We start from the raw sequence: 72,089 nt of genomic DNA on the forward strand, positions 1-72,089 counted from the left end.
GACTGTGCGATTTCCAATGCTAAAAAAAATGAAGCCTTATGAGGTAAGATTTTCAAAGGAATAATGATAAAGAACCAAGTACAGAAAAACAGCTGGGACAGAATAGGGAATTTGCCTAAGTTCAACTATTTAGCATGAAAAGATATCCCAAGCTACACCTTTTTGTAGCTCTTCAGCTTATCCTATGCACCATATGTTTTGGTGCATAAGCCTGGTAAAATTTAGTCATTTGAGTTTGTCCTTTCTGATAATTGAGAGTGAGGGAAGGCACAGCAGAACACAGACCACTTGGACTCCTGCATGATAAACCAGAACAAAACTCACATCAAACATGAAATACCCGCCACATTTATCTTCTTTGTGATTTGGTCCCTACTAAATAGCCTGGAAACATTACTACTAAGACCATCTGCACAAAGATGTCTGAAAAGTGGCCACTCCAGATCTCTGTAGCAGTGAGATTTACCTTACGGTGTCAGATGCAGCAGCTTTTTCAGATTCCCTCTTCTCCTTAATAACTTCATTCTCTGGTAAAGCCAAATTCTCCTTCCTTCTGGATTGATTAGTACTTCAGGTGAAAAAGAGAATTCCAAATAATTCTTCACCCTATAGCACATAATCCTTTTTGGTCCACAGCTTTCAAGAAGCTCTTTTATTAAGGTGTTTCTTCGACTGCCTGTCAGACGGGATCTTCCTGTATTTAGTCCTGGATATCTGTGGGGATGGCTGAAGTCTCTATCTGTGTAATCTATAATACTGTAGACACTTTTTTGCAACTTCCTACTTATTTCTTAAGTACTCATCTTCTGAAACCACTCTAAGCAATCTTCCAAGCCTTCATTCACACATCGGTTCTGGGGTCAGCCAAATTTCAAAATATTACATGAGTTAATCTCACTGGGGTTCACAGGAGTCCTTTGAGATGGAACCAGAAGATTTCCTTTATTTTCAGCAGTCTTGTAAAGGAAATATCTTGCTTGAATTGCAAAACATCTTAAAAGCAAACCCCTGTTCTGTTACTTTCCTAAGTAACAGTAGCTGATTAGCAACCAAAACACACAATTTGCTATGAATTCACTTAATGTTACTTTGGTTGGATGTTTAAAACCACATGCTACAAAGATTTGTGATGTTTCTGTCAGGTCACATTCACTTCAGACTCGGGAACTAGCTAAGTACTTAATGACATGTTTTCACACTTTGGAAACCTTGGGTAAACTAACAGATGTCCAAATGATTATTTAAAGGTCATTTGAGCTTAATCAAGTTGTGTTTCATGACAACCTCATGGTGTGAAGTTTCTCTCAAATACGTCCTAGCTTTGACTTTGTCAAAAATACACGAAAATAGTAATTTCTTAAAATATACTGACAGACACGTACTTAACCCAGCAGCAAATAATGCCCTGTAGCCATTTATTAGTTTGATTTTGGAAATGGTTTTAGTTCAATTCAGTTGGTGTTCTGAATGATGAGTTTAACTGTTTGTCTTTTTTACAAAGCAAGTTTTTTTGTGAAAGTATCAGGAATTATAATGAGCAATTGGCAATCAGTTATGCTAAACTAAGCAAACTCCCCTGATGGCTTTGTCGAAGACACTAACACCTTTTCATAATTTTTTTCACCTTAGTAAGAATATTTACCACAACATAAGTGATGGTTAAAGTTAGATTATCTTTTGTGAGATGAAAGTTAATGCCTAGAATCTTACACCTTCAAAAGGCAGCCCAAGTATTAACTAGCTTATCTAATCAAAGGGGTTTTAAGCATAAAACATCATGACAAGATTCTTTTAATAGCTCAAAAACAGCCAATAAAAATGTTTTTTTCCTCACATGTGTAGAAATAAATCATTCGTATAAAACAGAAATTGCCTGTTGTGCTTTTTATGAAAATAACTGTAGCACTTCAGACAATGAAGCCAAGGGTGGGACTACTAACAGTTATAAATACAACATTAACAACGTCATTGTATTTCCCTTGACTTCCACACTTGTATCTCTGGGGAATAAAAGCCCTGTTACTTACTAACTTGAATTCCTGTCATTGTACTTTGGGAATCAGTTGCTTGAGATGAAAACCTACAACGTATGCCTAAGGTTATCATATTTGGGGCCATTCACAAGCACTGACGTATAGCTGAAAAAAAGTCTTTTAAAGAGAGACCTGTAATAAATCAAGGTAAACAACAAAATATGTGATGGCAGAAACTGTAGTGGAAAAGTAAAAAATGTCCCACAGCTTTTTTTTTTTTTTTTTTAATTAAAAAATAACTACACTGTACTGCAATAATCATGATTTTTTTTAAATGTTTTCAGCCAGTTCAAAGTGGCGATGTATCAACCATTGCAAAAACACCAATTCATCATTTCCTTGCCAGTATCTTTCCCTCCCTCCTGCCTCTACACAGCTAAAGTGAACTGCTGACAACAAACCCTTAAGCAAAATGCTTATCCCCTATTCTAGGTGTCACTTTTTCAACATTGCAAAGAATATCTATTTGGGGGTTCAATATTTTCCTTTGCTCAATTGGAGAACAGACTTCTGTTTGTGTCTTCTGTGTGTGTGGCCCAGAAAAAGTGTCTCTTGTTATGACTTGGGGCCATTGCTTCTCATATCTGGCCAGACACCCATCTTTCCAAGACATTTCAGACTCAGATGTAAGACAAGGACTACATATGCATGTGTGTGCAGATGACTATGCTAGTGGTCAGAAGATATGTCCAGAACTATAGATTCATACTGGAAAAAAACAAGGGTGTCAATGACTATAAAAAGTGCACGTGTATGGCTACAGATGAGTGAGAGTGAATGAGACTATCCTCTTTCAAAGAGCAAATAAAAATATTAGATGGAGCAGCAAGAGTAGGAACCTTTTAGAATGAGAAGTAAGGTTTATTAAGACACCAGAAAAGACCTGGTTTGTGAAACAAGACAAACCTAGGACCAAATATGCCATCTTGTACTAAGCCTTGTAAAGCCCTATTGTGGCCCTGTATTTTCCAATCCACCCGAGCTCAGGACATTTTGGAAAACTTGTAACATAATTTCACCTTCTGAAACTTGCAGCATCCCTTGTGAACTCAGCTGAGGCTGACCAAACCTCTGGAATTTATTGTGTTTGCCCACCATTATGAGAAGAGCTTTTTCAAGGCATGCCTTTGATGCCCTGTTGTTTTATGTTGTACTTCTAAGCCTATTGCCTGTTGTGTCAAATGCAGACAAATATTAATGTGAATTTATTTTATTGACAAAGCTCTAGAGGAGACTAACTCCAAGCCAACAACATATTTCACTTGGAACCAAGTCCAGGTTTCAGGAGGCCAAACCCATTTCAACACAAGCACTTCAAGCCCTCATTCTGTTGTCATCAATTGTCTCTATTTTTCAAACTGGGCACCTAAGTCGACACCAGGCACAAAAGGACAAAAAGGGGCTGAAAAAATAAGCATTGCAAACTCCTAGTATATAGTTCTCCTACAGAATTTGGACAAAACAGTCCTAAGTAATCCTGTCTGAAATGCAGGGAAAGGGAAAAGGGAAAGGGAAAGGGAAAGGGAAAGGGAAAGGGAAAGGGAAAGGGAAAGGGAAAGGGAAAGGGAAAGGGAAAGGGAGGAGATAAATAATTTGTCTCAGACAAATTCTACCCATTTAACTTCACTAGTGGGGTCTACATGTTCTACTAGAAAGGCCTGGGCCTGCTCCTCAGCTCTGAAGTCAACTGCCCTAGATAGAGTCTCTACTGATAAATGTCTTCACCTTCCAGAGAAGGGTGGCATCATTCATAGTTACCTCTTGGGAACAGACCCTCATGTGTACTCTTAAATGTTCTGACATTGTGTAGGTAGCTATTGCTAGTCAAACCATGTCAGGGATTACTGTAACAATTTTAAAATACTGTCAGCTGCAGAATGATGCATGAGTTCATGCTTTCATACTGCTTAGTTTTTTAATAACATACGACGAAAGAAATTTCTAAATTTAGAACATTTTTGCTCTAATTTTCCTTTCTTGTCAATAGGAGAAATAGGTTCTTCAGATTTCATATGGCCCAAATCTCACTCTGCATATTTTGATCTTTTGTTATTGGGTCTAGAGGTTCTGGGAAAACTAAATTCTAAATACAAATGACTCTATTAAGTTTGTACATTAGTTGGAACTAAACCAGTCCAAATTACAACTCATATTTATCAAACTACTTGCATGATAAGTTAAAGTTCTCAGGTCAAAACCTGTCTTCAGCGTCATTTGTGCATACCCAACAGAGTCAGCTTAGGTCACCAAATCCATCCAACTTACTTTTTGCACAGTAATAATTTTTAGATTCTCATATATTCTGAATAGTTTTAATCATGTTGATGCTCCATAGAGAAAATTTCAGTTTTTCGGAGAACATTGCCTTTTATTTTGAAGTGCAAAAAATGCCAGACTGACAAAGCCTTTTCAATACTGTAAAGTATCCTGTGTACTTTATTCATGACATGTTTATTAAACATGATTTTGTCCAGAAAAAATATACCATTGGTGTTATCATTGGTTTTAACTTTAAGATAATTGAATTCACCAAATATATTTATTATGAAGAACCCTGTCCTTTCCCTCCAGAAGCCCAATGGGAATGCTATTACTGATTTCCAGAAGAGTAGGATTGGGTCCAAATTATCTGAATCAATGCCAAGAAAAAGTTTGTTTTGGTCTGAGCTTTTGGCTAGTTCCTTACACCAAAAATAGAGATAAAGGAAATGTTTCCTCTTGATCACAAATATTAACCCATTTGAACCAAATTATGTGTTAAACTTTGGCTGTGACATTAGAAACAGAAATTATACAAAATTGCAACAGCCCATTGTGTAGAAGAAGTGATCCAAATTTACTGGTGACCTAAATGGTGATTAAAATTACACATGAAGAATTAGTTGTTTAGGAAACAGATGTTAAGAAGAGGAATAACTGATAAAAGAGGCAATATGACATCATCTGCCCTTGAGTGGATGTAAAATATATGTGACAAGACACAGAGAAAGATGAGGAATCTCAAGAAACGCAACAAGCAGATGCAGGAAAAAGCTTCTCTTTTTAACTTATTTATCCTATCTTAAACCTTCTTCCAGCTAAATTCAGAAACTGGGTTTCGTCTCATCTAGTTTTAAACATCTACTGGCTTTAAAATTAAATCTGATGTAATCACTATACTTTCACCAGACTCAAAGGAGAGAGAATAGTAGATTATCCAGAAAACAAATCCTCTGAGAGATTTTATGCACTAATGTCCAGGTGTAATTAATCACCTTCAGAGACAACTGGTTTCATTCGTGTTAATAAAAGGTACTTCAGATTTAGTATCATGCAGATGCCCAGCTCAGAAATTACTCTCATGCACAGTGCATCCTCCAGCATACTTTTTTGTGGGTAAACAAGCTCAGGAAAAACAGAGCTCCATTTAGCCAGAATCCATCTACTACTGCCTAGTCATTGCTGAAGGTCCCATTTGCATCACACTCTTCGAAACACAACACATGGCTCTAGAGATATCCTGTGGCCAACCTTCAGAGACTCATTAAGCTACACAGATAGTTCTACACCTAGCTTTAAAAAAGGATAGGCTTTTTTTCTTTCCTGTTCCACAGCTGACAATTCTTTTACCATTCAGGCTGCAATGCTCTGTTGTTTTGCCAGATGACCCTTTTCCATCAGCTGCTCATCTTCTCCACTATCTGCATTACCAGCAGATTCACCTCTGACTCCAAGAGCTCCATCTGCTTACATCTGAGGTGGCTCAAATTAAATGGCTCAAATGCTTACATTGAGGCAGCGTGCATTAAGCAGCTCACTAACTGCATGTCATTCCTCCTTGTGCAGAAGACAGCTCCAAGGTCCACCGTAAACCTGTTTTCAAGGCTTCCCTGGAACCTGCTGGATATGTCTGTATCCATAAATAGGATTAGCCAGGGACCCAAGGATCAGTGTCACGGCACAACTTGCACATATCTAAACAATTTTTCCCCCACCCCAGCCCATACACACCACAACAAGGTGGCTGTGGCCAGATTTCTTACAGGAACAGTCTCTATCTACAGTTTCCAGGCCAGCGCTAGCTGACACAGATATAACCACACATAACCACACTGCTGTGTGTAGGTTCTCTGAAAAGTGGTGAATTTAACCCATCCATCAGTTAATAAGAAAGAAACACACGGAATTACTCCTTCTGGTTTGCCAAATCTTGCTCTTGTGGAATAATGTTTAAATCCGTAACTGTTCCTGGTGCTTAACAGACCAGCATGCTCTTGAAGAAAATCATCTGCCAAGGAGGTGGCAATAGGTAGGACGTGAAGCCCCCAGAAATCATGTCTGGCTTACATTCTTAAGAACATATTCATCACTCAGCTGCTGATATGCAGTAGGAACTGCTGATTACACATTTGCAGCTAACATGAAAAAGTTAGGGAAGGAATCCTTTTCTCTAGCTGTTCCCTTCCTTTTTATTCCAGATGCAAGAAATATATATATACCAGTTTCATATTTCACCTATTGAGCTTGTTGGGATTTAAAATGTTAAAAGGGGCAAAGAGGTTGTTTAAAACAGCAACTGCAAAAGGAATGATGAGAAAGAGGGTGGACTGTATCTTGTTTTTAACAGTGAGGGCTAGCACGGAGTTACACTGGCAGGTTCATTGCTGGTCTGAAGTATACAAGTGCTAACTAACCCCAACTGCCTTATACCACCAATAAGCAGCAGTAAATCTGTCCCTCTGCTCTTATCAGTCCATAAAAAAGGTTTCAATTTACTAGGAATTAATTTTAACTGTTACATTTGTACTGACAAGATACTTTTGGCAAGCTGGATGTTACTACAAAAACTATCATACAGCAGAGAAATTTACAACTGCATTCTTAAATGTTATGGCATCTTATCTTCTTTGCCCTAATTCTCATGGCTTTTTGCTCTTCGCATCTGGACTTCTGGCATTACACAACTATGAAAGAAATGTGCATTTCAGTCAAGTGATTCAAAGGAAGAATTGCATCAATGTAAATGCACAGGAATCATGTCTGAGGGTTGTAACTTGTATTTAAGCAGGAAATTCCCCCTAAAATAGAGTGTCTTGTTTGCAATGGCATTGTGTCTAAGATAGAAGGAGGAGTGATCTTTATTCATGTCATTAGAGTAGACAGGCAAGGAATCTGTGGTAAGGACATGGGCTTATGGGTTATTATTCTTATATTTAATTTAAACATACAACTATGGTGCTTTATTTTTAACATAATAGCAAGCTCATTCAGCTGACAATGAACAGGAATAGGGGAAATGGCTCAGATACAATGAAATCCTCTTTGACATTTCACCCAAATTAGAATGACTGTTTTGGAAGCTGCAATATTTGCACTTGCTTTTCTTCATTGTCATTTAATTTTCTTCCTCTAATGCTAACCCTAAGTATAAGTGATGAGGAACCAAGTGAAAGATAGTTATTGCACAATTTCAGTCCTGACTAGAAACAAAAAAAAAAAGTAAAAATGGCCATAGACTGAGTTTTCAGTGCATTAAAGCTGCCTCCAAAAAGTACCCAGAGCTGCATTCACTAACCCAAACTAAATGCACTCTCCAGCTAACATGTGGTAATGCAGTGCTGTGAATTTTTGTTTGGTTACTTTTAAATTTTTACATCATCCCATTCTAAAAAACAGTTGCATATGAATGTCAAACACTCCAAAGAGGAACATGGAGCACAGGAATAAATAATTGAACCATTTGATCTGCTGCGCAGATTAGTGAACACAGGAAGACAAAAGTGTGCTAGAGTGGAGTTTGTAGGCCACCAGGAGACTGGCACAGTATGGAGACTGGAGAATGAGAAATAAGCAATGCAAACTGGGAAGGGTGAGAATGTTGCAAGGCAGAAGGATCTTGAAAGCCACCACATCTACTTGTTTTTTTTCAAGATGCTGAATACTTGTGAATTTTAAGGACATTCCTAGAATCTGCAGGTAAAAAACCCTGGTAAATTTATTCCCTATTTACAAAGAGTCTTTAGCAAGATAGACTCATGCAGACTGCAGCTAAGTTTGGAACAAACTTTCTAAACTTTTTCACAAGTTTGTATAGTCTTTCTGGAACCTAAAGCTGAAATTTCAGCACAGAATTAAAGACACTATATTCTGCCCACTTACCACCTTACTACAGAATCACAGCCCTTACTCAATTATAGTGAAAAGACTATAAATAGGTGCATAGGAAGATACTGGCTTTATGAAGGACTCAGAGGAGGTATAAGTCTCTGAAAACAGAAAAGGAATAAGATCAAGTTTTCAGAGGCAAAAAATGAAGCTGTAGAATAAAGGTCAGCAAATATAATCTATGAAGCGTAGGTGAGAGGTAGAGCAATGTTTGAACATCAGTTTGTCAGAACAGGTATTTGTGTCACGCTGTTAGCCTGTGAATCTGGGAATATGGCGGTCTCTCTGTGCCATTCATGTCATATTCAGAAATTTTGAAACAGGAGAAATGGAGAAGAAACCAGAAGGTTGTTCATAGAAGAAACAGTATTCTGTGGCTGTGGTTTCCAGTAAAGTTCAAGTTCTTCTATAGCGAGATTTCAATAGATGAGGTCAAGGCTACAGAAAGTACATGACATATTATAGGAAGAGATATGCCAAAGGCAGGAATTAAATGCGTGGATGAAAAGGCCAAAAAGTTCAGGGAAATGTGAAGTAAGTAGCTTTAGACAACAGTTAACAAAGGAAAGGAGAGAGCAGAACCTAGAGGACTACATTTGCACCTCATGTGGATTAGGGAAAAATGAAGTTTGCACTGAGGTAGGACCATAGTAGGGAAGCTTACTTGGAAAAAATTAATGCCAGTGGCAGAAATTCTCCAGCTTAAAAAAGTAGTGGGTGGAGTTGTAAGGAGTTCACTTCTGACTGATGTTGGGGAGAATATGATTTTGCTGGCCTGAAAGATTAAAAGAAAGAGATATAGGTAGTCTTCTCTAGCAAAGAAGAGAAAGAAGGAAGGGTCATGAAGGTGAAGTCATGGAAAAATGATACATAAGGGTCAAGGATGGGAGAGAACTAAAAAAAAGTTAGGGAGAACTTTTCCCTGGAGAAATCAAAACGTATTTTTGAGCAGGAAGTAGCTTTGGAGAGTTCCTCTTGAAACAAGAATACTCCGTTTCCTGGAGATAAAAAAATAGATTGCTGCTAGGAGCAAAGAGGTCCACTTCAGAGAATGGTGGCTTGATCTGAGAACAAATATGTGACCAGGCTACTACAGCATCTATAGGGGCTTTTTGTAGATGTATAGACTCAAGAACAAGCAAGGTGATGTTCTGCTAAAGGCTGCAAGTGGAGTGAGTGTCATAGAGCACAGGTCTGTGCAAGCTGGGTACAAGAGCTCTTGGCCTCAGTACAAAAGAGATATTGAGCTACTGGAGAGATTCCAGCAAAGTGGACACAAAGATAATTAAGGGATTGGGGCACCTCTCCTATTAGGACTGGTTGAGAGAGCTGGGGCTGTTTATCCTAGCAAAGAGAAAGTTCAGGGGTGATCTTGTTAAGGTGTATAAATATCTGAAAGGAGGGTTCAAAGAGGATGGAGCCAGGCTCTTTTCAGTGGTGTCCAGTGACAGGACAAGAGGCAGCGGGCACAAACTGACACACAGGAGATACTGTCTGAATGTCAGGAAACACTTTTTTTTACTGTGAGTGTGACTGAGCACTGGCACAGGTTGCCCACAGAGGTTTTGGAGTCTCCATCCTTGGAGGTATACAAAAGCTGTCTGGACACGGTTCTGGGCAACCAGCCATAGGTAGCCCTGCTTGAGCAGGAGGGCTGGACCAGATGATCTCCAGAAGTCTCTTCCAACCTCAATCATTATGTGATTCTGTAAAGAGTAGTGATGATAGTATCTATGTCTTCCAAACCTACTTGACTGAAGGATCAGAGACAGCAGGAGAAGATGTCACACAAAACCACAGCATTTAGAAAACAAAATAGATTCCAGAAAACCAAATCAAAACAATTCCAAGGCACTTGGGAGAAGAAAGGACAGCAAATTCAAGAAGAGCCCATTGTATAGCAACAGTAGTCTGTCTTTTATGGAGGACTTGAAGGTTGCAATTCAATACCTCTATGGGTTATGTTAATGGATTGTTTTAATAGTAGTTGTGCACCTGATCAAAAGAACCCACTTTGACCTTTAAAACCAGATTCCTCAGTGTGAAAAAATAATGTAAAACATGTCCGGAACATTTTGAAGCCAGAATCATCTTGGTAATGTCAATAAAAAAGTCAGATTTTGAGGCCATCTTCTATAAACAAAAGCATCTCAAGACAGAATTCCTGTTTTCCCTTGGCTGACAGCGCATGATCTTCTAGCGTTAAATATAGATGCATGTAAAACTGACATTCCTAGTTTGAGCCATATAAAAGGAGAAGTTGTGTTATTCCATCAGCACATTTTTTAATTGTTGAAGGCTAGATTTTGCTGCAAAATGTAAAAGATAACAATAACACATGCCTGTTTTCAATATATTAAGGACTGTATTTGATGAGGTGCTGAAAAGACATGCATCCATAGTAACTACAGAATGTCTGTGTAGAATACAAATCCTATGTAGAATACAAATCTTTAAACAGTCCCTTGAAAAATGCAGTTAAAGTAGCCATCTCAGCAAGCAGCTGCACCTATTTAAAAAAAGTTTGGTTTCAGGTCAATAGATCTGGACCTCCCAAGTACTTCTTACCAAAAATGTGGTGTCTAGTAGGACTCATGTCACCTTTCCTGCTGACCTGCAGAAAAGAGTGCTCTGACCTTCCCCACATTGTGATCAGATGAGGTACCCAGCTATTTCCACGGCCAACAACCAAAACTGAGAAAATGGCCAAGCACTGGTTTTCATCTACAATCCAACATTTTTCTGAAATAAAAGTGAAAAGCTTCTTCAAAGGTCTTAACCACAAGGACCTATTTGCACATGTAAGATATTTTTATGTCTTATAAGAGAAAAATATATCATCCAAGGATGTAAATCTGTAGGAAGCTTTTTCTAGGTCTCTATGCGCATTTGAATAGCTTCCAGTCATCCACATAAACAGTACTCTTACCTCTTGAGGTATATGACATCTGAATACTATCTCTTACTTATTTCCCTGGGTAAATAATTATTGCATTCTGTCAGTGTAGTTTGGTGAAAGTCATAGAATGATGGAATCATTTAGGTTGGAAAAGACCCTTAAGATGATCCAGTCCCCTCAAGTGAAAAACTCTCCCATTAGAAATGGAAGTGTCTCCCTCTCCAGCCCAAGCAGAGGATCCCAGAGACTATTTTAGTTGCTAGGCAGCCATACTACTGTCCGGAAAAAGCCCCAGTGCCTTGTGCTAAGAACCAGCCCACTACTTAGGGATGACCCCACAGTAATAGGTTTGATTTGGAGATAGTTGGAACCAACCTGAACAGAGCCAAGCATGAAGCAAACAAGGAGCCTGTGGATAGCCAGCTGTCTTGCACCTGAGATCTCTCCTCAGCCCTCTGATATTTCACAGTATGGATTTCTTTATTCTAGTGATTTTTTTAACTGAATGGTTTTATTGGTGTACAGTTTAAAGTCAGTAGGTGGTGGTGGGTTCATTCTACATAGATGAACACTGAGTTTGTATTACATGGACACACTTGCAGAAAAGCATGGATAAGTGCATCACTGCACCTCTTGAGGTCAGATATTTTGTCTGGAAATGAATTTAATCCAGACTTGAAAGGCTCACCTGGAGCGATTTCTGTGCAAAAAACATAAACAATGTATGGTCGGTTATCACCTCCTTTGTAAAAGTGCAGACATTTCCAGCAGCTGAAAAAGGTCCTATTTTTTTATACAACTGATCTTATCTAGGCTTCCTGGGAGATTCTGACCCAAACTCCTACTGCAACTGGAATTTGAAAATAAAGTGTGTCACCTTTATTCTATTGAAGTAGCATAGAAAAATGCGTCTTTAATAATTTCTGTAAAATTCAGAAATGCTGCTCTTTCAAACCTGCAGCTACATTCCCAAACTCATTTCAGTAGCTTTTCCCTTAATGGACAGCAATTCAGTGTATTTTATGCCTCAAGTTGATTACATGCTGCTACGTTAGTTTTAGAACTTTAATTTACTTTGTGATTTCCTTTGCTGATGCTGAATAGCAAGGTTGAGAGGACTAAATTTTACTAACTGGCATATTATTTTAAACCTTCGAGTTTTAGATAGGAAAATAAAATTTCAGTTAGCAATCAGCCTGATGTAAAGGCTTGAACTTCATTCCACATAAAATCCTCGAACTCATATTAATAACGAGTATAGAGACAGACAAATGTCTTCTTCTTAGTACAAATTTGATTGCCTTTCATTGTTTTGCATCTTACTGTTTTAAAATAAAGTACAAAATCATTTACAATGTAACCTACATTAAAACAGGTATCTACACACAAACTTCATGTTTCATTTGTGATATCTACTGTTATTGTTTTATTGTAACCTTTTATGACAAAATACATGTTGTTCCACTCTTTCAAGAATTAGGTATACGGTAAATACACTGCAATTGACAGCCAACACTATAATTTATAGAAGTTGCTTAGCTTTGTAGAAGACACAAGGCATAACTACACATCACACTAAAAAGAATTTAATATTTATTGTATAAATTTAGACTAAGGGGAAAAAATGAGGCAAACAATGTTACTCTTCTGTACTATCTGCCCAGTACATAAACCTGCAGTTAAAAAACTGCAATATCCTAATTTCTTGATTTCTCAAAGTATATTTACCCCTTTAAAATTGCCATTGGTAACATTTCTGTGGTAACTTCTAAAACACAGAAAACTATTTTCTGACTTAATTGACCTCCTGCGTCTAATGTGTGGCTCACACTGAGACAGCTATTCTTTCTATTCATCCCAGACTTGCCCCAGTTAGTAGGCAAATTTCCACCGGACTCAATAAAAAGAAAAGCAGGTCTGATGGGGCAGATTTCTGAGGCTACTTACTGAACAACGTAAACAGAAAATGAATGAAATTTGCAAAAGTACCTGAAAGCTCATGACAAAATTCCCACGGATTCAATGAGTATAACATGACTTAAAATATACAGTCCTGTGGTGTGTCTCATAAGCTTGTTAATGAAAGGGTTTTCTGATGCTGTAATGGTGACCATTTACCATGATTTAAAGTACATGTAACAGAATAATCTTTAAAGTCTTCCTGTTGTTAAAGATCATTCTGGTGGTGATTACAAGTTATTCAGTCTACTTACTTTACACTCCAAATTAAAAAAAAAAAAAAAAGGAAAAAGATTAAATAGAGCATTAGCAAGCAGTCATGGAAATGTTGCATCTGACTTAGAATTAAAATAGTGACTGGCTGCAATTCATATAATTGTCAATAGCCTGTGGGATGGAATGCAGTGAAAGTGCAGAATATAATAAAATGAGTGTCAGACAGCCTGGAGGATCTTTTAGATGGTGGACCAGCCCAGCTTTGCTTGTTTGGTACAAAAGTGAACTTTCCATAGGACAAGGGGTATTTCTGCTTCCTAGGAAAAAAAGAAAAAAGAAAAAAAGAGCCAGCTACACTAGCAGCAGTTTGCACAATCTTACATAATGAATTCCATATAGTTCAGTAAGGAATTTATTTCATAGCATAATTAGCAGAGGCCACTTAAGGGGCACCAGTCTATTATATTTACAGATTTTTTTTCTTGTTGCAATCTAGATTAACCCTGTTAGTTGCTTCTTCATTTAAGCTACAGTTAAATTGCCAAGATGTCCACTGTGGTCTCAGTGTTTAATATGGTATTATCTTCATCCTCACATAAATTTCTGCAAAACTGTGCTTGCCTTTATTTTTTCATTAATTAAAGCAGACTTGGACCACAGCATATGCTCTTTTGAATTTCTCAAATATTCTAATCTCTGAAAAAACAGAGTAGAAACAAAAAGAGTCGTAAACTTAGCTAGTTACAGTCAGAAACAGCTTAGGTGCTTTGTCGCATAGACCTGTTTTGTGCAGTATTGCACAGTAATGTGCTTCAGGTAGCAGCAGTTGTCCTGAGTTCTGTATACACTATTACTAAAAATTTCTGAAACTAAATTGCTGTTACTAAAACTTCTGAAGCTGAACTAAGTGGCAGCAATGGTGGTGCTACCAAACAGTAGCAAACATATTTCATGGAGTTGTGCTAACAAAAATGTTCACAAATACATCAGTGTAGTCGCAATCTACTTCTTGTTGGTCAAGAGCAGCACAGAAGCCTTTGAGGCTTAGCAAGAACCTTGCAAATAAAAAGCATGTTAATGCTATGTTAATGTTAAAAGTTAATGCCAAGATTCTCTAATAGAAGTCAATACTGCATTTAGCAAAACATTGTTCACTTATGGATGACTGAATTGGAAATTGAGAAAATGCAGAAGTGAAAACTGAAAAGACTTTGGTTAAGTCCCCAGGGCTCAGAATATTATAGGGTTTATTCAATGTTCACACTTCTGTCACTGGGAGAGGAATCAGCCCCAGTGCTGCAAAACAAATCCTGCTGCAAAACATGGTCTGAAAAAGCCTGAACCTGAAAAGATCAGTATTCCAGCTGGAGTGCAGTCACCCTCCAGCTATCCTCACACAGTTTAGAAGTGACTCTAAGTTCCTTTATTTCACAAATACTGTAATATAAAATGTGGAAGAAAAACGAGTGTGCCAGCTTAATTAGGAAAAGCATCAAGAATGATTAAATGGGAAAGGGGCTTGATACAGCAGACTTTAAGATGGAGATGTGAAAAGGAAGCTAAATGGGGACGAGAAAAAGCTGCCTGCTACATTAGCTCAAGAAGGTGTTAGCAGGAGACACTGTAAGGATGAGATATCAGACCAGCAATTTTCAAAAGAAACATTTGGTTCTCTGTGTTTTTCCCTAGGGGTATGATAATAATTTAGGTGACTTCTGTAATGAAGCATTTATACATTCACGTTCTGCATATGATTTAGCTTCCAGCATGATATAATGAAAAAAAAAAATTATGTAAGAATGCTGGAAACCAGCTTTAAAATTCAGCTTTCTAGTTAGACGTGCAATTGTTTCCAACCTTCAGAGGCTGTTCGTAGTCTCCACAAAATCCTGTACGAATCTCTTCACTCTTACACTTCACTGAAGGACGCAAGGACTGAAATGAGCTCACGGAAATCAGATGCATTGCCATGCCTGTCCGAAGCGGCAGCCAGATAACCAAGCAGGATGACTGCAGCTTCCGAACAGTCAAAATACTGCTTCTGACATAAGAATATAAAAGTACCCCGGTTTGGGAAGTGCTTTAAAGCGTGGCACTAATCCCGTAGGAGTTGCACAAGCAGCATTTGTGCCACTGTGGATGTATGAGTGGGGGCTGTCTGCAGAGGGGAATAAAATGCAAGTGTGAACCCTGTACCCAGCTACTGGGAATGAACGTTGGAGAGGACAAGGAGGAAAAGCCCAAAAGCCCTCTTCCTCCCTGCAGGCGTCCTCTAACAATGCCAAAGCCTCTTCTAACAGCCCTTTCTGATTTGAAAAACTCTTTCGAAACCCGCAAAATTGCTTTATTAGGTTGCCGCGGCCAACCTAGTACAAGACGAGGCGGGCGGGCCGCAAAAGGGGCAGGTGGCAGTGCAGGTGGCCCAGTAGGTACCGAGGCAGGGATCACTACAGCCGGGGGGCTCCCGACAGCGCGGCGGGGCGGGGCAGCGGGGCCGGCGGGAGAGCGGAGGGGCTGGGCTGGGCGCCGCGGGGCGGGGGGAAGGGGAGGCGGAGGCCGCGGGTGGGGTCTGGCCGTGACTGATGGGCCAGATGCGGTTGAATGTTTTAGAAAAGGGGGGGAGCCCTGTACCGCTGGCGCGACTTTAGCCACGGGAGTTAGTGCGCAAGTGACGGCCGCTGGGTTTTGCCGCAAGCGCCCGGTCCCTCCAGGCTCCGTGGCCCCGGGTACCCATCGCCGGAAAGCGGCGCCAGCCGGCCCCGGTGACACGGAGAGGAGCAGCCAGCTGGGGCTTGGGGCAAGGCAGCCGGCGGGGCGCGTCTCATTCGCTCAGCAGGCAGAGCCCCGCAGGCAGCGGGCTCCGCTCAGCGAGGTGAGGGGAAGAGGAGCGGGTGGCAGAGCGCGGCGGCGCCAAGCAGGTCTCTGGCTGGAGGGGACTTCTTGCCCCGGCGCTGCTCTGCCGGCTACACCGCCAGCCCCGCCGACCGCCCCCGTCCGCTGGTAGGCAGCGCCCCGGCTCCGTTCCCGGGTGTCGGCGCTCGCCTAGGCGCGGTGTCCCCGCGGCTGACGCCCGGTCCGCTCTCTTCGCGCAGGTCGGTGCTGTCAGCGGCGGTCGCCCGGCGGGGGAACAGCCGTGCCCCAGCGCCATGCCCGGCGCCCGGCCGCGGCGGCTGACCGCCCTCCTCTTGCTCCTGCTCCTCGGCTGCCGCGCCGCCACCGAGGGCGACGGGTCCCTGCGCCCGCCAGGCCCGGGCGGGCAGAGCCCAACGTCCGGGACTCCCGCGGTGCGAGGCGCCGAGCTCAACGCCTCCCGCCCGGCCGCGCTGCCCAGGGGCGGGGGGTCGGCTGGCGGTCGGCCGCGCTCGGCCTCGCCCCCCATGTGCACCGGACAGACGAAGATTAAGGAGACTTTCAAGTACGTCAACACAGTGGTGTCCTGCCTCGTCTTCGTCCTGGGCATCATCGGCAATTCCACGCTGCTACGGATCATCTACAAGAACAAGTGCATGAGGAACGGCCCCAACATCCTCATCGCCAGCCTGGCTCTGGGCGACCTGCTCCACATCATCATTGACATCCCCATCAGCATCTACAAGGTGAGGGGGAGCCGGGGGTGGTCCGGGACTGTCCTTGGTTCTTCCCGGCAGATACCGGGCACCGCCGCGGGGGCGGAGGGCAGACGCGCCCTCTCCCTGGCTGGGAAACCTCTGGGACTTCACCTCGTGCCAAAAAGCTGATGGAGGGTGGTGGTGTGGTCAGATGTTGTCCCAAAAGGCACGCTCTCTCGTGCCTCAGTCCCAGCCGTCTCAGCGGTCCAGGCTGGGAATGTGGCAGAGGTGGAGTTGGCCAGGCTCTGAAAGTCACCTGGAGACAGATGCTGTCGCAGAGATAAAGGTTATAAATGCAATAGGTAAATGCGCAATGGATTCATTGCTTCCGTCCTTTCTCTCGAGGAATGGAAGGGAGGGCGCAGAAGACTCTTTCCTGTGAGTATTGCTCGGTCCCTCCTGCTCAGCTGGGACAGGCTTATTGGTAATACTTCACTTGGGTCCCTACAGTTGCTGTTGGCGTGGGGCCTTTATTCAGGAGCTACAAAGATCATTCAGCAGAACGATTTGCATTAGTTCTATACATCCCGAGGTTGTGAAGCATGATGTTCTCTCTACTGGGCTGTGAGCCCTTTCCCCCGTTTGCAAGTGATGCAGCTTGGTCAGCCGAGAGGGAGTGAGCCTCACCAGCTTCCTTGCGCCTTCATTATTCTGATCTTTGGCGTGGTGAGACTTGCCACAGAAGGAGAACAACCCCTCTCTTGTCTACCGGGCTTGTGCAGTCCTTAAGAACCATTGAATCCAGACTCAAGATCAGCCCTCTTAGGAGGGATGCTGCAAATAACGAGGCACCTTCTGCCTTGAAAGTTTACAGTCTGGGTCCCCATCAGTTACTGTATGAAGTGAACATGAGAACCTTCATCTGTCATCTTCTCCTCACTTCATATGCATGTGTTTAACCTCTGAGGTTTGTTATTTCCAGCTTTGGAAAAAATATGTTGAAGGGACTGGGTTTGAATTTAGTTTTCTTTATCCCTGGCGGTTACTCCCAGAAGCTGCTGAAATGATAGAATCCTGTATCTTTATCCTTTTAAATACTGGAGTATTACAAAGCAGGAAACATCATAACTGTTAAATTCACCAGCCAGATAATTTGGATTACACGACAGTTTCTTCGATTTAGAGTTTCAGTATTTTCCATGCTACATATTTATCGTAGTCCTTGTGAGATATATGGACTCTTCTGAGAGTGGAATTTATGAAGCAAAATACTTTAAAATGTTTTGGAAAGAATGTATTTTTGTAAAAAAAAAAAAAGCTATTGAACAAAAAGATTTTTCAGCTGTTCTCAGAAAAATCCAACTGATTGATTCAATGACAATTGCTCAGTACAAGACTTTGCAATCCCGGTTATACTATTTCAAAATTAAATTAATCATAACATGCAATGATATACCACTGTGCTTATCTTGATTGAATATCATCAAGTATATCATTCTGAGTAGGTATGTTGGAGGGGGAGGAATAAAACATCACATTGCAAACAGATAAATATTCTACCAGTTGCAAGTCCGGGATATTTATTGTGCTATTGATAATGCTAGGAGCTAAGCAATAACTCTCAGATGCTAAATCTTCCACATTGCTACTCATCTTAAATGAAGATCCCATATTAAATTTGTATTATTCTCTACAATAGTGAGTGAAATATTTGCTGGTTTAAAGTAGGACTTTCGAATAGATGTGAGTTACAAACAAACTAAACACCCCCCCACACACACACACACATTAGACATTGTGTTTAATCAAAAATAAGAGTTTGAGTGTGGTTTTAGTTGATGAACTTTTTATCAACTCTGCATCCCATTTAATTCCACCTGCAGAGCACCGTTATGAGGGAGAATACAGTAATGCAATGTAAAGCTGGCTATGGTCACCCAGCAGCAGGGGAAGAATAAAGGTTTGTAAATCAAGTATACTGAACAGTTGTAACTTGCAATTTGAAACACTTTAAAACTGGGTGAAACAGACCTTAAAATTGCTACCAGATCCTCAGCTAGCAGCTGCATGAAAAAGTGTGAGAGAATTCCTCATGTTAGTAAAATGCCAGCAGTTTACTCAACAACACTTGTAGTAGAAAGTGTGAAAGTGTCTGTGAACGCTTTCCAGACAGACACACATGACAGAACACAGAATTCTCACTTGAAGCAACATTTTGTTAGCTATTTAAAGTGATAACTGCAAAAGATGTCCCTGTGACTATTTAACTTAAGTGAATATGTGAGTAGCTGAAAAAAAATAACAAATGAAATTTGACATCTCTTAAATTGTCGGGATCTAAACAAAAGCCGGTGTTAGCTAGATTGTGAGGCAAATGCAGTCCAACGTCTAAGATGCTAAGTCTTGAGACAATCACTCTGCAGTACAGAATGCTGTGGCAGTGTAAATGCTTTGCAAAATTGCTACTAATTGGATGTGAAGGTGGTCCTATGCCTAGTCAACTGCTTCACTAAACAGACTAAGTAATCATGTTTTTGTTAATTTGAGACAGCAATTAAAGGTGTGGACATAAGGAGCAGAAGGATAGAGTAGTGGATCAGTGAACTTTTTATGTCCTTCCCTGCGCTTAGTCTTTGGAAAACAAGACAGTGGCAGCTTGTACACCTGACAGTACAGGTCTGCAGTTCTGAAAGGCTTATGCTCTTTTTCCCAAATCGATGAAGTTGGTAACTCCTGCATATGAAACACGAAAATAACATGAGGATTGGAAATTCCGAACTTACATTAGCTCTGCCCCTCATGCATGTATGTGTAATGAGATAGGAACATAGACTTTAAAAAGCTGTAATCGAATAATATAATAATGTGCTTTTTCTTCTGATATGTAGACTACATCTCTCTCACTTTGTAATATTTATTTTCTTGTATTAAGTCCAATTTATTGTCATGTTCCAATGGATTTTTAAGATGGGGAACAATCTATCCTTTGCACACTCTTGTGTGGCTTTCTGAACTCTATCAATTTGCTATGACACAGATGACTGAGGAAGCATATCTGCCTGGAAATACTGTCACAGGTTCCTTCATCTCAGAACATACTGCAAGATCAGAGGAAAAAAAAAATCCAGAGAAGAAACAAAACCTGGTCTTTATCCAAGGCAATGAGCAAAGGCCAAAGTCAATGGCCTTGATTTTTTCGATCAAGGCAACGATTTTTTTTTTCCCCCCAGTAATGTTTTTTAGAGATTATATAAAAAATACCATTAGCATAAAGCATTATTAAGCACTGGAAATGTAAGAAAGGCCAGATCAGGGACCGGATATTCCATGCAGATGCGAACTGGCCCCTCTGTTAATCCAGCTGTGCTCTAAAGAGGCCGAGATTCATATGGAAATGTCTTTGTGATGACTTTACTAACTCTTGTAATTCAAGTATGTATAAGGCATGCATCATGATAAAGCCAATCTTTGCCTAACTTTCAAAAAAAGTCAAGGTGCTTGTCTTCAGAAAACATTATTACTATTCCATATGACAACTCTTGGCCACTGTTTCTTCTGATGTTAAAGGTAACAGCCATTTTATGGGGAGAAATGCATTATTTTCTTTCTTTCAACATCTGAACCACTTACTTGAAGTCTTGCAAAGTTCATCTCAGAATTTCTTATGCAAAATTTATTGATATCTGACCATGCTAAGCTAGAAGTCTGTTTTGCTTAGGATCCTTTTATGGTCAAAAAGTGCAGCTTACAGGCACTTAAGAAGGAATGAATTGGCCGAAGGAGGAATCTGTCTAGACTTTACAGGCAATGGAGTGTACCTTTGTTCTGTAGTTAGATGGGAACAATCTATTCTGAAGTCCAGTCGACGGGGTAGTGGAAATGTCAGTATGTTGTTAAAAGTACACATAGTTTTCATGATGGATCTCCAAACTGAAATATGTTAGTTGATGTCAGTATAGATATGTAAATTTATTTTTTTCACTACATGTACCTTTGCTATGTATACATTCAGTTAAAAGATGCATGTGACAAATTTCAAAACAAGTTTGTGTCTTATTTGGGTTGTGGTTTTTTTTCTACCCTGTGTTTATGCTTCCCAATCTGACAGCAGTATGGCTTTCTTAATGCTTATTTTTGTTGCAGTCCTATAACCATGATTGTGAAATCACAGAATTATTTTACTTCAGCAACGCATTATGAGGTTTCAGTCATTTTTAAGATTTCTGTGTGATATTACTTTGTGTTAATTAATCACTGAAAAAAAACAGTTCCAAGCGGAAGTTACTAATAAAAACACAGAAAAAGAAACTAATTGTATGCCTCAAATTAAGGTTTACACTTTATTGTAAACTTGTAAAAAATTCTCGGCTTAACTAGGAAATATGTTTTCTTGTCTAGAGTGAAGATCCCCACCCTGATATCATAATTATTGCTAAATATTAATAAGTTTTGTAATGTCTGACTTATCCCTGACTATAAGCTTAATTTCCTGGGCAAATTTCCTGTTTTGAAAAATGCTTGCTCCTATGAAATACAAAAAAATACTTTATCTGCATGACCTCCCTATCTCAAAAAGTATCAGGTGAAAATCTGCCAGTCATTTCACAGATACATGGAAAAAATGTTGCCCGTGTATTGGGTGTACAATTGCACATCTGATTTCCTGTGGAATGCTGCAATTCATAATGATGAAAATTGAGTCCTCTTGTCCTGTGAACTAGGCTTGCTGTGAACACGCAGCTAGGAGGAAATACGAATTCCTGCTCTGTGTTTCTGCCTGCATTCATTTCTCAGCACTAGGACACTGATGTAAGTGCGTGCACACTTTGCTACTTCCTCATGTCTGACTGCAGCAAGTCAGCAGTTATGGGATGGAGCCATGGCATCAGCCTTGTGGCTGGTAGCCACAGCAGCTGAGCTATTGAGAGCAGTGTACTGTGATCCTGTGTTGGCATATTCTGGCAGCAGATTACGAGTATCTTTTTGTTCTTGCACAACCAAGAGGAAGTAGGGCAGGAATTGTAATTCACAGGTGTGTCTATGAGTCACAACATCTCTTGGGACTGCTTTCATAGCTGTGCAGCTTTCACATCAGTTTAGGCTTGGATCTGTGTCTAGTCTGAGAATAGTGTTCGCTATACGAGTGCATCAGATCTATTGCTTCTTTTAAGTATAATTTCACTTCATTCTGCAATGTATTCCCTTTGTTCTATTTCATTTCGTCTTCAGCACATCTCTGTGGCTTAGCAGTTAAAACTTCACCGATGTAAAATAAGTGACTGTAAAACATTGGAAAAGGTCACTCTGAATACAGCCAGTGGTAAATTTCTCTTGACATTTTACTAATGAAAACGCAACATTATTTTTCTCTTTGCTGCCACTTGGCAGTATCTCATGGTTCTAAGTCATTTGTAAAGTGGCACTCTTTGTACAGATACCCTATTATGAATTATAAGAAAACCATTTTAGCCATGCAAAATTGCATTAGGCTGCATCTGTACTTCACTAGGCATAATCATGGCTCTTGTCCACAAATATGATTCTCCTGAATACAGTGGATTTTCACAGTACTTTAAGGCAGTGTTTTAAGGAGATGGCAATACAGAGGACAAACAGAAACAAGAAAGAAGCATAGTTCAGCAATTAAAACATTCTGGTTTTCCCTTTTACTTTCTTAACATTTTCAAGCTTTTGCTGCAAAGCATATCGTTAGCTGCTTGCAATACCATCATAAAGAGTCTTGTGAGTCATGCATTAAAATGCTCAAATATCACAGTACATCAGCTGTAAGAGATAAAGGACATGTTTTTTCCAATCCAATGCAGACAGCTGTGTGTCCATTCTGTCCCTGATTTAAGCTAGCTGAATGCAAGTAATATTTTGATGTCATGCTAAACCCAAGCTAATGCACCCATTCTCTCAGTTGACTGCATTCACTCATGCACAGCCCTATGCTAATCCAGCCATATGGCTTCCAAACTGGAGCTGGCTCAAATCCAGTCAGCTTGGAGCACAGGTGTGACTGCCTGCACCTGAGAGATAAGTATTAGTTCAGGGAAATCTCCGACATGTGGCTGAACTGTTGTGATTTTAGGGAAGAGAGATGGGGAGTGTCTTGGCACATACACCAGCTAGTTGTAGCTGAAAGTCTTCAACAGAATCTGCCAACAGGAATTTGACCACAGTTCTTAATTTCAGTTCAAGGAAGAAAAAATACCTTTTGATTTTGAATTGCTTTTTTAATGAGTCATCTGTGGTTTAATATATACACATGTACAATATACAGTAGATACTATAAACAAGCATAAAATGTACTTGCTACCCAGTCCTTGATTTCTATAGCAACTATGTGTGGTAGGCTGGAGGCTCACTGCCCAATTGATATAAATTAAATGAGTCCAGGTGTCATATGATTCTGTAAAGTGTACATTTAGAACACCTGTAATGATTCACATAGCAATTGTAATAGTAGTTTGTTACTATCACCCCCTTACAGCAATGCAGAAGAAGTCTTAGGGAGAGGCTTTGGTGAAAATACTTTAATTACAGATTGAGTTATTTTCCCACATCACATAAATGAAAAGATACCGTATGGTTATTACAACCTCATCCCTACTTCCTCTGCTTTATTACTTCCATAAAATTCTCAAAAAACATAAATCCCTAGAATTTCTATATCTGCTTCATTTCTGCAGAAGCATTATACTCTTTGTCTTACTTGAGTAGATCATTGAAGAAATAGAAGGTCCCATTTCAGCACAGGACTAAAGCAGATTTTGGAAGGTATTCTGGTATCTAAAAATGCTGGTGGACACTTTCTAGGGATGTCCAAAAGCACATTGTCATGAAGTGTACTTATCTTTCTTTGTGTTAAAATAAAATGATACTTAAATTATTATCAGGGCTTTTCAAAAACTGTTGTGGACCATGTAATTGTTTATTCTGGGATGCATGTGTATGTGTGCTTAAGGAATTTGCTGAACCAAACCATCGTGAGCAGGCAACTCTGTGGCTATCTATCTTCACTCATTTTGGTCCCCAGCAGAATCTATACAGTATGATGACCTATTTCTTCTTATAGTACATCCATATTAAATGAGATATCTGAGGAGACCTGAGCCAAGGGAAAAATTTTGCAATCTCTTTTGGGGTAGTTACTGTTCTTCTTTCCTCTTCTTTTCCATTTTTTAGCCCTCTAAGATCTCTGAGGAGACCTGAGCCAAAGGAAAGATTTTACAATCATCTTTTGGATAGTTATCATTCTTTCCTCTCCTTTTCCATTTTGTAGCCCTCAATCTGCAACAGATTGAGAAGGCCTCATTTGAAGAAAGTTATGAAAAACAGAAATGGGCTTAGATAATGTTAACTAATTACAGAAACTCAGAAAGTTTACTTTTATGTATAATGATTGTGACTATTTCTTGGCGTAACCTCTGTTCTGGAGAGTCTTGTTTTTATGAGGAACTGGAATATTTGGCTGCTGCTGTGGTGTATTTGAGCCATTAGAGCAGCTCACAGCAGAGTACAAAGATTAAATGTTTCTAAAGTGCAGCCACAGGCGAACAGTTCATAGCATCAGCTGCTAGGAAGGTACTTTCTGTGTCCAGTAAGTCTCGTCCCCTAAATCAGCTAAAATGTACTGCTGGGATGTGACAGAAGATTTCCATTAAAGTGTATAACCTAAAGTGCAGTTGAACCAATCTGAAATTCATTGAGCTCTTTTATTCTGTAGCACTTATAAGTATACTTAATGTGCAGTTAGTCCTTTCAGTATTGTAATAAAGAATCATTGAAAAAACTGGTCATTAAAGATCTTCAGTGAGTGATTAATCTGATCTGTCTTTACCTTCTGCTAAATACTAATATCAAACTAGCTGTTTAGCCTCCCTTAGTATCTAGTAGGTCCCTTCTTTCATTATCAGGTGGTCAGCTAAAAACTATGGGATACATTTCTCTCCAGTGTTGCCTGACTTCTTAGCTGATGGAGCCTAGACACCAAGCTTCAAATAAACCCCACTCCAGATGTGCACTTGTTGGCATTGCCCTGTTCTGATCAGCCTTAAGTAATTTTCTGTTTTTCTGGTAAATGGAGAGTTACTTGGAACACATAAGAAAAGCACATAAACACTGTAGTGGTGAAGTTAGAAGCAAAATAAGTGGAGTTTGCGGGGCTTAAGAAGTCAGTACTAAGCCTTTATGCCTATCCTTGCCCAGCCAGGGAGTGACTGTAAAGCTACTGCCTAGTTTTTAGGACACGCACCTTGGAGACTCCTTTGTGAAAAGGCACTTCTTGACTAAGTAAGTTTTACACGGTGGAAAACAGTCAAGACAAAGGTCTATGTTTCAGCTTTGGGAATTATTTTTTAAAAACAGTTTATTTCTAATTGTTGTTTTCTTTTCACAGCTGCTTGCAGAGGACTGGCCCTTCGGTGTTGAAATGTGCAAATTAGTGCCCTTCATTCAAAAGGCATCAGTGGGCATCACAGTGCTGAGTTTGTGTGCCCTCAGTATAGATAGGTGAGACTCATTTTTTCATCAAACTCTCTTAATTGCTTTTCAGTATGGGCATTGGCTCAAATTTGCCTTTCTACTCTGCTGATACAACATGAATAAGCGGGGTTGGCAGTTAAACCAGGTGGGTTTTCGCATATTTTTTGCAAATGTGTGCTGTTGCTTTAGGTACCGAGCAGTTGCTTCTTGGAGTCGGATTAAAGGAATTGGAGTGCCAAAGTGGACTGCTGTTGAAATTGTACTGATCTGGGTTTTGTCGGTGATACTGGCTGTTCCAGAAGCTATTGCATTTGACATGATTACAATGGAGTACAGAGGAAAGGATCTCAGAATCTGCCTGCTTCACCCCACACAGAAAACATCCTTTATGATGGTAAGACACTGACATTTACAAGATCTCCAGAACAGTTCGTTCCATCTTCTTAGTGTTGTGTGGATTGTAATTTGTACAAGTGTAGGTGAATATAATATTCAAATGAAATACTGACAAATTCCTGAAGTATGTTGGTTGAAAGAAGAGCACTCAGAAACTTTTTCTTTTTGTGGGCTTTGGGCATAGTACTTGTCCTGTTTTCTTATCTGTAACCTACACCTTATAGCGATGCTTTTCTGGACAGACTGACCAGCTAATTATAGCATACTTTCCAAAATGTTTAGCATTCAACTCCTAACAATATTTTTGCTTTTGTTTTCTTTCTAGTTTTACAAGCAAGCTAAAGACTGGTGGCTGTTTAGCTTTTACTTCTGTTTGCCACTGGCTATCACAGCATTTTTCTATACTCTTATGACATGTGAGATGTTACGAAAGAAAAGTGGGATGCAGATTGCTTTAAACGACCACTTAAAACAGGTAAAAAATTATCCCTGACAATCTGCTGTCTGTAGAGAGGCTGACAATAATACCTTTAATGACTTTACTTCACATCACTATTCTGTTCTTGTATGATGACTTCAAGATTACTAGTAAGAAGTTTCCTAGTAGTGGTGGTGTTGAACTCTGAGATATTTGTATATATGAGAGCCCTCAGAAACCTAAGATTTTAACTGACAATCACAAAACTGGTGGTTTGTGGGATTTTTTTCTTGTTTTGTGTTAATCCTTCAGGTTTTACAGTTTTTATTTCTTCACAATAATGAGAGCTGGGTATTTTGTAATGAAAACTGAAGTCGTGCTCTAAACCTGTTAACTATTTTGAAGCAATTTCATGCTGAACTATAGTGAGATTAGCAGTATATGTTAGCAGAAAAAAAACCACATGCCAAAATACAGTCCCAGTTAGTAGTGCACCAGACACAAACATATTATTACTCATACTTTTTAAAATTGGAGATACAGAGAATCAGTGCAAGACATCTAAAACAATAGAAAAGATTGAGCACACATTCCAAGAAAGAAAGGAATTTGATGTTCTCCAAACTCCTGCATTTTGATAGGGTTTTTATGTTGTTTATTAAACACTGGATATTAGAAGACAATAACAATCAAGAAACAGAAACTATTCTGTCCAATCTTCTTTTTCAGAGACGTGAGGTGGCCAAAACTGTGTTCTGTCTGGTACTTGTTTTTGCCTTGTGTTGGCTCCCACTTCACTTAAGCAGAATATTGAAACTTACTATTTATGATCAGAAAGACCCCAACAGATGTGAACTTTTAAGGTGAGATTGCAGAAATAAAATGCCCGTGCGCTGCTGACATTTTTGGGTTTCCTAATTAACTAGCTTACTCTGTGTGTCTAATGTTTTCCCTGCTACTTCATCCAGACACTCTGGTTTCGATCCAATAGCAGAGTCAGAAAACTATGAGGAGTCCCACTGTTTGCCCTGTCTTCCTCCTGATCCCTTTTGGGACTGTCCTACTGTCTTGTGGCATTATGAGGGTGGAGGGAGAATTTCTGTCCCCATTTTCCCTTTCAACACAACAGCTAGGGTTAAATCTGTGAAGAAAACCTTGTGAATACTTCCTTCCACAAGCTAAGGTGGTTGGATCTTCTGAAATTACTTTCATGAGAATGATCTTACTGGTTAAACTTTATTATTGAGCACAACTGTTACCTCCATGAGTTAATCCTGTTGATATAAACCCCTTACTATTACATTTAATAGTTAGTCTTGGTTGAGTGAAGCTGAGTCCAATTTTCATAGTTGTAAACCTCTACTAAGCCTTTTCAGAGAAAATGAGAAGTGTCTCACTTTAATTTCCACACAGCTTTTTTCTTGTGATGGACTACATTGGTATTAACATGGCTTCACTGAATTCCTGCATCAATCCGATAGCTCTGTATTTGGTGAGCAAAAGATTTCAAAACTGCTTTAAGGTAAGAAGCTGCTGAGAGCTGCTCCTCTGGTAAAAGATGATGTCAGCAGTAAAATTCATTCCTTAGCATGCAGAAGTGTTTTAAATGGTCATTAAATTTGACTTTAAATTTTAACTGGGTTATTGTAGGTGTTCTCTCCCTGATGAAGCTACATAGAAAGGAATTACGGATTCATAGAGACAAAAGAGAAAGCAAAAGAGTGGAGTGTATAATAAACCCTCTTGGCATCATGCTAATCAGTGCTACATCACTTCCTGACACCCAGCTGGCACCCAACCACTTGCAGAGCACTGACAAAGCAGACTCAGACTGTGCTGCAGAGATTCATGTAGCCATATCCTCTGCAACCCAACAGGGAGAGTGCTGACCCCAGGTTCTCGCCATCCTGATGGAGTGCTTAAATCAGTAGGCAGTTAGGTAATGCAGAGGATGCAAGTGTCCACCCGTCCCTTTCCAATTCCAACATATTGAGGCAGACCTGTTTGTAGTTTTCCCTTGGTTTGCACGAATAGTCCTGGGCCCTAATTCTCCACACAGGATTTGAAGCTTTGGATCACATGTGGATTGCAGCCCATCTGTCTTTCCACCTTCATGTCCAGATTTGGTTTTTTTGTGGCCCCTTAGGTCTTCAGACACTGTATCAGAGTTATTGCATTGTCTACCACAAATTCTTAGATTTTTCTTTTCTTGCCAAGCATTTAACTGTTGGCCACTGCTCGGCTTATTGCCTGCCTGTGTTGAATTCCTTACTGGCTATGTATTTCCATCAGAAGCCAATCAGCTCTACATCTAGTAGCATTAGTGTATTTCCCAAACAACTGTGACAGCACATGTTGCAGAGGCTTTAGTGTCGGTCTTGTCTTCCCTGTCTACATTGCTGGCTCCCTGAAAGAATCACTGGAGCTGGGAGCATGTAAGAGATCTCTAGCATCCTGAGCATGGAAAGAAGTCGGTATGCCAGATCCCAGACGGACTTGCAGCACCCAAAGGCCAGCCAGTAGCATCAGCAAAAGGTCTGCAGTATATCTAGGAAATGTATAAACTGTATGTAGGTTTTCACCATTCTCCTACTTGGTTGTCTTTTTCTCCCCTCTAGAAAAAAAAAGAAAAATCAAATAAATAGCAGCATCTTGCCTAGAAAGTGTAGATTACTGTGCATACATTTTTCCCAAGAAAAATTATCAGAGAAAGGACAACAAGGAGTCATAATTTTGTTTTCAGATGCATTTAGAAATACAGACTATACTTGAAGCAGCATGTGTGTGGCTATTATTAATATATGTAGCTCAATATACCTCTTCCTGCCCTTCAGCACTCAGGTCGCTAATGGGGCATCCCAACAGTGACCATTTGAGCAATGCAGAGCTTAACCTTGTTTGTTTGCTCACGTTGTAATCTGAAAATGGCAGCTTGTATGTTTTCTATTTCCTACTGTACCACTGAAGAAGGGCAGCTTTTCAGTGCATTTGCCACGTGTGCAAAACAAAATGATGTAAAATGCTTATTCCTTTTATTTTAACAGTCATGCTTGTGTTGCTGGTGCCAATCCAAAGATCTGTTGTCCCTAGAGGAAAGGCAGTCCTGCCTAAAGTTCAAAGCTAATGATCACGGATATGATAATTTCCGCTCCAGTAACAAGTACAGCTCTTCGTAAAACAAGCATAAAAGGTATATTCTCCTACATTAATGCTGGTGCCTTTTTAAGTAAAAGTGACAGTTACCTTTAATGAGATGGTAATGTTTAGAAAAGTCTAGTTTTGTGTTTGCACAGAAAAAGGACATTAAAAAAAATTGCCCAAAACTGTGTCATGTTGAAAAACACAGATATTTATAAAATCATCATTTATGGAACATGAAGAAAAATGTAGAAAGAACAAGTCATTGTTAGCACTTGAATACTTCTGAATCAGCACTTCCAGATGATCCCCACTTCCGGTACATTAAACGATCATTTGTATTCGCTATAACAGTTGTAGGAACTGAAGTCACGGTAATTACTGAGCAGTGTAATATAATGTTAATTGGATCAAAGCCATTATTATATATAACTTAGTGTATTATCTTTTATAAAGCAGAATAACCACCATCACTATTGTGGGATTTTTTAAATAAAACATGAAATACGTTGTAATAGAAGTTGAATGTAAAAAAGTAGAATTTTTATCAGGGATATTTTAGAGATAGATAATGAAAATATTAAAGGATGCAGTCAAATCACAAGTGCATTTCACTCTGATTTTTGTTTTTACCTATTACTGTTAGAAAGAACCTCCTATGGCCTCTATAAATACCATTCTGTAACCACTGTGCATGTTCATTGCATTTGGCAGCACTCTGGGTGTGGTCCATATCACTGTTTCCATGTTATTTGTATTTAAAGACAGTGGAGCAGAGAAAAATACACCAAAAGTAAAAATTAGTGCTACTAGAACCATATAAATGATGTCTAGTATTAGAAACCAGCTGTTTTGAACTGGAAACGAATTGATTGTATCCTGTGTAAACAGTGGGCATTCACGAGCATCATGGTTCTTGAGATACTTTTGCAACAATTTACAACTGCTTTTACAATACAAATACTGTCTTGGGGCAAAATCTTCTGGAAATAGCAGGTGTAAAAAAATGTACCCAAGGAAAACAGGGAGAATTTGAACTTCTATTTTCATTTAGATTTAAATTTTCACAAAGATAATAATTCACGAACTGTGCTTGTAAAGAACAGTACTATGATGTAGTGCACTCGTCTCTGTAGTTCTGTATTTATGGGCTTAAGAAGATGTGTGATTAGTTTCTGCTTCTGTAAATAGTTTAGTGAAGCATAAATAATTATGAAGTATTAAAATATGGGCAGGACCCTGCAAGAAAACAGAAAGGTAAAGATGCCTGTAGTAAACATGATGTGTGTTGCCGGGAGCAGTGCATGTTTTCTACATACATGATGGGGCATTCTTTGGCTTTTCATTTCCTATTAATTTGTTGCAGATGTCCCCAAAGACTTATTAACATATTTTGTGCACTGAGGCATGAGTTTTTCAAGAAAAAATGTCATATAACATGCTTTTATAAAAGACATGTTTTCAATAGTCATGGTATTTTATTGTAATAAAATTATTTATCAAGACTCAGGAATTTATTTTTTTTTTTTAATTTCCAAATTTCACATGTAAGGATTTTTGCCTTTTTTTTTTTTTTCCAGTCTTAATTAACTTCAGATTTTTTTATAAAGTGCCTTAAATACGCTCAGGATGAAAGCAGTTTTCATTAAAACGTTCAGCTGATGTTAACCTTAGATGGGTGTCATCTCATCTGACTACGTAGCTGCAGCTACCTCGCAGACAGCTAAAAACAGGAGAGGTGAACCCCATTGCTGATATTTCCCCCATCAAAAGCTTGTAAGGGTGTACTTGTATAATCAAGCTGAGGACCCATGCACATGCATTTGAGCATGGACACGTATGTGTTTGTGTGTGTGTGTGTATGCAAGTGTATATGTTGTCTACCATTAGGTTGCTCTTACCATCTTTCTGCAGCACATGCACCCAACTGCTACAATGCTGAACTTTTATAAATATAAATCTATTTAAAGTTTCATTCTTTACATTTTTACCTGAACTTTCATGGTAACTTACTTACTCATGGTAAGCTGTGAATATCGCTTTGCTTCACCCTGCCTGCATCTATTTCTGTGAAATGCGTTTCATCTCTTAAGGATGGATAATCAATTAAATACAAAGTTTGATACTGATCAGTATTATTTTCATCAAGTTATAACATTACAATATTGTACATGTATATTATTGTTATTTAAAATATAGCTGTTGTATTGGCAACTGTGTAACATATTTTTCTTTTTTTTTCCTGGACTAATTCTTTAAGACAAGTCCTCTAAGTCAGACATTTAGGTTTTGCAAATATACTGTCCACTTTTTGGAGTTAATATATACATATTAGTATACTTTTTCTCTTTTCTGCTCTTTTACAGTTCTAGCTAAGCCTAAATCTCAATACTGAACACAGGCATTTTCTAAAGTCTTCAGTACAGCTCTATTCCTCCATTCACTGAAATCAATGAATGTTTAACTATTTGATTGAGTTGGAGCAGAATTAGGGCACAGCAATAGCTGTTTCAGCAACCTAGCTGATATGCTACCTTGGACAAAGGAGTTGTTTAGAAAAGTTAGGAAAAAAGGGTAAAATAAGCTCGTGGGGGTAAACCAGGCAGTCTTGCCTTGCCTAGCAGACCTAGCCCTCTAAGCCTTAAACAGGGGGTCACAGGTAGCAGAACAACTGCGGAGAGGCACATGCATCTTTATAGCAGTTCGATGTGCTTGCCGAGAGTGGTGTGACTGAGTAAGAAGAATCATCTGTCCTAATGGCCTGAAGAGTTGACACAGAATGGCTTAAGATGAAAAAACAAACTTGTAAGTAACTACATCACATCTCTGTGTTTTGGCCTTCAGACAGCCACTCTGAATTTTGCCTGCACACAACTCTCTCAGTGTTAAGAGAGGGTATTTCAAACTGGGTGGACTGAACTGATATACTGGTACTACACCTCAGAGAATCAAATGCAAAATGCGATGGTTATGGAGCATCTGCTGTGAGCTGTGGCATTTAAGTGTCCCAGACAGCTCTTAATCAGCATGTGGTTAGCTTAGCAAGAGAATGTTGTATGTACTGAAATAATGTTAAAAGGATTTTTTTTTCAATTGTTCTGTATAGCTGTGTAAAATAATTCTATATTTCATTTTCTGCAGTCATTTAAAATAGCAACTTCTGTGGCTCAGACAATGTAAACATACTAAAATATTTGTAAACATACCAATAAAACATTTGTAATTTTAATTCATTACAAAAAGAAGTCTCACCTTTTTTCTTCTAGGGGGTCCCATTTAATTGTTAAGCAATGAGAGTGCTGTAAAAAAGAAGCAAGCAATTCAGAACTAAAAAAGCTTTTGGGTGAACTGGTTTTATATAGCTAGTTGAAAATTGGAGAGCGTTCAGACTTGCATACGCGTTGTAAAATTGCCTGATGTTTGTTAGAACAATCAGTCACGCCTGTCTTTACTCTGTTTGTTTTTGCTCAAAATGTCAGTTGCAATCTCTTCTCTACACACCCATATATAGTCACAAATCCTCCTGTCTTAGGGACATCACAAATAAAAGGCACAAAACTTTTAGCTTGTTAATTTGGGATTGCATGCACTTGATGCTGGAATATGCCACATGAAAACTATCATCCCTTTGTACGCTGACAGTGTAATTTTGTGCATATTTCAATTAATCTTTCTTAAAGCAGTGGAAAACTGTGTCAGACTAAATATGCTGAGACTGGTTAAATATATATCTTTATATGCTTGCATTATCTGTATACCCCAAAATGTGTTTGCTGCAACTGCTGTTTTATTCCGAATAGTTAGGTTCCCTTTTGTTTAATTGGTGGCTGCTGCATCCAGGTAGATTTGTCTGTTTTTATGGCCCAAGGACCTTTAGCGCATTGTTTCAAGTTGCCTGTTCCTGGAACAGAAGCATCTGTAGAGATGAGATCCCTTGTAAGTAAATGTTCTACTTATATCTCTTATGGCCTCTTCACTTCCTTTTTCTTCATCTTATGCTATGGTCCAAGGTCTTCACCAACCACTCATGAAGAAATTTTTTTTTTCATATATATATATATTTCTTTTAAGATCCTACAGCTTTCTACAGGTAGGCCATAGTCTTCACAGCCCAGCTAACTTACTTCCTTGCCAGAACTTGCTTTTCTAACTATTGGTCTCATCCACAGTTTTATCTACTGCAGTCTTGGCTCTTTCATTGAGGGGATTAACTGCAGCTTGTTGTCAGTTTTCTAAACACACTAGAACTTACATAGCAACATGGATATACATGTAGCTTAAGTTCTTCAAACACTGACTCACTCTAACGACTCTTGAGAAGGGTGGATTTGATACTGGTGTTGGCGGAGCAGGATGGTCCAAGTGGCAACCTGTGGCTGGGTCTGGTCCATAGAGTCGTTCACTTTTTACTGCAACTTCCTGCAGCCTGCTGCTCAGACCATCGTCTTCTTGTAGTCTGCTCAGGAAGGCCTGAGAGTTCTCCATGTACGTGCTGTGCACTTCTGTTCAAATTTCTAATCCAAGTTGCTGAACTCATGCCCACATCAGAAGATCAAGGGAGACAAAAGGACTCGGCATTAGTCTTCTGTGTTCTGCTGGTCATCTTTCTTCTCAATCAGCAGTGGTAAGATTACTGTATTACACAGCAACAGTAGTCACATGGTTTGTTGGCTTGCAATTGCTAACTTTAAAATGCTATCGTTAAATAAAACCCTGGCATCTATTTGGTCTTGTCTTTCTAGGTACTCAAACTTAGCTGTGGAGGAAGTCCCAAAGCTTGCTCTCACCAGGGAAAATACATACCCCTCTCAGTCCTCTTTCCTTCTTTCGAAAAAGAAAACTCATCACTCAGAAAATTCTGTCATAATTAAAAGCAAAACCTTCAGAAATTTATATTTTACCTTTACTAATCTTAAAGCTCCATGAAATCTCTGTGACAAGCCAAAGATGTTCTGATTGTGGGAGATAGTATCTGGAAGGAATTTACCATATCAGTGTGGTAACTAGTTAGACCATACAGCTCAGCAGGGGGCTATGTATGTTAAAGGATGTGGGGATGCATCAAATTTTTCAGAATGGTAACATAGATAATACCACATAAATATTTAGATGATGCCATCACTGGATAGCTACAATTATGACTTCAGTGTTGCCATACCTTCTTCAGAAACCATATTCCCCAAAATTTGCTTCTACTTGTTTTGCTCTTGGGGGAGCATTTTTTGCCCTTTAATTTCCCAAAATTAAATTGGTGGCTCACAGGCCTGATTATCCTGAAGAAACAGATCAGTGGTGAAACTGAGGGAGTTGGGTAATGGCTGTCATTTGAAGGTGCCAGGAAAAAGAGTGGCAAATCCCAGGATGCTCACATCTTCACAAGAAGGATGGATTCAACACATGCTCAGCCTTTGTAGTGGTGGGAGAGAAATATGCCAAGCTAATAAAACAAACCTAGTGGATTTGGTAGTTTTTAGTTGGAGCTGCAAGAGCATTAGCAGAATTCATGCAAATTGGTTTTTTTTTTTTTTTTTTTAATTAATCTGAACCAGAAAAAGCATCATAATTGCTAATGGATGTTCACAGGACCAGACTGGACCTTGCTAAAGGTGTAGGAAGCTTTCCCCTGAAATGCATCTACAGTAGGTAGCATGTCCTACAAATTTCGCCCCATTTGTCTTAACTTGCTAACATAGATGTAGTGTGAAAATTTGAAATGCTGTCAAATCATGCAGTACTCCACCGAATGACAAAATTATGAAATGAAAATATGTATAAACATTTACTAAGCACTATTAATAAACCTGAAGTTCCAAAGAGAAATGGTTATGAAATAAGTTTAGAATTTTGCTACTTTAATAATGAGTAATTTAAATATTCCATAACTTTGAATTTTGTAACCATTATGACCGTTTTATGGCAATAGAAAAGCTTTTTTTTTTTTTTCCAAAAAAAAAGAGTAGAACTTTATATTTTGATAGGAGATAGAAACAGACTGTGAAATCTGAAATGAACCATGACATCAATAGCTTGTTTCAACCACCTCTATAGATTGTGAAGATATTTCTTGTAGGACTAACTATTAGAGTTCTCTTGTGAAATTTTTTGCCCAAATTTTATGTTAAGAACAAACAGAAAATGAATATGGCAGACTGCTTAATATTTGCAACTTATTATTTAGTATCTTGGAAACATTTATCTATAAATATATTTCCTATTTAAAATATTAATTTAAAATTTCCTATTTAAATCCTAGTCCTATTTAAAATTTCCTATTTAAAAATATATTTCCTATTTAAGCACAGGTCTTTCACTTACAGTTGTTTTCATAGGAAAAACAATGTCACAAAAGGTGAGGTAATTCAATATTTGTTTATATATGTGTGTAATTTATGCAAGAGAATTCAACAGACTTTTTAGTTGGTTGAAAAAGAATAAATTGATATTGTAATATTTAATATACAAGTCAAATGCATTTAAAATACTCTATAAACATACCTATGCATATATATGTGTTTTTACCTGTGTGTAAACATGCACACAAATATGCATAATTACATAAACCAAAATGTTGCAGTAAAAGAAGCAGAAAGAACTAGAGAAGATAAAGTTGGGAGTAAAAATACCAGAAATTTCTAGTATATATGGTTTGCTGAAACTTCCACTGTGCTTTTGCCTACTTAAGACCTTACAGCTTTCATAGAAGTAACCAACTTTTCCAATTATGGAAGGTCTCACCATAATTAATCTTTCCAATGAGATATAAAACCCGGAGTACAATCACATTTCATGGCACTCTTGCAAAAGAGTGGGATTACCAGCTGTGGGGTCATGGCCAAATTCCAATTTAAATAATTACAATCTGCTTCCTCTGTTCCTTTCTTGTGGCTTAGAAGAGCACACTGCCGTGTTCTGCCATTTCACACTTTGCATGGGGACATCTGCTCTGTCTTGCATGGAGGTGACTGTCTTTCAGTGTTAGAAAATGGGAGCCTTCCAAATCCTTTGTCAGTCTGCAGAGTATTTGGGGGTGTTTCAGAATGAAAAGCAGAATTTAAATGTAAAATCAGTATCTTAACATTCAGAGTTTCTTTCAGTATGTGTCAGCTCAATGCTAAGTGGATCTAAATCACTCCTTTTTTTTTACTGACTTTGTTAAGACGTTTTATAAACATAGGTTTTTAAAGGCTTTTAAATCTCTGTATATCTTTTATTTGTATAGTTAGAAAGATTTATTATGATCTGGAATCCATTAAATAGTACTAAAGTACTTTGAATAGGCATTAGGCATGTCTACAAGGTTAAATGTAAAAAGCCAGGAGCTGCAGAGCTCAATATGCACCAAGCTCAGGCTAAGGTACTTGCATTACTTCCAGAGCAGACCAGGCTAACTTCCATTCAATTCAAATCTTGATCGATCCTAAGTGATGTGTAACCACTTATTAAGGCAAGACTAAGGGTCTGAACCATTAGACTCTACAAGTCTAACAAGATCATCACCATTTATTGGCTTCATTAAAAAAAAAAAAAAAGGCTGCTTGTTTGCTTATAAATGAACTGGATTTGATTGTATTTGTTTGAAAGAATTAGTGAAGAACTGGCAATATTGGGGTTAAGGTATTTCATTACTTAAATGCCCTTTTAGAGTATGTCACAAATACTCCACAGATACTGAGAGGTTGAGAGAGACGGGACTGCTTATGCTGGAGAAGAGAAGGCTTAGGCAAGATCTCATCCATTTGTATAAATACTTGATGGGAACGAGCAAAGAAAACAGAGCCAGGCAGCTCTCAGTGGTGCCCAGTGAACAAACAAGAGGCAGTATACACAAAGTGAAACATGGGAAATTTTGTTTATAAGAAAAACACTCTTTAGTGGAAAACTGGAACAGGTGGAACAGGTTGCCCAGAGAGGCTGTGGAGCCTCTATCCTTGGAGGTATCTAAAGCCTCATGGGCACAGCCCTGAGCAACCTCTTCTGCAGGTGATCCTGCTTGGAGTGCGGTGTTGGAATACATGATCTCCAAAGGTCTCTGCCAACTTCAACAATTCTGTGATTCAAATGTCATCTATTTTGTCAAGTATGAAATTCGTACCTGAACCTAGAAAAGCTGCCGCTGTTGGAGAATGGGCAGATCATCAGACCAACAGGGTACTGCACTAGAAAAAAGTGGAGACCCCATTTTTGCCCTTTTCCCATTTCAGTTCTGGTCAAGTCTTTTTATCAATCACTTTTCTTTGACTAAAAAGATACTGGGAGATTATAGATGAAAAATTGATTTTTTGATATGTAGAATTGAAGAAGCATAGATGTACTTACAACAAGAGTCAGTGGACATTTTGGAAAGCTTTTCTTACAGTGCACCAAATCCTTGGGATAGTTGGACAGCTGAAGCCAATGGAAGTTTGCCAGGCACAGATGTGTTGATGTGTAAGACAACTGACAGGACCTTCTTAGAAAAGGCCCTTCAGGGCTGTAATTTTTTTAAGGGTGTCATGGGAGATCTATGCTGTAGTTGGCATGTTGATTTCATGAGAGATGAACAAGTTGAATTCCACTGAATGATTTGATTTTATTTTATTTTATTTTATTTTATTTTATTTTATTTTATTTTATTTTATGACAAATGCATGTCAGGTATAGTGCCAATAATGCTAGACAGGAACATTTACTTTTTTGTTTAAAATAAATATTCAAAGCCTTCATGTCTTTCTGTAGACTCTAGCATATCTGGGGTTCGTCTACCCTTTTACATCCTTCAACAGGGATTAAGTTATAATTGTGTCTTCCATTGCATTAACTCATTGTATAGTAAAAATGAAGCCCTGATTTCTCAAGATTTTAATTTTCTAAATAATTTTTTCTATAACCTGATTAAATAAAATAAACCTCATACATCTTTTAGAGGGTAAGAAGAAAAAAACTATCTTATTAGTAAAGTGACACTAGTGGTAGTGCATACACTTTCGTCCATTTTGTCCCATTAACAACAGTATGCATTTAGAGTGACCTTGAAGTAGTAATTCTGTTGTTCTTTTGATTTTGCTGGGCTTCTTGAAAAGCAGGAAGGAAGTTGTGAAACACACATCATATATATATACACAGATGTCAAGTACAGTTAATGAAGATAAGCAGATGCATTCCTGAATAGTAATTAAACAAGAGGAGGGTACACACTGTCCACTTCAATTAAGAATTTTCTCTTCAAGGCTCCTTACCTGACAAGGCATGTCAGTTCGTTCATGTCATTTATACCAATTATGCTTTTTAAATTATTCCTTAAAATATACGCCACATTATAAACACCACCAGACTTCTATGTAATACAGGATTACAGATTTTCAGCTGCAACTACAATGTAAGTACTTAAGATTGTGACTTCTTTTGCTTTAACAGGCACACAATAGACACTGACAAACTACTACGCAGTATTTGAAAGATATTAAAATCAAAGTTATCTTACACTGGAACTCTACAAAATATTTGTACATATGATTCACCTTTCAGTATGTTCCAGAATGAGGTTTTTCTCTATTGGCAATGGTAAAAATGTTAAATAATCTTTATATATTGATCTACTACTATCTCCTGATCATTCCTGTTTGTAGCACAGGCACAAGCCTTTACAAAGTTTCACGCTGGTGACTGCAGACCACCTTACTCTTGATTCATCAAGACAGTTTTGAATTCTAATATCACCTTCTAGAGTGCTTCCAGATTCTGTTTCATATGCAATTTATTAAGTGTACACTATTATAATAAACCCAAGTCAATTGTAAAAGTACTGAACAAAACCATATATGTAAATGATCGTTGCGAGGTCTTATTCGAAATGATCTACCAACTTGACAGAGATGGCTCCTATTTAAGGATGATTTAAAAACTATGTGTTTCCTGGTTTCACTTTAGAACAACCTTATAGTGATTACTTTTCAGATAAATCTTCTTCAGGGTATTCATGAGGACACCATGTGAGACAAGGTCAGAGGTCTCGGAGAAGTCAAAGTCTAATCTCTAAGCTGGTCAGTCTATTTCCATCTCATGTAAATCAAAGATATTATTGGCCCATCCACTGCATATGCAAGGTCTCTTGCACAAACCCTTCTTTCTGTTCCTGTTCATGCTCCTTCCAAGTGATACCGTGGTGCCTTCTGCCAAAACTACCTTTCCACTATGAGTTTAGACAATATGGATTGTGAGACATAATAGGAGAGGAATGGAAACTTTAAAGAGCTGTCCTCTGGGATCTCCCTTTCTCTGAAGTAGAAGACAAGCAGAATTGGTGTCCTTCTTCTGATTACTGCTTTGAGAACAGTTGACTGGAGGTTCTGTGCCTGAAGAAACAGCTTCTTGTTTGTGCTTGAGGACTAGGCTCCACAGTGCTGAACTGAGTAGCATTCAAAGAAGCTGTATTCAGGGAAGGGAAAGGACCTTTGAAATCCATTCTCAGGGCTGCCACATGCGCAGCTCACTCAGTTGTTGAAACTACAACCAGGCGCTATGTGATGGTGTGGACTCCATAGGTTCACACACTAATATCCCTGTCAGATATAGGAGGATACTTCAAATGGAGATGGATTTAGTTTCTTCCAAAACTAATCTACTTTGAAACCACTGAAATTGCTCTAAGAACCAAACTAAATCCCAGCAAGTGAAGAAAATCAATGGGTTTATTTCAAAACCTGCCCTACTGCTCTGAAACAAAATGCTGTAGACAGAGACAGAAGCTCTTACTTTAGGAAGGCTGATTCATAAGGCACCTAAAATTTAGGTACAGATTATTCCCTTGGCCTACCCTGATTTAACCCGCATGTGCTTTCACTATTTATATATCCATCCTCAGCCTTCTCCCTACTTTTTGTGTAATTCGTTTCTGCTTTTCAGATTACTAAAGTGTTTCTACACTGTTGGTTAGTGAGAGAGCTGTAATTTTAATTCTGAATTTCCATTGCATATTTATTTATTGGAGTTGTTTATTTGGGGAATGCTTTTTAGAAAGATGTTGTAAAATTCCAAGTGACTATGATATCTAGGAAACCCTTTTTTAAGGCAGAATATAGAATATACACCCCAAGCCCATACAGGTATCAAGGAATCAGAGAATGTGCCTAGAATATTCCAGGAATCAGATCCAGTAATGCAAATAATTACTTGCATGTTGCAAATATTTATTTGGTGTAAATAAAGAGTGAGAGAGGTTCTGGTGCAGTGACTCGTGTACTGGCTGAGATGATAAACAATTACAAACAACTGTGAAAAGGTCTCCATTAGATTTTTGTAGTTTCACAATTTTTCACAGAAGTTATCTATTTTCTCGTCATCTATTTCCTTTCTCAGCATAAATAACGTCACAATAAACCCTCTGTTCAGTGTTTCTCATTAAATGATACAAGTAGGGACATCACACACATTAGAGCCAAAAAACATCTAAGAAAACCAGGAACAGTGTGTCTAATAGTGTGGCGAATATGTTAAGGGAACCAGACACCCTGTAATGTCTCAGCTATCACTGGTGTCTGAATACCTAAACCAGTTTAAAATACCACAGTGCAACTTACAGTAATGACTTTACCTTCATTAAATAGAGAAGTACTTTATTGCAACCATTTTTTAGTACATGAAAACGTACTTGCTTAGGGTTTACATTGAACTGTACAAAAATCAAACAGCTGCACAACCCTGGTTTGTGTACAGCCAGCTCCACAAAGGGAAGCAGCATAGTCACGTTACCACAGATGATTGACTGGCTCTTGTGCATGACACAGTTAATTAGCCTGAGCTCACCACCAGAACACTGCTGTACAGGTTATCAGATCTAAGGTAGCATCATTCCTGTGTCGTTCCTATATAGATACAGACACCAGCTCTTTCACAACACAGTGAAGAATGCACATATCCATACAGTCAGAGATAAAGAGCAGGAGGGATCAAATACCGTCATCCAGTCTGATCCCATCAATGGCAGAGTCCACAGAGTTTCACAGGGTTATTTCTACTTTCAAGTCCCCATGAAAATGAAAACTTGTCTTTAGAGAAATGTCCAATCTAGATTTGAAAACTGACAGTGATGCCACACTTCCTCAGTGAATTTATCTATTCGTTTCATGGATTGTTGAGAAAAAAAAGGGCTTTATTTTTTCTTTGAAGTTTTAGTTTCACCTTTTTGACAAAGGAGCTTGTCAGAACTCTGACTGCTGAACTGAACAGCTCTTTGCTGTTTGTCCTGCTTTTGTGTACCGTGACCAGTTATCCTTGAGTCATCACGTTGATAAGCCAAGTAGATTGAACTCCTGGAGACTTTCCAGATCTTTAATATTCCCATGGCTTTTCTTTGACCCTTCTTAAATTATTCTCATCCATCATGAATTCTGAGCACCAGAACTGGACATGCTATTCCAGTAGCAACTGCTTCTCAGCCAAATGCAGCAATGACTTAACCTTTCAGTCCTGTCCAGTGGATATACCTAAAGATAACATTTGACATTTTTTGCCCTTGAGGTCTCAGTAAAGGGTTATAACACGCTTTCTTCAGAATCATTACTTCCCAGGAAGGTCCGCTCTCCTGTGTTTATGGCTTACATTTTTGTTCCTATATGTTAGACCCTCTTTTTGCCTGTACAGAATTTTGTTTGTTTGTCTATTCTTGGTTATGCAGTGTCCCTGGACACTCTTTATCACTGACCTATCTCTTCTTAATTTTTCACTCCTCTTATCTGCACGTCATCACCAAATTTTGTCAGACAAAATGTTATGTCTTTTTCCCCAGTCATTGGTAAAAGTGCTCAATGACATAGGGCAAAAAATAGTCCCTCTAACATCTCATTAAAACATAAATAATCAAACAAGACACAGATACACTCTTATTTACGGTTATGTATGGAGATAAGCAGTTTTTCATCAGTGTAATGTGTGCTACACTGACCTGTTTTTCCTAGTGTGTTAATGAAGATATTATACAGTGCCAAGTCAAACCTCTACCACAAGTTTCTCTGTTGTCCAAAATTGGATCTTCATTCATAATATTCAGTAACTTTACAAAGATGTAATTCTCTTAATTTCATTGATTGAAATCAATGATATTAACCTTTTATTAATCAGTGCATGTAAACTCATCCATTATTTGGCCAAATACTGTGGTGTGACTGCCAGGCCTGTATTATCCAGGTCTGGGTTTTTATCCATTTTCTGTTTTAAAATACTGGCACAGTGTTAGCTTCTCTCCAGTGCTTTGGAATTTCCAAGGCTTCCTGAAAATCAACACCAGAGGCTCTTTATATGAATTTCAACATTAATCTTGACAAGGGTTTGTTTGCAAGATTATTGGAACTGCTAACTTAAAATCATGTGATGTCTTGCACCTGCTAACTATCCTTAGTACCACTGGAGGATATTAAATCATTGTCACCCAACAGGAAGACATGGTTCATTTTTCTCCCCAATCCACAATACTGAACTGAAACACTTATGGATTTTTCTCTGCCTTTTCTGTGTCAACCATTGCAATGCTGTTAGGGTCATCTAGGCTTTATTATTGTTGGTATTGATTTTGTTTGGATCTACTCAGAAAATACTTTAACCCAGACGGTTACAGGCTTTCTCTTCCATTCCTTAGTCTTCTTTCATTAATTTTCTTTCTGTGCTGACTTCTATGCTGTTCACTGATATCACTCATAAATATGTCTTCTTTTGTATTATTTGTTCTGTGCTGATTTCTCCTACATCCAGACTGCTTCTTTTTTCAGAAACAACTCTCTGTCTTCTTTGAAGAGCTGTAGCTTTTTCAACATCTAGTAAAATATTTCTAAGCAGGTCCTAGTTATCATTCATATTTCTTATCATATTATTTCTTCTGTGTATGTGTACCATGTTGAATGAGAAGATACAGTACTGTGCATGCAACTAAGAGATGTAGACTGAATGGCAAAGGCTGTTGCTCTCAGATGAATCAAGCATGTTTGAACATGTATCTGAAAGCTACAACTTACCTTGCTGTCTGATCTGAGGAAAAGGCTCAATATCATTCCATTCTTTTTCTTGGCACCACATATCTAGGCTGCCAGCATGTATGTGACAGTAACTTTCTTCCAGTTACCCTTTGTTCAAACTTGTTTTCTCAGCACTGGCTGAGATTTCATACATGAAATCTGTCAATACAATAATTTCATGTATAAAAAAACCCAACAGATTTTAGAAAAGTTATATATTTCTTTTTGTCTTTTAATATGCCTCTTGTCTTCATGACAGTACCTGCAGAAATCCCTTCCTCTTTTTTCAGGACTCATGGACACCCACTGCTCTCTCTTAGTCCACATAGCCAGTCATTTTATCATAGAAGGCAATCAGACTTGGTTAGTGTGATTTACCCTTAGTAAATCATATTCTTGTCCTCCATGTGCCTGGAAATGGTCTCCAGGAGGATTTGCTCCATAACTTTCCTACAGATTGAGGTGAGACTGACTGGCCTGTAGTCTCCCAGATCATCTTTCTTGCACTTCCTGAAGAGGTACGTGGCATTTGTCTTTTTCATGTCTTCAAGAACCCCCTGTGCTCTCTTCCACCTTTCAAAGATGATGCTGAGGAGCATCACAATGACATAAATTAGCTCCGTCAGCAATCTTTGATGTATTCTGTCCACTCCCATGGTTTTGTGTGTGTCCAATTTGCTTAAGTGGTCTCTAATTCCAACACTGTCTACCATGGGTAACATTTCTTTCCCCCAGGGTAGAATCTCTGTAGCAGAGATTCACGAAGCCTGAAAGCAGACCTGGACAGTAAGAACCAAGACAAAACAGATATCGAGTCAATCTGTCTTTTCTGCATCCTTCATCACCAAGTCATCCACCCAATTCAGCTGTAGATCTGCATTTTTGTTGGTTTTGCTTTTGCTCTCAATGTACTCACAAAAGTTTTTCTTGTTTGCTTTCCTATTGCTCATCAGTTTAAAATCCAGACAGGCTTTGGCTTTCCTAATTTCATCCCTTCGAGCTCAAGCAATGCTTTCGATACTCCTCTTTAGTCCATCCCCACTTCTACTTTCTGTGTATTTCCATTTTATGTTTGAGCTCAGTCAGGAGTTCCCTGTTCGACCAAGCTGGCTGCCTGCCACACCTGCTGTTTCCTGCACATCCTCTTGTGCTTTGAGGAGTTGTCCCTGGAGACCGCTGCCCTGCCCTGCGCCTTTGAGTGAGGGCTAGCTACGGAAGGCACTGCTGAAGATTTTAGTGTTTCTACAGTTCTGCTAGAAGAACAGTTTATATTAATGTTTCCTAATCCACTTCAGACAAAGCAAACCAGGTAAACTGCTTAAACTAATGAAACCAGTCCAAGTAATTTTTTCTGAGTTAGGGAGCACTCAGAAACTACTTTACTGGCTGGATATAGGGCAGTAAATGGCATAAAGGTGGTAACAGTGAAGGGAAACAGGCCACTGAAACTCAGGCCTTGTCTTCAGCCTAAGCTCAAATTGGCAGACTTAGAGCAGAATAAGGACAGGTTGATCTGGCACCAATCAAAGGTTCAAGTTATGTCCCAGACTACCCCTGAAACACACAAATTTATACACAAATATGTATACATATGTGCAATAGTTGAACAAGTGATTTTAAATCCATTTTGTTATTTTGAATACCTTATGTGCCTTTAGATACCTGGAGTATTCTGATACTGTTTCTTCTTCACATTGCTTCATTTTCTATTAAATACTTCGATAGCAATTCACCTGGGAGGACGAATTATTATGAGAATAATGTCAAACACAGATTTTAGGCCAGATCAGTGGCAGGAGTTGAATTCATCTCAGACAAGAGTAATACCACGATCTGGATTATGGGATAAGGCCTCAACTTTCAGAAGAAAAGTAGAATCACTTTTTTGCTTTCATTTTCTGTGGACAAAGCCCTGAAAACATCTGCAAACTAAAAATGACTCTTATAGTTACTAGCTGGTCTTGAGAATTATTTGTGTCCCCTCCTTGTGGATATCCATATTGCTGGATCTAAGTGCACAACTGCTCCAGCAGTGATAGTGGTGACTTATGGTTGTCATCCACAACAGTCTTGGAAGGTTTCTCGAATAGTAGAGCTGGAAGAAACTCTCTGCAGTTACACGTGGGCCTTGTCATTGTGCAAAATCCCAGTTCTTGGCCTTTAACATGCCATTGCCCTGTTGCTATAAGTAAGTGGTGTGTCTTATTGACCATCACTGCCAATTTTGTGGTTCAGATCCACTTGGAAAACTGCTTCTCCCATACCCTTTACAAGACATGATGTGGAGTATTTATCAAACCGTTTGTGGTGCACCTTCTCCATGAGTGGTCTGGGTCTCAATTTATTAGGACTATGAGGCCTGTTATGTTAGACAAAGGTTGGGGAAGTTCACTGGTTCTCCTGGGTTTGGTTCTGTGATACACCAGAGGCCACCTCAGCACATCAGCCCTGTGAGATACCTCTGCCAAAATCTCAGGAGATGGCCAGAGTCCTGATCTATCTGTTACCAACTAAACCACAACCAACCAAATTTTGTATTTGCAAACAGAAGTTAAATTTGCAGTGAATTTCAATCACATTTCTAGCAAATAACCAAGCTGATAGGGGAAAATATTATTCCATTTGAGCATTGTATTTATTGTAACAGCTTTTATAAAACTCAGCCACAAATAAATTATAAACATCAGGGCTTCAGAAAACAGTTAAATGCAGCAATTTCCCTCTTTATTTTAAATACAAACTCTTTTTATTTTCAATTATTTCCTGGCTAAAAATTCTAACGTTCTCTCCACTGTTTGTTTTTTCATGATGATTTTACCATTGTTAAGTCTCCTCCCCTTTACTGGAAATAACATTTAATTTTTCCCTCTCTTCAAACATCCTAGTCTGCAGATGAGCAGGATACAGAAAAAGGCACACCTACTTACTGAATCTAAACATGCCCGAGTTATCACGACATCTTCAAAGTGCTCCTCTTCCTTCCACTCTGGCCCCCACCCCTGTTGCCACATACATATTACAATTGCTTTTGATGTCAATGTGTCTGGATTCCTGGTTCTAGTGTCAACCATCATCTAGAATACTTAAAAGAAAAATTGAAAGAGGAAGAACAAGTCAGACGAGGCTTATGTTTTGTTGCAGAAAGCCTTGAGAACATGAATCATTTTAGACATGGGAATAATTGGATTAAAATCAGATTTTTTTAAACCATTTGTCTTAAGAAGCTGTGAAAATACCTTACAAGACCAAGGACTAAAAGCCAAATCTAGATCCATGGTTTTATATACATAGCATAAATTGGTACTTTGAGCTATGCTAGAAATCAGGAACAAAATAGATGATACATTAATGGGTACTCTAATGAGGTATCAGCCACGCTAAAGCCCAGTTGGTGGTTTTCAGTTGCCTAAACTAAGGTGACTAGAATAATTTGAGATGCCCTACACTCTGCCTGCTCTCCCCAGTGTCTCTTTCTGTGTGCCATAGTTGATGTGCTCAGTGTGATGGGTGATGAGAAACCTCCCTGAGGTCTCTGGGTCATCTACCACAGATCTTTCACCACCACATATTGATCAATGTAACAAGACCACATTAATAGTGACATTTTGGATACAGTTCCACATCTGTACCCATGAATATCCTGTGATAGTCTGCTTGCACAAGCATGCACAAGATTGCAACCATTTTGGCACAGATGAGCAGCTAGAATATATCTCATGTTTATACATAAGTGGGATTTTAAATTATGACTATTTTCCAAGAAGCCTAGTCTAGCAGGTAGACTATGCACACATAACACACTTCTAAGGCATAAACTCCATGAAGAATACAGCAGTTCTGACCATCTTAATTCTAAAATTCAAACCCAAGATATTTGCAATGCAAAAAAGGCTATTCACTATACAAAGTAAAAGGTTATTCACTGTCTTATTCCCTTACAGCCCTCTATAGAGTAATTCAACAGACATAGTACTTTCTAAAAAGTGGGGATATACACACACTGTTTTCAAATGCCAGTTTGCCTTTTCTTACCAGACATCAGGCCACAGGCTGCTGGTGTCAAGAAGCAAAGATTATCCATCCCTGCTGTTCATCTGTGCCACTATACAAAAATCAAAACTACAGTCAAGATTGATTTGTCTGGAGAACAAGCAGAAAACTGATTACTCCAGCAATTAGGACACTCACTCACAAATGTGGGATTCTCATTCCTATGCCAAAGTCTGCATTTGACATAAAGCAGTCACCGGGTAGCATGAGCACGATTTCCCTTCCTTGCTAAATTATGCAAAGCTCTGAAAGTAAAGAAAAAAAGCCCATGAAATCTCTCTCTCTTCACCAGAAAGAGAATGACTCATCAACGCATCACAAAAGCTATATCACTAAAAAGCTGAATTTGCTTTTTTTACGAAATAGTATCTATTCAAGTCTTTATTTAGAACAAGGAGGGTAAGGTCACTGCAAATCAATCACCAGAAGCAGTTAACTCAGAAATCAAGTTATTTTGGATTGTTACTTGTATTTCTTGTTAGATGTGAAAATGAGCAGAAATCCACTAAGCTGCAACTTGGAAGGCAGGCTAGGAATTAGTTCAAAATTCATATTTTTAATATGGCATATATAGCAAAGACATATCAGTGTTATCACTGGCACAGATATCCACAGATCTAAGATTGCTGATGGACAAAGTCTTTTACTTTTCTCAGACAAACTGTAAATAAGATATTGACTTTACTTGAATGTCATGTGAAAGACTGCCTTGCAACTCTGGGATTTCTGTCATTGTACTCATGTCTATTTGCTCTTCTGCATGTAGATGATTTTCTGAAATTTGTCTGGGGGTTTTAATATCTTGAACCTCTAAAAAAATATTTAAATTCAATTTAATTTCCAGTGCTGTATATGATCTTTTTCCAGCTCTGAACAAAAATAAACAGTAACGCATGTCTTAAATTTCAAACCTAGAATTGCGCATGGGTTCTTTTACTTTAAGTAAACTTATTTAACATTTTAAATTTTAGCAAGAACTGTGGAGAGCGTTATGCCTTCTTGATATACAGATTCTTTAGACTCTTTTAAATAGAATAATTGACTTAATCTAATATGATACATAGGGTATTTTCAGCCTCAAATCCCAAATATAGTCAATATATATATTGTGGGAGCATCTCCAGAACACCTTGTTGAACCTCTGTGAAAACCTAGCCCCTGCAACCAAGGGGAACTGCGCTCTTATCACGATGCTGGTAAAACCAGCAATGCCCTATCTATACTGACATCTGGTCTCTCAATAAAGTCACAGAGCAGTACTCAAGCAAGCAGACAGCATTCCTACTCCAAGGCAGAGGACGATTACTTTCCAGGCTATACATTACACACAGCTTTTGCCAGGTCCAGGCAGCCAATAGAGAAGTATGCTGGATTTTTACTGTTCCTCAGAATTCCTGAAAATACACATAGTTGTCACTGGCCATGTTGCTTCCATATAGCTTCATTTTCGGCCTGGAAACTTAATTATGGGAGCTTTAAGAGAATTTTGAATAATCCAAGATTATTCATCCAAGATTCAGAGTGGAGATCCTCAATGATATCCTGATCTCCTGTCTACATAAACTGGATTTAATTGCAGCATGACTTAAGATCAACTGCACAGGAGGTTCACTGAGAAGTTGACCTGTATACAACACATTTTGTGTTTATATTCACATAAATGAAATAAATAGCACAAAAAGAATAGGAGGTATTCGTTGTCTCCTCCAAGCATAGGACTAAAACCCATACGATACTTACTAGGCATAAATTTGTAAATTCTTAGTAGGTCTCCATCACAGGTTTGGCCCATGCAACTCAGGCTTCTTCCAAGCACTTACTAGATTTTAGAGTGGGCCAGGGACCACTTCCTGTAGGCATAGTGCAGCCACAGTGGTTGATGGCTAATTCAGCTGTATGGATGTAGACCACTCCATGCTAGTGAATGCTTATAGGCATGTTTAGTTTGTTTGCTCAATTGTAGCATATCAGTACATCTGTACTACTAAGTAGAGAGAAACAGAGAGTGAGGTCAAACTCTAGACCCCTTCATTATAGCCTTTCATTAGTGGCTACAAATTAGATCATCTGGACATATTTTGGGTTCCTCATACTAGCTCTCTTCAAGACAATGTTCTGGAGATGGGCTAGCTGGACCATCTCTGTCACTAGAGAACTAGGAAAAAGCCCATGGTTCAATTTAACTAAGATATAACTTTAATTGATCAGGGACATCAGCATCTTACAGGTATGATGGAGGTACTGATAATACCTCATAGCACACTACAGATCAATCCCAGATAAGTCAGTGAGGTACTCTTCACATGCAGCATAACGCGGGAAGATAATGTGAAGTATTTTAGCCTGAGAGAACAGGGACAAAATGAGCGATCCCCCACTTCCCAATAGACCACAACGTAGCCAGAGAAGATCGCGCCTTTTTTTCTCCATGTTGAAACTGGACCACTGTGCAGAAAGGATCACAAGATTCATTCAGCCAGAGACAGCACAGGAAAGAAAACACCTTGTTCAGTAGATCAGGGGTACAAGGGCTCCCCAGGGGAGTTTGTGTTGCGGTCCATGCATCAAGCACTGGTATAATCCCATAGCTTATTAGCAAAAAGTGGTTGAACAGTCCCAGCAGAACAGAGCTGAACTGAATATAATGAACTGAACCCTATGTTGTCCATACACTCAGTGGAGCATAGGCACATAGGATATTCCATTTGGGTTTCTCTTCATTTCAAGCAGGTGTCTAAGGACTTTCCAGAAATATAGGTGCTTACAGTCCACAGGAGTCACTTGAAGTACCACATCTGGTAGGCTTAATAAAGATGGTTGAGATTGGAAGGGACACTGGAGGTCACCAATGTTTTCATTGGGCTGTAAATTGATCAAAGAATGCATTGATAGAAGACAGACATTCCTTGACCGTATCAGATAGCAAAAAGTACCTTATAAAATAAATTGCTAGCGGTATCTAGTAAACACATCATGTCTTAAACACTGTCGTACACTTATTGGAATGTAACGAAGATTAGAAGACATGAAGACAACTAGCAATTGTATTAATAATTTTGTTTATTGCTAACTGAGTTACTTTAGTCATCCTGAATGAGACTGAACGACCAGTTTGGTAAGTCTCTCTGAAGAATGGGTACTTAACATTTAACAGAAGCGTTATTAGTTTGCCCTTTAATACCCCCTGTACTTCAAACCTGACAGCAGTTCAGCATTCAGACTCCTCTGCACTCAGTCTAAATCCCATTAAAGTCCATGCAAATCTCTCCCATTTTAATGGGATTTAAATCAAGTCTTTAATTCTCAGTGTCTGTGTCACTCACAGAGAGAAAATTATGAATGTGGGTTTGTGATGTAGATACTGTTGCAATGGGAGGTGAATGGTTGCAATCAGTGCAAGTTACTATGAAAAAATATATCTTTGTGTATCTTCCTTATTGATGAGAGCATAAGATATCCTTTAAGGAAAGCTAAGACAAATAAATGTAAAATCTTGAAGCCCTTCACTCTGCCAAATCTACCCCTCTGAAGGGACTCATCTGCTCTAATGAACTTGCCTAAAAATTGGAAACTAATCCTTCAGGTTCCCTTCACAGTAAAAGGAAGAGTCACCTCCAGAGACAATTCGTCTGATCTGCCTTAGATTTATATTTCAGCTGAAATAAACACCTTCTTTTGATGCTTGTTTCTCACCATTGGTCATACTTGGAAGCTTGAATGGATAACTCAGACTTAGCTATCTAATTTTTAGCCATCTATAATTAAGGCAGATATATCTCACCCCTTACTGGATTTTTTGAAAACTGTAAGAGGTACCATTTCAGCCTGGAAAGTAGGTAGTTCACTTCTACTGTGCTGGTGTTCAGTTCCATTTCTAAGGCTAGATGCAAAGAGCTATGTTTTGACTTGTGTAAGAAGGTTGCTTGTTTTGTTTTTTTTTTTTAACTAAAATATATATTTTAGCTAAAAAAACTCTGTTCTTATAAGAATATATATATGTGTGTGTATATATATATATGTCACCCTGATCTACAAGAAGGGCTTAAAGGAGGATTCAGGAAATTATACACCTATCAGTCCTACTTTAGTACCCAGGAAAGTTGTGGAACGAATCTTCCTGGGTGCTATCACAAGTCAAATGAAGCATGTGAACAGGAAAAGCCAGCATGGGTTCACCAAGGGCAAATCATGCTTGACAAACCTGATCACCTTCTATGACAAAGTAACCTGCTTGGTTGATGCAGGGCAAGCCATGGACCCTGGCTACCTGGATTTCTCTAAGGCTTTTGGTACAGTTTCCCACAGCCTCATCCTAGAGAAGCAGATGTGTTGTGGAAAAGTAAGTTTAAGATTCAGCTGGACAAGGTAGATCATCTTGTCTAGACTGTGCTTTTGCCAGGAAAATTTGGAGCAGATCATCCTTGAGGTCCTTTCCAACCTGGTAGTCTATGACATATTTTGAATTACTGAGATAGTATCACATCTCTTGTTAGGCTCTTGTTATGATTAATCATCCTTACTACTAAACATATTATCTTAGCTCTGGTAGATCTTCAACATTTCTTTAGTGTTTGATGTAATCCTTTCTTATTTTGTAGTTCACAGTTCATGTGTTCGAGACTTACATGAGCCCTTTTAATCACAGCAGTATGTGAGGAGCTCATAGATAATTCACCATTCATTGAAACTCCTTAGTGCTTTTAGGCATGTTGCTTTTCAAGGCACATATCCTTGAATAGTAATACAGTCTATATTCACTTTTCTTACAGTGAATGCTTCATAATTAGCTGCATTATGAACTTGTTTCCACTGAAAAAACTGTGAATTTGCTCTGCTGGCAGAGCTATTTTAGTAAAACAAGATACTAAATCGGTTTTTCCATCAGTGTATCTATCTACCACACCTACTTTAATGACACTAGATAAGCCAAAATTAGAGCTGCATTTTGTGTGGACATATATATGAGTTTAGGGCGTGTGATTATTTTTTTCCCCAGCTCAGCTGGGATCTCACACTGACAGAAAAACTTTCTATCATAGACCAGATCCGTACTGAAAATTATGCCTACAGAGCCTTTCAAATAAGTTATGCTGGGGGAAAAAAACCCCAACGAACCAAAAAATAAATCCCAATGTACACGGAGCTTTCAACAAGAAATATTTTTTGGTATACAACTTGGCAAGCTCCACTAGTAAACACACTTATTCCTCTGTTACACATTTAGACACTCCTATACGCTCATTTCTAAGTCTTTTGTTGTGCCATCCCAAAAAGTCATTCTGTTGTTGCTATCACAGTACTGAAAAAAAGTGTATAACACCTGTTTGAGTCTAGCTTGCAATATGAGCTGCACGAATGATCTTTCCTCCCCAATATTTAGTTATTAATGTTCTGGGTTATTGCCAAAATATGACTATAAAAAATTATTATTATGAGAGTTCAATTGTGGACTATGTGATGAGGTTGTTATATATGTTGTAATTATTGAAGCATGAATCTTTTGTTCTTTTTCAGCCTCATATTTGAGAAAATATATAGCTGGGTCTAAACAAAAATATTCTTCTAGCCACTAAGTTTTACATATAGCACATATATTAACGGGTATGGTTTAAGATGAAGAAAGAGTTATGGTGACATAGAAACCCGAGGATCTTGAAAAGGTGAATTTCTTTACTGGTATGAAAAAGACTTTTATATAACTCAGGAGAAGATTTACATGTGGATGAAAGGCTCTAAGATCTTTCTAGTGAAATCCTGGTCAATTGATCTACCCTTGAGAAAAACAAAAAACAAAACAAAACAAAACAAAACCCCCCAGAAACAAATAGGAAGAGTGAAGTAAAGAAAACTCAGAATCGAAGTCAATTTTTAATTTGTTTGTGGGACCACTCGAGTGCTTGCAACTTGCAGCTACCCAACCGGTAGATGTAACCACAGCACTAGCATTAGTCTGCTTGTGCCTTGTCATTACAATGCTTCCTTTTGTCTGATAGCTGCAAATGTTTGACAGTCATTAGAAAGTCATCCGAGGAAATACTTCCTTTCCATGTACAAGATCCTTGTCGTGGATTTTTAACACTGAGCTTTCTCAGTAATTCAGCAATCGTTAGCAAAAGAATAGTTTCTTATAGCTTGCCTCTGCCCTTAAGGGCTTTTATAAAGAGGACAGAAGCTCTTTGTTGTCACTCCTTCACACGTTATTAACAGAGATTTAACAGAAAGAAGAGGGGCTTGTTACATGCCCGCTGCAATTTGTCTTTTTTTTTGTCTTCGGTTCATTTAGATCTTCATCTTGTCCAACTAGATGATGGATTAACACAGATCCAGGGTGACCGTTTCCATACTAAACAGAAAATGAATCTGAAAAAGGCAGACAGAATAATCTCTTTCTGCAAAGAACCGGATCAGCCAACGAGACAGTGAATATCCCTGCCTGCCAAACAACATTTTTATAAAATAAACTGCTGTTCAACAAATTAAAGTAAACCTCAGTAATATGCAGATATATTATCTTGATAATTTTGCCTAGTTGATGTCTTTATGTCTCTGCTGCCTAATTTGTCTCTGCTTCTTTCCATGCTACCTAGGCACATCCATCTCTGAGCCCCCCAATTGTCCTGCACAAAGCAGTAACTTGCAGTGATCGCTTCTAATCCTATCTCATTTGGGTTTACAATCTGATATCTGTGATGAGGCTGTCAGCTGGTGTAAAATGGGATTGTTCTGCTGATGACAACAAGGTCAGGCTGACTCGACAGTAGCTGAGCCCCAGCTTCCTCAGTTCTGCCTTTGGCAGGGTTCATGCACCAACAATAACTTGCCATTTTTTACAGTTCTAGCAATACTTTTGATGATTTTGGGACCACGCCCAGCATGAATCATAGGCAACTCTCCAGCAGCACTGCTCAGGGCAGGAAGCTGTGGATATTTCCATGACGGCTGAATGAGTCACTTAGCTTTCTGTGAAAATTTCTGATTGTTCAGAATCTCATACAGGGATGATAAAGAAACCCAAAGAGACACATACATAAGAAGGGGAGTTTGCAACATGGGAGCTGGTGCTGCATGTTGTGCTGACATACCAAAAACCTCTATGACTTCTTGAAATTCATGAGCCTTCAGCCTAAGAAATTTTGAGAGTGTCTGAATGCTGAAGCCTAAAATTAACATTGCTTGAGCGCAGCTTATATGAGAAATGGCCTCTCACCTTTCTTTTTCTTAGAGTGCTGGTTACATGTTCCATTTGATTTGGTAACAAAATCAATTCCCAAAAAATCCCATCCCTACCAGTTTCCACTCCCCATTATAGTTCTTTGCCCTACACTGTGCTCAGGAACCATCACAAGGATGTGCCAGCTCTCTACAGTGATCTAGGTTAAAAAAAAAGAAGCAAAAAAAAGTGCCCTAGCTGTACCACCTGCCAAGCATGGCTATTGTGGCTTTGGAAAAAGTTGAAGTAGGAGAGCAAGCAGCTGCAAGTGGACAGGCACCTTTCAAGACAATTTCAGCACTGAAAAAAGAAATCTGTAATGTGTAACTATGATTAAAACCAAAACAAAACATATGGGTGCATGGGAAGCATTTAAATCTTCTGTATCAAGATCAGTGACTGCAGTGAAGGTCTACTGGTCTAGCTCACAGGAAACAAGGGGATGTCTCTCCCTATAGGTGAAGGTCTTCCAGCTATCTGATCCTTTTCAGCAACCTCCTCAATTCAAGGAGGATAACAGGCTGAAGACAGACTGAGAGAGTTTGGCTTGTTCAGCCTGGAGAAGGGCAGGGACACCTTTCACTAGACCAGGCTGCTCGAAGCCCCATCCAACCTGGCCTTGAACACTTCCAGGGATGGGGCAGCCACAGCTTCTCCGGGCAACCTGTTCCAGTGTCTCACCACCCTTACAGTATATAATTTCTTCCTAATGTCTAATCTAAATCTACCCTCTTTCAGTTTAAAGCCATCACCCCTTGTCCTACCACTACATGCCCTTGTAAAAAGCCTCTCTCCAGATTTCTTGTAGGCCCCCTTTATGTATTGGAAGGCAGCTCTAAGGTCTCCCCAGAGCCTTCTCTTCTTCAGGCTGAGCAAGCCAAACTCCCTCAGCCTGTCTTCATAGGAGAGGTGCTCCAGCCTTCTGACCATCTTTGTGGCCTCCCCATGGACTTGCTCGGGCAGGTCCACATCCCTTTTGTGCTCAGGGTCCCAGAGCTGAACACAGTACTGCAGGTGGCGTCTCACATGAGACAGAGATGATATCACCTCAAGCATAAACATGAGTATAAATATGAGATAACCTCAAGTATAAACTGCAGTCAGTCTGAACAACTTGACACGCCACCTATACGGATATGAAGAACACTTATGCACATGAAAGTAATGATATAAAATGCAATAACTGCTCAGTACTGTGATCAGGGTTAAAGTATGTCTAAAATATAGTTTGTGTGTCTGTGACCAAGCCATGACAGGTATAGACACAGATTACGATTGTCTAAAGCAGTTCTTTAACTGGGTTATAAAATAGTTTAAGGCTGCTGCACAGACAGAGATTTGATGCCATTCTCCCCTGCCCAGTTCAAGCCCTCCCCAGCTTTCTCACAGCATACAATGGCATACAATGCCAGCAGTGCACCACCAATGCTGGAAAGCTCACAAACAAATTTATTTGAATGTTCAAATACTAATGGTTGAAATCCCATGAAAAGCTGATTATTCCCTCTTTGTTATCAACAATTTTACTACATGGGAAAGTACAAGCAATTCAAATGATGTATTTCAGCTGCTGAAAATAAAACGTCACTTTCAGATCTCTGAAAATATCACAGACTCCGGTAATATCAACAGTACCCTATTGTTGTTAACAGTTGCAAGTAACACATAACCCGTTCACTTGACTGCTCAAACACTAAGGGACGTATTCTCTTCCTCATTCTGCTTCCCCTCTGCTCAGCTGCTAAAATGACAAAAGGAGGCCAGCTGAATGCTACAGGCATTTTTATGGAATATAAAGCTAATGCCTTCATATGTTCTTAGCAAAACAGTAGTGCAGGCACACTCAGCTGCTTCAGAGCAATGGAGCAACATGGAGATACAAGTTGGATTAAGAGAGGTCAGCATCAAGTCACATCAGCCCTGTGTCTACGCTGCTTCCTGACCATGGAAACAAATGGAACTGAAGACCAAAATATTGCTGACAACCTCTTCCTCAATTACTTTATTTGGATTACGGCCCGCAAGCAGTTCGAGTACCTAGTCACCCTGAGTACTGATATTTAGGCAGTCAGCTGGGAAAAACATGTTCAAAGTTAAGGACCCTGATCAAAGCAGTGGTGAGTTCTGGTGGAAGAAGATTTAACTGTCGATCAGCAGCAGGGAGAATAGTTTTTCTAAAATGGGACCTGTATTTCTAAAATGGGTCTGTAAAGTATTTAGCTCAGAAACAAGGGCTGTACACCATATAGTGACTGTGGCAGTAACCATGAAATAACCTTAGGTGCATATATATATTAAAAAAAAAAGTCCGACTGTTAATGAAAAACAATATTCATAGCACAATAGATGTCAGAAATAAATTGTCTTATCCAGAATAACAGCAGAAGAGATGAGGAGAGTTACCTGTGTAGCATCATTTACTATCCAGGGATCTTGGGCAATCTGAGACACTGAGTGTGTAGCAAAAAAGCAAGCCATGGCACTTGTTCATCCCTGTACTGGTGTCTAACCTAGGATTGAATAGTGAAGGGAGGAGAAGCTTTCTGAAGCACAAGAAGCTTGCAGTAGTGCCAGGAACAGAGGACTCAAACCCCAGGACCACTTCAGCCTCAAAGAGTCTTCAGGCAGTGATACCACCTTCTGCCTTGTGTGTTTTCAAGTGAAATTAATGCTCTCTATATGTGTTAACCAGTCTGATCACTGCAAGTCAGCCCTGATTAGAGTAAATTTCTGGAATTTGGGCTCCCACAGGTCTAGAGTGAGAAACATCAGAGGATATGTGGGATCTTGCATTTTCAGTGCTCAGGGAACTCTGCACTGCAAGTCTAATAGAATTAGACGTTTTCAAGGGCTGTCTGCTATGTGTTATAGACATCCTTAATCTCCCTTTTGAATGCTGGTAAAAAACTCAACTAAATCCAGCTGAACACATCTAAATCCCAGTATGAACATTCTAATTTGACATTGACAGTGCCTTTCTGAATCTGAGCGTAATCCCAAATTATACTGGTTCTCAAAATGCACTAAGCAAAATTGCACAAATGCATTGCTATTGCAGAGAAGGTGGTACATGTAAAAACTTCAGGCATGCTCTGCTGGTGCATCCCAGGATGACAGAGTTTAGAGAAACCCTCTGTTAAATTATGTGATTTGCTTAGATGCCTGAATCTATGTGAAATAAATCTGGAGTATATGGCCTGGACAAAAGGCTGTTCACAGTGAAAAACATCTAGCTGAGTCTCCATTTAAAAATCAGAGTGAACTCAACTGGGTAATTATAAAGTAAAGCAGTATTCATATACAATATGTATGTGGGAAACAGAAACATTCTTTCTACAGAAGAAATATCTCATTAAAAATCCTGCTGCACTTCTAAAACCAGAAACAGATCATCATACCAGGCAGAGTGTCCAAATCTGAACTCAGAAGGGAAAGCAGGAAAAAGAAGGAAAAACAACAGCAGTGACCTCTCTCTTATACTTTAGGAAATGCTTGTTTGGAAGAGTTGCATGAGAACGTACAGACTTTAATGGTTTTGGTTTCTTATCAGGCTGGACCAAGCTCAAACCAATAACCCCAATGTTAAATGCCCTACATGTCTTTTCCATGTTCCTAAACATTCCAACCCGTCCTACTAATAAAATGTCTTATTCAGAAGTCCACGCCACTGAATTACATATACCTTGCAAAAACAATTAAGTCTAGACAAGGATGTTGTGAGGTTATGAGGGAAGAAAATTGGAAGGGCCAAAGCCCCGCTAGAACTTAATCTGGCTACTGCCATAAAAGACAATAAAAAATGTTTGTATAAATATATTAGCGACAAAAAAGGAGGGCTAAGGAGAATCTCAACACCCAAATCTGTACTTTTATGCTGATTTTCTATAAATTCAATAAAGTTAAATTCACAGAAAGAACCAGCATTGTAGCATGAAAAGGCAACCAAGTGCTGGCAACAGCACTTGTTTCTAGAAAGGCCTATAATCAGGTGACTTCTTGTCACAAAGCTGACGTTCCTGTCTCTGCAATAAAAGAACTCTCCAGCAGATCAGAAGTTTGACAGAAAGGATGTTTCTCTCTTTATTTCCACCCAAGGCTGTTATTTTATTTCTGAGCAGGATACACAACAAGTATTTCGGGTTTTTTTCCCTTTTCTTTCTCCTAGAGGTCAACAACTGTGTGAGAAAGAAGGGCAAAACAGGTGAAACAGAAAAAACATGGCATAGAGCCTGGATGCATACTTCTATCCACGTGTCTTCCTTTGCATTTGTTTTAAATTTCTGATCATCCAGCATTTCTAGTCTTAAAAAAGATTAAAAAAATAAAAAAAAAAAGGGGCAGGGGACTGTTAGGAGAAACCTGTCCTGGGTCAGTTGGTAGTATTTCACTAAAGTTCTAAGCGTGATCCAGATGATAGACAAAAAATCAGTAGTAATTTAAACAAAGAGTCTAAAGAGGCAAGTTACTACTGTCCACAGTAACCCACAGATCCACCTCAGTCTGGATGGGTCTAAAAGACTCAACTTCATTATGGCATGAAAAAATACATCAAAGAATAACTACGTCTCCAAACAATGTAAGCATTTCAGAGATACGCATTTTAAAAAGGTTAAAAGATCAATTATCTTTTTACGACTCTTTTCCATGTAGCCATACAAAGAATTCAGACTATTTTGTTATGTCAATTAGCTTGACAGCTTTACTGGGTAAATTGTGAAACAAATCTTCTTTGCTTTATTTTCTACATACCTGAATTCACTGCATAATAGGATTGCTCATTAATGCATATACTGCATCTGAAAATGTCAGTATTTCCAGTTCAGTGAAATTTTTGTTTTACTAGTTCAGTTCTCTGTGTTTAGCTGTAAACACTGCATATATTAATACTGAATATAGTTTAGATCAAAATGCTGTTTAATTACCTGAAACATCCCTTTATTACAAAGAAAACTAGTTCAATATATAGGAAAATGAATGTGTAATTGTTAACATCTTACAATGACTAATGAGTTGAGTGAATAACATCAATATTATAGGGACACATTCCAAGAGACATTAGTTGAAAGAGCTTTGTGTCATTAACTTTAATGGGAGCCCTTCCAAAAGACTCAAGTTGAAAGAACTCATGCCATTAATATTATTGAGAGTTATTAAAAAATACCCAAACAGTAGTTGAAACAGCTTGTTGTAGGATGATTTATTTGTTGGTTTAAGCAGATAAGTTAACCCTTTTGGTATTAGATGCTGGATTTTGACAGCAATTCATTGTACTAATGGCTCTTAAGGGAGCTGGGCTATCCTGGACTAACACACGCTAAATGTTAACCACTTGAAATCAGGAAAGTGGTTTTCTGTCTTCTCCAACCCCCTTTACATAACTTTCTATGTTCCTTTTTCATGGCATAAACACAAACATGTATTTTTCTGGTCCTTCACAGCTTGGTTCTTCTTCACTCCTTCCATCGTGTATTTGTCATTGACATGTGTTGCTACTACTACTTTTGAAATGCTCTTTTCTTCCAGGGCAGATTATGCTCCTGCAGATAAGTTCCCAAAAGTTTTAATTTATTGTCCAGTGTTTTTGGGTAGCAGCTTGAAATGCTCACTTGTCTTCTTCCAAAAATGTCTCTGCATGATACAGGATGCTCTCTGTGTACTTCTCTGCAAATCTAATGCTTGGAAGTTTTCTTCCATCTCTTACATGATGAGGGAGATTGCATGTTTGTTATGATGGATAGTACTGTGTCATAGTCCTGTTCTGTTTCCACATCTTTGCATACCCCTCTCTCAGCTCTTGTCTCCGATAATTTTGGGAGTCTGTTTGGGTCTCTGTTTTCTGTGCCTGCTAGAAGAACACCAAATATAGAGAAGTCCTGGCCATTGCAGAATTCCAAAGAGTATCTTATCTATACTGTCACATTGTTGTGTCCATGTTTCACACTCAGGTCTTAGCCTTTTGATCTTCTTGGCTACATACATCTTATTTATCACCTAAGATCCCATTGTGGGGTGGCGTTGGAAGGGCAGGAGCCTAATCAGTTCCCTTGTGGGGAAAAAAAGAATTATAAAAAATTGAAAGCATGAACTGGAAAACAGTACATGCCATGGTTTCATTCCTATATAAAACATAAAAATAAATCCTGGCAGATATGCCTTCTTCAGCCTGCAGGCTTCATGGCCTTGTGTGACCTTCCTGATTCTCATGCTATAAACCAAAACAACATGCCTCAGCCTTGGCAACATGCTACAAAACATTCCTGCATTAGATTGTGAGCCGGCCGTCTCGTTTTTGTCCATTGCTCAATAGAATGGTGCTAAAGCGCATTTAGAGAAGTGCCAACTGGGGTCAAGAGGAGATCAGCACTCCTGGTTTCACCAGTTCAAATTCAGAAAACATCATCTGAGGCCAAAGAAAGAAGCTGGAATTTAAGGGAAGTTTCAGCATTTCCAAAATATGCACAACAACTTCGATGGAGAAATAACTATCCAATGTCCATGATTTCATGTTCTCAGGCCAAACCCCATACAGAGGTGCCAAAGTCCAAGAGGTAGGTCTGTCTCTCAGCATCTCCAGACACGCCAGGGCCCAGCTGTGCAAATCCTCTCACAGGAGTAACCTCCAGATCATGGTAACCATGGTGGTGAGGGCCCCAGGAAGAAGTGGACAGGCACATGGTCATGGCATTCACGAATCTCTCACTGATCAACAATGCTTTGCAGGATCAGGTAGTGATGCCTCTACTAATTCACACAGTTGTAGGTTGTAGAACTGGGAAATCTGGGAGAAAGTGTCCATTCAGTGTCTTACATGCACTTACTGCTTCAGAGAGGCCAAGAGCGCAGCAATGCATGGACAGTTGGCAGAAGGGTCTTGCTTACCTTTCCTCTGAGTTATCTGTCAGGGAAATTTCTCTCTCCAAACTGGCTTGGGGTGAACAGGTCCCAGGGCCACTTCCTGCCCATTGCAGAAAGGAACTGATGATAGTGATATATCTTGATGCTGTAGGGCAGGAATGAAGTCCCCACAAAGAACTTCGTATTCCCACATCTACCTTAAAATTTTGAAGGTACTTTGAGCATCCCAAGTCTAAAATATAATGCTGCCATCCCAGAATGCTCCCTCATCAAAAACTGCTGCTCAACAACAAAGACTGTGGCTGCCTCCCTGACAAAGCGAGATTAAGGGTAATGTCCCAGTCCGAACAGCCTTGTCTGATAGCGTCTGAGATGAGAGAGGTCCATCTTGCCAGCATCTACTCCTCCTATGCTAGGCATCTTTGCTCCAACACACAAGATGTGAATAAACCTGAAATATTCTTCCCAGCCAAAGACATAACACTGCCACTAACAGCATCAGCAGCCACAGCAATGGACAGATTATGTAGCAAGTCCAAATAAGATGTTGAGTGCCTGTGTCTGTACCATGTAGAGAACTGGAGATATTTAAAACTCAGCTGGTCAAGATCCTGAGCAACCTGATCTAAGTTGACCCTGCTTTGAGTAGAGAGTTGTACCAAAGGACATCAAGAGGTCTCTTCCAACTTAAATTACTCCTTGATTCGGTGATTCTAACACTTATCTATGCTTAGAATATCATCACAATCGACTGTAGGAGAAAAAAAATCACTGAACTTAAAAGACCAATTGGAGTCCAAATTAAATCATTGTTGGTGACTGTGATGGTACAATGTAAAGCTCAAAAGTTCTTCAAATTCCATTTTCGTTACATACTTTCTTTCTTTCTGTCTTTCCATCTTCATTATATATGTGATAAATAGAATATATACAACAGAGAGCATGGACTAACTTTCAAATTACTTTTTAGGTACAGTACTTTTCCATGTGGCAAATCACTCACAATACATAACACATTGTGACAAATAATATATATAGCGTGAGACTACACTATTTTAATGAAAGTCTACATCTTCCACTAATTTTCAAAAGAGGAAACAGATATCTGTAGACTAACACATGAAATCCTGTCCTGTAGTCTGTATTTCAGGGCCAAAGTATATTTGCAGCTGTATTTAAATAGAAGATGTGTTAGTAATAGTCTTAAGTGTAACTGTGTGTATCCAAACACAAGAACCTGTATCAAAGAAACAACTTTCTGGTGTCCAACACATAGCAAAATATTGCTTCCCCCTTGTTATCACCATCTCTGACTCTCTTCTTTCTACCTTGAAGTCTGATGCTGAAATGCATATATTTGGTATGCATATACTATGCAGACCTAATAGAAGCTCAAACTGTGCCCTAAGAACCATTAAGAAACATGGAATTAACCTCAATTGTATAAATATACAATCAGAGAAAGTCTCAGGACCACAGAAGTCAGAAAATACATACACAAGACATGCAAGGGAAGAAAGAACATACAAGCACAGCAAGCAATGTGGTAGTAACAAATATTAGCTCTGTTAGCATTGTTATTATTGTTTTATTTGTTGCTTAAATCCTTTCAAAGGAGTTCTAGGAGGAATTAGGCAAGTGGAAAAACAAATAGGGTAGGAGTAGACCTGTGAGAGCAAATGGTAAATCTGTATGGACAACAGGGTACACAGACTTAAGGCAGCAGAAATAAGCTTTTAAAGTCATCACTGTTTTAATGCTTTCAGCTTCCACAGTTTCTGCAGCAGCTCTGTCAGCTTTACTCTTTGGCTGGCTCAGATCTTCTGCTTCCTTTGTAGGTTTTAAAACTTTCATGGCAAAGGAAGACACTTAAGGTCTGTCCAATTCACCATCTGGATGGGCAAGGATGTACTCCCAGATGTCCACATCACAACGTGTTTAAGCACAGTAACTTCTGTTCAACTCTCATTCCTAGTTTTCATTTCAATGCAAACTGAGAAAGCTCACCTCAGTCCTAGATGCACTGACTTCCAGCCCTGGTCATCTAGACATAGCCCTAGTGATTCCTAGTCCATACTTTTTGGGTTGGAAAGTTATACAGCTTTGCAAGGATCTTTAAGCATCAATTGCCTATGCAGAGTATGAACAAAAAGGATAAGACTTCTAAAAAGTAACAAAAGTAATTAGCAGAAGATGGCCCCCATCAGCCAGTTGAAGAGTGACTTTCAGACCCAGATGGAATTTTGGTTTAAGGATAGACAAGAGGTCATCATTGCACTCCTGCTTTTATAAACCAGACCATACAGGTCATTTAAGGACTGAAAAGCCTAAGAGAACCAGAAATGCTTTATATTGGCTCAGCTGAACAGAGATACTGAGGAAACGTTCAAGATGTGTTGTATATGCCAGAAGAACAAGCCAAGTCAAGCAAAAGAGCCCCTATTGGTGGCACAGGAAAAATTGTTCCCTGGAGCAACATAGACTTAGATTTGTTTAGATGGTCCAAGAACATAAATGTACTGTTTTCTGGACTAAGTTTACTAAGAAGTAGTATTTTTTGAAGCTTGAGTATAGACAAGTTACTGCTAGTATGCCCTTAGTCATAATCCGACACTGACTTTGAAGAAGTTTACTGCAATTAAATTACAGGATATAATAACCAAAACCAGGTTGCCACCTGCAGATATTTGTTTTAGGGGACAGGGAGAATTATAATGCTTTTACTGATGATAAAGGTCTATGTCAGAGTTTTGTGGAAGTATAAATACAGCTATATGCAGTATGATCTGATGGTCATGGAGTTATCAACAATCCCTTGACTTGAAGCACCATACATGCACATGATGGAAATCAATGATCAGAAAACAAAGAAGATGGAGGAAGCACAAATTCCAATTAAAAGTGTCTCGTGTCATGCACTCTAATCATATGAAAATTGACCAAATTTCCTCAAATTCCCACCTTTTCCTGTTTATACTGTTGCTAGACCCAGCCATCTAAACCTCTGATGGACTCTGACACAGTTGTCCCGCATGCTTATGAGATTGGTATCAATAGACAAATGCCAATATCTCAATTTTCAGGAGAGGAAGTAAGTGTCATTCAGCTTGACTTTTTTTCCTTTGAGATAGTCGTTATTAGGCAGTTGTTACAACAGATAAAACAGCTAGATCCCAGGTCCTTAATACTGCAACTCTAGTAAAATGCCTCCTAATCCTTCATCCTGAACTGGGAGATATAACAGAAGCAAGTAACCAGAGCTCTAAATCTCTTGTTAGAAGAGAACTAGTAAGCGTGTACTTCAGGGAAGGAGCTGTACATTGTTTCTGCTTCTTTGCTTCCCATCCCTCCCTTTCTGCTTCCCTCCTTCCCACAAAGCACTGTTTAAATAATCTGTTCATTTGGTTGGTTCATCACATACATCTGCAGAAGTATTTGTCCACATAAACATTTTCCCAAGTTTCTAGGTGAATATTCAAAATTTGTTTTAGTAAAGAGACTTCTAGAAGCCTTTTGTTGCTGCCAGTGATGCCTGACAAAAAGACTCGTGTTATTAAGTTTTATCTGGGAAAATAAGATGTGGCATATGAAATCTTACCTTTAAGATACTCATCTTGGGAAGTGTGTCACTGATCAAAAAGTGACCACAGATGCTGATGTTACATCTAAACTGCTCAACAAAATGTGCCACTTTGGTTAGCCTGAAGGCCAGGTGGCACCAGCCTTCTTACCTGAAACTGGCTTAGGACTAATTTCGTAGAGATTTGTCTCAGAAATGGCTATTGAAGCAGTTCAAAACAAAGCCAGCAAATGAACTAGGAATTAAGTGACATAGATCATCTTGGGTACAGTGCTTGGGCTCCTTCCCTAGACATCTTCTGCTCAGCAGTGATGACTAAGCCCTATAACACCTTTCAATATCTACCATGGAAGTGAGGTGGCACAAACATACAACTCATGAGTGTCTGCACCCTTTTAGAAGAGGCTCAGGAACAGCTTGGTACTAGGTCTCATTACCTGCCAGGGGGACTGGACAGTATTTGAGTTATATGGTTTAACTTTGTGCTGCAGAAGAGAAAAGCAAAGAGAGCAGAGGTAGCACAGCTGAGTGCTGCACCTGAAACCAGAGCAAATTCAACAACAAAGTCTGAAGTGTATCAGATGCAAGAGAGACCAGAGTCTGTCCAAGCATTATGGAGAAGTTGATTCTGAGCTCATATCGCTTTCAGGCATCAATGACAATTGCAAAGAGCTGCAATAATGCAGCTCAAGAAAGCAGATGAAGTCATTCAGGCAGAAAAAACATAGGTCTGCTAACTGGTTTGGACTGATCCTCAGAAAGCTTCTGTAATTCCAAGCTATAACCTGTACAGAGATCCTAGTATATGGCTTTCAACTAAGGCTGTCAGACTGTAGCCTTGCACCATAGTTTACTTCTCTGTGTGCGGTGTGCTGCACCATTCGCAGGACATACAGCAAAGTTCCAGGGAGCCTCCTGCAAGTAGCTCTGTACAAAGTGGCACTAACACAGAAGTTCCTGAGTCTAACTGTTATCAGGGATGGTGTTGACAGCTCTTTGGAAAGGTCTTATGATTAGGAATCTCAGGACTGCCAGCCACCCTGCCAGAGCTGGCTTGGAATGATTCCATTGCATTAGTCTTTCCAGGTTGCCTTTTAACAGAGTATTTGTTTACTCAGGTAATCTCTCTTTGAGAGTAACTATTCTGCCAAAGTGAGAAAGTGACTGAGTTGTCACCTCAAAGCCTGCGCTGTACTTGCATTCTTTTGGTTTAATGCAGATTTAAAAATTTCCAGGCACTGTAGAGCATCGAGAGGACTTCTAGCCTATGACAGAACGCATTTCTGGACCAAAAGCTGCTAGAGGTATTATGTTACATGAACAGTCAGCTGTAAGTTTGTGTCCTGTGGTATTAGCTTTTGGACATGGGAACATAGCCATTTAAAAAATAAAACCTGAAACCCTCTAGTATGTTGGTCACACTTCTTACAGATGTTATTAATTGTGACAGAAAAACATTTCTCCTCCTGCAAAATCTCTTACGAACATGTTCTGGAGATTTTTTTTTTAAATAGTATTTTTATCACAATTTCAGGCACTACGTTTCTGCAACATTTTGGCAAGTACAAGCTGTACTGTCATGTCACAGAATACCATCGGACTAGCAGTAAAAACAAACTGATGCACAGAGTACGTCTGTCCTGCAGAGCTGCTTGAGGCACTGCTTAGCTTAACATAAACATCATAAAATATATACACATGTACTGATTAAAACCTACCACTTAAAATTCAAACAAATGAGAACAAAGTGAGCATGAAAAAAAAAAAGGTTTTTGTGAGCTAGATAAACCCAAAGTCACTGTTGTTTAGAATGAACATATTCATTCTAAACTTAGGCTCAAGTTCATCTAACTGGTGCTAGACCAATTGCTTTAATGCAAAGTCGGGGTCTGTCATCTGTACACAAGTTGGAAAAGTTTTCGTAACAAGTCCACTGCTCTCAGATGAGACTGATCCCTAAAACACTCCTCCATATGCTTGAAAATAGAAGAATCTGGCTTCCGCAAGCCAGGTCAAAAACTACTATAATCATCAGTCTTGAAAGAGTTCTGTTAAATTACATCCTCGCTCTCCAGACACCACTGACAGTAGTAATTAAATGTGCTTTGAGTATAATGGGAGCTTAGACATGCAGTTCATTCTCAAGCATTACATTCAGGCGATTACAGTCTGGTACTAAATCTTATTCCTAAATGGCTTAAGTCATGAAATCTTGACAATTTAGGACTCCATTCAACACTTTAAATACAACAGGGGACCATACTGAGCCTCCTGCCTTCCATTAGGGAAGAGCACAGGCCTCATACAAGTCCTCTGCTTTATCTTCCAGTCTCGTGTGGATGGCTCAAGACACTCTATGGCAGCAGGCAACTATGTTTAGACAACTGAATTATTTCCTATATATCACCCTTTACATGAGATGAACAATATCATGGAAGTGCCTGCTTCTCTCTACTGGCTATAGAGAAAGAAGAGGTGGTAGCTCAGGTATCAAAAGTGAGCAGAATTCCACTGCAGATGATTTGTGTAAGGGTATTGGTGACTCAACAGCAACTGGAGGATAAACTTTTCTCATTTGAAAAATCCTAAAGTGGAGCTAAGTAAATAAAGTTCACCTCAGTCTTTGTGTGCATCCAGAGACAGATACCCTGTCTTGAAGGCGCATCAAGTGTATCATCTCCTTGAAATGAAAAAAAGGAAAACACTAATGTTTTTTCTTATAGAATCATAGAATAGTTTGTGTTGGAAGGGACCTTCAAAGGTCACCTAATCCAACCTCCCTGCAATGAGCAGGGACACCTTTCACTAGATCACTACCTGTGGCTCTTGTCCTGGAGAGAGAGAACTGTTCTTTATACCAAGCTTACAGTTTCCAGCTACATTTCAGTGTTTCTATGTGTCAATAGCCATGCATTACCTACTAATGCAAAAGCTCCCATACTGCTATTGCCCTTCATGTTTTCCTTGGCCTTACAGGTTGACTGGTACAGGTACTCTCCAGGTATAACATCACCCCAAGGAGCTTGGTCTTGGACAGGGGAGGCTGCAGTTGCCAAACCTCAAGTCGAACAACAAAAAGCATGTATTTGAGAAGAGCTCTGGGGAATAAATGTTAAAACATATTGAAAATAAAAACTCCAAACCACCAAACAGCAAGAAATTACACCAGCCATAGGGAATTTCAAAACAGAAATGTAGCAAAGAACTCATACAGCCATGTAACGAACGCGCTCTTAATAAGATGGGGTTTGTGATGTGTTAAATCAGAAAGAAGTTGTTAACAAGGATGGGGAAATCATGTATGTTTGTATACACTGAAAGTAATTAAAAGCTTCATCACCTTTGTGGAAAAGCACGAAAACGAAGATAAGGGGCTGGAAAAAAATGATTGTCACAGTAAAAGCCACAGTTGAAAAAAATCATATCAAAATTAACTCTTTCATCTGATAATTAACACCTTGTGTTAATCCCCAGGAAAGTTGGTGCTGGACCTTGCTTTTATATCTTCACACCTTTTTCAGATTAGGTTTTTTGAATTTGCTTTAACCTAAATGCCAAGAGTTTCCATTTTCTATAGTCAGTTTTCTTGAGAAGAGTTTGAATTCCAGCACTGTCTTTTCTGTAAAAATCACTAAGCCCCCATTCTCTCCTACCATGCTGGAAAATCTATTGGTTTTCATTACTCCAAGTAAGATGTCAAGGGCCATCCTCCCACCGTGTAGCTATTTTGTGATGGAGAATTATCTTAATTTTGCTTCACTGCTTCCTAAAAATGATTCTGTTTTCTTAGAATCTTTTAATTAATGGCTCTTAATCTGTAGCATTATGGATAATGTGAAATATTTATGCAAGTTCTCTCTTTCTCAAGTCCTATCTCCTGTTGCTTGTTTTGGATTTCCAAGTCTTCAAAGTATATGATAGCTGCTACACTTTCCATTTTTTCATCTGGAAGTGCTTTGCCTGCATTAGATCCAGCACTTCATCAGAACATTTCACAACATAAAACCTGAATGTGTGACAGTAGAGCTGAGATTCATCACTTGTACTTATTAATACCTAGGTGAGGAAACTGAGGCAGAAATTAAAAAGTCTCATGTCAATGGAGAGAAGTAAGCATTTCAGAAAGACTGAATTACTTTCCTGATACATACTTCCCCATATTGACTACATAAGGAGGTGACATTCATATTGTAGATACTGTAGTTAGATGCCTGACTTTCATGGGAAGACTCCAAGAAAAAAAGAGTTATACTTCTAACATAAAGTAAAATGGTCAAGTTGAAGACAGGAACCTCTTGTGGATTTACCTCTGTTTATTTTGCATATATTATAGTAAAGCCAAAGCAATTGTACTGCTGTCAGGCTGAGGTAGCTAATGTGATTAATATCAAGCCTTTAAAATTTCAAGGTAGTATCTTAATTTTTTAAAAGAAACCTCTCTTCATAAAAAACAGAAAATTAAATCTTGCATAATTTTCTAGGAGTATTACTAACGTCAATACAAAAATTAGACCTCTTCACTGCCTTGTTCTTCCTCTTAGGAAATAGATAATTTATATTTTTTGTGTACTGAATTCTGGTAAAAAATGAAAACTCATTTTTCAGAAAACTTTCTTTCTGACAAAAGACAGACAACCTGATTTTCTTCTCTTACAAGAGTTCTGCTTCTTGCATGTAGCTGTTACTTTGTAAAGCCACTACACATCAACATAAGATGTGTCCCATTTATATCTGTTTAGAAATGCACAAAGTGTGAGTGACTTTAACTACTGGGGAAACAAGTGGTTCATGTGACTCCAGGAGTCAGAAGTAAACAATCTGTGAGCAGAGACCATGGAGGGGCATACTTGTGTAGTGAAGAGGAACAGCAGTACGTGATGACAAATTGACATTTAAGGATAAAGAATCATAATTTGGCAGATCACTGAAAACAAGAACATGATGAAATTAAAAAACTGAAGACAAATGTCCTACTGCTACTTAATTAGTATGATGGCTGCCTCCCCTGTTGCCTATCAGCACCTTATTTCTGCACAAATTCCAGTGGTTACTTGATTAGCTACAGTCCATCATATTTGCTGTATTCTGTCTAGAGTAACTTAGCAGTTGTGGTGCTTCACACGTTTACTATATGAGCAGTGTAAATATTATATGTGTATGAAGGAGACAGAGAAAGTTTTTCTTCCAGTGCCATTTAAGTCTTCCCAAAGTTGCCCATGGACATATACCAAATGACATTGAATCACTTACTTTAAATGTATAAAAGCCCCTATAAAACCACAGTTGTCACTAAGAACATAAGTACTGTTTGGATGAAATGTACCTTAATTTTGACAACAAAGGAGTCTTTTAACTCACTTAATATAAAAGCTAATGTTCAACTGGCAGGAATCTTGAAAGCATGGACAACAGCCTTTGCAACCATCCCAGAGGCCCTAGGAAATGACAGGTGTATGTTCTTAGATTGGGGGCAGGATTCCTCTCTCTGCAAAGTCTGATCTAGTTGCCTAGGTTTTCTCTGCTTTAACGTAGAAAGAGACACTGACACCTCCACAGAGAAGATGATGTAAATGAGAAAAATTGCTCCAAAGAGAAACTTGTCTTTCTTCATTGAATATAGGGAAATCCCATATGACTAGCTTGGAGGAGATACCTAACTTTTGGATGGTTAAAGTTAGCTTAAATAAATCATACCTTTAAAAATTACATTTTGGGAAGAAATATTTTTTATATTTCAGAAATAGTGAAGAACAGATGACAAAGAAACATTGGCATACCTGTAATGACACTGAAGGACTGGGGAAGGCAGTGAGCCCAGCAGGAGCGAGCAGCATGTATCTTTGTTCTTTATCACTCGATCCACTTGCCAGATTTTCTCTCCACTTAGATTAATAAATCAAATACCTAAACCTCCTTTCTTATTTTATTACTTGTTTGTAGTGTTTTAGGCTTTTATTGGTGCTGAACTGTGAAGACACGAAAGCAATGAAAGAGCAGACATATAGAGTAGGCAAACACTATAAATCAAACAACAGAGAAAGGCACCTTTTGTATTTAAACTATAACCCACAAGCAAAATCCATTTTAATACAGCAAGATATGCTGCTGGAAACACCTCATATTGACTAGACAGTTTGTGCCTTAGTGCAGTTACTGCTGGTGACTGCTAAAACAAGTTTGTGTTTCCACCAGCAAGCTGATCATGACAGATTTAGGTCGAACCCTTGAGGCAGTGATTCACACCTGGCCTGGAAAACTGAATGGGCTGAGAAATACACATGAAAACCTGCACTGTATTTAAACTAAAGGTCTAGATTTTTCAGTGCTGTTGCGGTTTGCTCACTGTATTAGTAGTCATGCACAAAAAAGCTACCTTCTCCAAGCTGGAAGGCTTTTACCTTCTGCCCTTTATGTTTAAAATGTATTTGGCCAACTGCCTTTGCTGGCTTTTGAGTTTGCTTTGTATAATTTAGCCACTCTTTCATATAAAATACTTCAAACTAATAAAAACAAACATTACTCAAGAAACCTTAGAAGGCATGGAAGCAATGCCAATAAGCACTAAGTTATCTCCGCCAATGAATTTCCTATCTTCCTGTGTCTGCCTCATAAACTCTAGGCAATTCACACCCAACAGTGCTTTGCAATGTAATGGAAGACATTGCAAATGCAGAACACATTGCTTGTGTTAAACCAAAAATAGTCCATTATGGTACCACGGACCTGTAGGTCCTCGAATTGCTTAATGTTTCTATCATAAGCACAGGACCCAGATCCATGAATGAGTTCCCCTAGCCCAAATCCTGTGCCCAGAACAGGTTCAGAAGTTCAAGCATTCTGAACAATGCCTACTGACAGCAGGCAGCAGGCCATCCAAAAGACACCCCAGATTCCAAAGGGCATTCTTGTAAACCACTTTCTGCTTCACCTGTGGCCAAAGAGCAGAGCTGTGGGAGTTGTGCTTTGGCCAAGCATTAAGTCTTCCCGTACAGGATCCCTGCTCAGCAAACCAAGAAGCTGTGTTTTGCTCTAGCTGAATTTGCCAGGTGGTCGTCGAGTGCATCCTCACTGAGAAAGCTTTCCAGCGCCACAGCCCGACAGAACAAAAAAGGTCATTAATTAAGTGGCATTAATTAAGGGCATTTAATTAATTAATTAAAAGTCCCAAAAT

At 39.0% G+C, this 72,089-nt stretch overlaps 1 protein-coding gene across 3 annotated transcripts; it reads left to right on the plus strand.

The window, feature by feature from the left end:
- The first annotated feature begins 15,853 nt into the window (after positions 1 to 15,853).
- Positions 15,854 to 54,837, plus strand: EDNRB (endothelin receptor type B). Of its 3 annotated transcripts, XM_030477055.1 has the most exons (9): positions 15,854 to 16,123; positions 16,344 to 16,847; positions 25,204 to 25,316; positions 25,479 to 25,683; positions 26,011 to 26,160; positions 26,833 to 26,966; positions 27,517 to 27,625; positions 29,148 to 29,293; positions 31,608 to 32,477. In XM_030477055.1, exons 2-8 carry the CDS (start codon positions 16,398 to 16,400, stop codon positions 29,277 to 29,279), a joined length of 1,293 nt encoding a protein of 430 aa, XP_030332915.1. In that variant the 5' UTR covers positions 15,854 to 16,123; positions 16,344 to 16,397; the 3' UTR covers positions 29,280 to 29,293; positions 31,608 to 32,477. The 3 variants fall into 3 exon arrangements, with proteins under 3 accessions (XP_030332915.1, XP_030332913.1, XP_030332912.1); XM_030477053.1 differs by lacking the exon at positions 31,608 to 32,477 and adding an exon at positions 53,557 to 54,837 and having other exon boundaries at positions 15,854 to 16,847; XM_030477052.1 differs by having other exon boundaries at positions 15,855 to 16,123; positions 29,148 to 32,477.
- The last annotated feature ends 17,252 nt before the right edge of the window (positions 54,838 to 72,089 follow it).

This window comes from Strigops habroptila, chromosome 2 (genome assembly GCF_004027225.2).
Source record: "Strigops habroptila isolate Jane chromosome 2, bStrHab1.2.pri, whole genome shotgun sequence".
NCBI lineage: Eukaryota > Metazoa > Chordata > Aves > Psittaciformes > Psittacidae > Strigops > Strigops habroptila.

Coding starts and splice junctions, on each gene's coding strand:
- EDNRB (XM_030477053.1), top strand. CDS start 16,398: ATGCCCGGCGCCCGGCCGCGGCGGCTGACCGCCCTCCTCTTGCTCCTG. Junction 16,848..25,203: donor TCCCCATCAGCATCTACAAG/GTGAGGGGGAGC, acceptor TTCTTTTCACAG/CTGCTTGCAGAGGACTGGCC. Junction 26,161..26,832: donor TAAACGACCACTTAAAACAG/GTAAAAAATTAT, acceptor CTTCTTTTTCAG/AGACGTGAGGTGGCCAAAAC.